The sequence below is a fragment of the Nicotiana tabacum genome, chromosome 17, assembly GCF_000715075.1.
Source record: "Nicotiana tabacum cultivar K326 chromosome 17, ASM71507v2, whole genome shotgun sequence".
NCBI lineage: Eukaryota > Viridiplantae > Streptophyta > Magnoliopsida > Solanales > Solanaceae > Nicotiana > Nicotiana tabacum.
In genome coordinates, this window is record NC_134096.1 from 67289832 (window position 1) to 67361920 (window position 72089).

At 36.2% G+C, this 72089-nt stretch overlaps 2 protein-coding genes and 1 long non-coding RNA gene across 6 annotated transcripts; 2 read left to right on the forward strand and 1 right to left on the reverse strand.

Annotated features, from left to right (window-relative positions):
- The first annotated feature begins 6391 nt into the window (after positions 1-6391).
- On the forward strand, positions 6392-12798 carry LOC142171561 (uncharacterized). The gene is made up of 3 exons (XR_012701271.1): positions 6392-6614; positions 6824-11600; positions 12419-12798. It is a non-coding gene; the product is annotated as an uncharacterized LOC142171561 (long non-coding RNA).
- Positions 6896-26215, reverse strand: LOC107792774 (uncharacterized). 4 transcript variants are annotated; one of them, XM_016615009.2, is made up of 9 exons: positions 26019-26209; positions 14232-14592; positions 13689-13829; positions 10335-10499; positions 10031-10120; positions 9877-9935; positions 7501-7645; positions 7287-7425; positions 6896-7213 (listed from the first exon to the last, which is right to left on the reverse strand). In XM_016615009.2, the coding sequence occupies exons 2-8, from the start codon at positions 14559-14561 to the stop codon at positions 7351-7353; spliced, it is 1005 nt and encodes a 334-aa protein (XP_016470495.2). In that variant the 5' UTR covers positions 14562-14592; positions 26019-26209; the 3' UTR covers positions 6896-7213; positions 7287-7350. The 4 variants fall into 4 exon arrangements, with proteins under 4 accessions (XP_016470495.2, XP_016470496.2, XP_016470494.2 ...); XM_016615010.2 differs by having other exon boundaries at positions 10335-10490; positions 14232-14643; XM_016615008.2 differs by having other exon boundaries at positions 14232-14643; positions 26019-26208.
- Positions 26216-50219: 24004 nt separating this feature from the next.
- On the forward strand, positions 50220-51596 carry LOC107792770 (uncharacterized). The gene has a single exon (XM_016615001.2). It carries the CDS (start codon positions 50220-50222, stop codon positions 51594-51596), a length of 1377 nt encoding a protein of 458 aa, XP_016470487.2.
- Positions 51597-72089: the final 20493 nt, after the last annotated feature.

The following is a 72089-nucleotide window of genomic DNA, read 5'->3' on the forward strand; positions in this document are numbered from 1 at the left end:
TGGGGGTTGAATTTTTGATATCGGGGTCGAAATCCGATTCTGAAAATTTTAATAGGTCTGTTATGTCATTTATGATTTGTGTGCAAAATTTGAGGTCAATCAGACTTGATTTGATAGGTTCCTGCGTCGTTGGTGGAAACTTGAAATTTCAAAGTTCATTAGGCTTGAATTGGGGTATGATTCGTGGTTTTAACGTTGTTTGAGGTAATTTTAGGGTTCGACTAAGTTTGTATGATGTTATGGGATTTGACGGCATGTTTGGTTGAGGTCCCGGGGGCCTCGGGTGAGTTTCGGGAGGTTAACAAATCATTTTTGGACTTGGCATGTTGGTTGAAGACTGCTGGTGTGTTTTTCTGGTTTCCTTCTTCGCGTTCACGAAGGGGAATTTGAGACAGGCAAGATTCGCCCTCCGCGTTCGCGAGGAGGTCTCGCGTTCGTGAAGAGGAGCCGGGTTGTTCACCGCATTCGTGATTAGGTATCGCGTTCGCGAAGGAAAAAATAGTGGGCTTGCGTTTTTGCCTTCGCATTCGCGAAGAAGAGCTCGATAAAGCATCGCGTTCGTGAGCAGTGTCTCGCGTTCGCGAAAAGCAATGTTGGGCAGCAGGATATTGTGCTTCACGAACGTGAGGGACCTGTCGCGCTCGCGAAGAAGAGAGGTCTGGACAGAAAGTTTAAGTTCTGAAAATGGGACTTCGTCCCATTTTCCATTTTTGACGGATTGGAGCTCGGGAAGAGGCGATTTTTGGTAGAATTTCAAGAAAAATAACGGGGTAAGTGTTCTTAACTCATTATTGGTCAAATTACTCAAATCCATGGTTATTTTTAACATTTAATGGGTGGATTAAGTTGGAAAGATTAGAAAACCCTCTTGGTTTAATTTGAAGATTTGAGGGCCGAGTTGATGTCGGAATTAAGTAAAAATGGTATGATTAGACTCATGGTTGAATGAGCTTTCGAATTTTATAACTTTTGTCGGGTTCCGAGACATGGGCCCCATAGGTAATTTTTGAGTTAAATTTCAGATTTTTATGAAAAATTAGTATTTTCTTATGGAATTAATTCCAATAAATTTTATTGACTGAATCGAATTATTTGTGGCTAGATTCGAGGCGTTTGGAGGCCAATTCACGAGGAAAAGACATTGCAGAATAAAGAGTTACACGACTTGAGCTAAGTAACAGTTCTAAATTTGGTCTTGGGGGTATGAAACCCCGGAATATATATTATGTAATTGGTGTTGAGGTGACGCACATACTAGGTGACGGGCGTGTGGGCGTGCACCGTAAGAATTATGACTTGGTCAATTCCATGAAACTGTGTAGTTGAAAATCTGTTGATATTCGTACATTTTTTCTCCTATTAGAGAAATTGATCTATGAATCATGTTTAAATCATATATTTACACTGTTGAGACCCACAGAGGTCGTGTACTTGTGAAATTATTTGCCAAATTGTTATTTTGCACTCAGTCACAGTTCTATTTGTACATTTTTACCTCAATCTCTCTTATTCATTATTGATGCATCATATCATTGTTGTTGGGCTGCTTATCATGATTTCTGAGAGCCCGAGAGACTGGAGAGGTTGATGATTGAGTGAGGCCGATGGCCTAATTTTGAGAATATTTATGGATCGGGTTGCACACCGCAACATGTTTCATTGATTTATGCCATGATTGTCTTGATATAGTGCTTGGGCTGAAGGAGCCCCTCCGGAGTCTGTACACACCCCCAGTGAGCGCAAGTACCTACTGAGTGCGAGTGGCGATTGCCGAGTGATGAGTGCCTGTGAGGAATGAGTGACTGTGAGGAAAGAGTGACTGTGAGGTTGGAGTGAATGGGAGGACTGAGTGACTGTTACTTTGAGAGGATGCATTAATTTCATTATTTATTGTATTTCAGCTGTCATATATCACTATTTTGAAAATATCGGGAAAAAAAATATTATTTTCTGTTTTGGTCAAACTTGATATGAAATTTCAGTGAAATCTTAATTGTTGAACTTGAGAGCATGCCTACCCTTTTATATTGGAAAGTACTGTATTTGGACTTAGCTGAGAAGCTCGTCACTACTTTCAGTTCTTTATTTATTATTGTTACTTATTGAGTTGGTTGTACTCATACTACACCCTGCACTTCGTGTGCAGATCCAGGTGATCCCGGATACATTGGGTGTTGTTTCTTTCACACAGTCGATTTTTTGGAGATTCAGAGGTAGCTGCCATATTTCGTAGACCTTGTCTCTCCTTCCCTATCCTTTTGTTTATTATATTTGGTCTCAGATTATTATAGACCACGTTTTTCAGACTTGTAATGTATAAATGCTCATGTACATAGTGACACCGGATTTTGGGAATGTATTTTATGTCAGTAATTTGTGTGATTTTCTATAAAATTCAAATATTATGTTTTCAAACTTAAGAGATAATGTGGCTTATTGAGATTGTCGGCTTGCCTAATATTGAGATAGGCGTATTCCACTTCCTTCGACAAGGAAGTCGCCATCCTTTCCGGTGGCCTCTTGGGAACGCCTCTTGTAGGGTCTTCCATGTCTGGATGGTATGTCTTTAGACACCCCACATGGAAGACAGGGTGGATCTTTAGCTTGGAAAGAAGCTGAAGTTTTTAGGCAACTTGTCCTACTTTCTCTATGATGGGGAATGTCCCATCACGACACGTGAGATTTTTGGGTCGTGACATTTTCATTTTCATTTTTCATGTTGACTATCGGTGACTTTCCCAGTTTAAGAAATTCAAAAGTCAGCTTTTTAAATCTCTCTAACAGAGTAACCGTCTAAAAAATTAGCATCACCAAATGGGCAATTATACAAGTAGCAAAAAAAAGTCTCCTCCAACTGTCATGGCTTTTTAATGTCTTAATTTCAATTGTAATTCATCTCTAATGCCTGTTCTTTTTATCAAGAAGTTGTTCTTCTTCCAGAATATTTTTTTCACTGGGTAATTTTACATTAGAAAGTCAAAAATTATTTCTCTACTTTATTGCTGCTTTCATTGAAGATTAAGCAATTGCTCAATCAAATATCGATGCATTGTGATATAGGTCCCGACTTTTTCTTCTTAACTACGTTTTTCATAAGCACTTATAACACTACTGCCGTTGCTATACGCATATCCAGTTCGACATCAAGATATTGCAAAATTTCTTTGAACCCTTAAAGGCAAGTTTTCTGTTCATATAGTTTACTATTAAGTTCTCCTAAATTATTTTTTCTTAAAATGACAATACTATTTTTCTGTTCAATGTACATGATGGGATATCCTATATACATTATTCTCCATTCAGTATTCTAGACTCCTGTTAGATTTTAGGTGATTGTACCAAGAAAGTTTTCATCTTTTAGTTATTTTGTTGGCAGTTTGATTCTAGCTATTAAACTCGAAAGAAATATACCTAAGTACCATTTTACATGGTTCTGTGATAATAAATGTTTTAGCCAGTTTACGTAACAATGCAGTACTTTTGGAACTACTTTGAGAAATAACCACACTTATGAAATAAAGAAAATTTCGTTATTTTAATAGAAGTTTTAAAAGCATTTAGTTTGTTAATTCTTTTTTAAAAAGTAGACCCAAATTAAGGATGGTGATTTCAATAACGGAATTAAAAAGTAATTACTCAAAGAAAAAGTAATTATATTTGAGAGGATAAATTGTTTCATTAATAATACTACTCCTTCGTTTTGCGATTTTCTCTGTTTTTATTCAGTTTTTACAGATTTTCTTAATATGATAATCATATGCAATATGAAGAGAAAAAAAAAGCAGGAGCAAAAATATTTATGTTATCATTTTTATGGATCAGTTTAGGTTTTTTGTGTTTTGTTTTGCATAATACGTCATGTTATTAATATGGAAGAAATGAAAATGTAGGTCCTCCAAATATTTACCCGTATTATTTTTTGTTCCATCTGGAATTCTGGATATAGAAGAGTCATTTTACTTTAAATTGTGGCTTAGTGGTCATTGACTATTTCTTTAACTTCTGATATCAGTATTCTTGGATGTACTAGCATCAAACTTGAAATTTTGCATGCATAGTGATAATAGTAGTAATATATAAGTTCGTTAAACTTTGGCATATTAAATATTAGGAAAGTGAGAAAACATTCTGGATTTGGGATGTTGAGTTTCTTTGAAATATGAAGTGGTATCGTGTTGTAGTATGCCTTTACTCCAAAGAAGTATTGTATATATTTTTCATTGTTCATATATAGAAATTTGTCACATTGAGAACTATTCATTTTTTCAAAGTATTCAATTTATGTCACATGGTTTTTTCTTATCAATTGTAAATATTTGCAATTCTTCCAACAGGTGAATTTTATAAGTGATTAGGGTAGGAATGTATTACTCTGGGCAAAGACTTTTCCTGCTGAAAATTAAGGCTAAGCTTCGTAGTCGGGAATTAGATGATAATTCTCTTCTATTTTAAAGATTCAATAAAGTGATATTTGTTCTTTATTTTTTCCCCTATAGTCTATAGATGAAGTACATGCATGAAAATTTCATCTGTTATATATCTTGATTAAATTTACCATAAAATAGTATCGTAAATTTACTTTTACTGCGTGAAGCGCGGACAACTTAACTAATTAGGAAAATAATTGAGTATTTCATATATGAGTATTTATTGTGTAATTTTTATTTTATGCCAAGTAAAATCATTTAGCGAATTTTACAATTAATATCATATAATACCAAACTGAAAAATAAATGGTTCAATGTTTAAAGAAAAAAGAAGAGGTATTATCACTTTTATTCCGCGCCAGAAATTACTTACATTCGATAGTCAAAAAAGTATATAATATTTGTATATAAAATAAAAGATTGTATATATATACAAAATATATGTATTTTCGACTATTATTCTGAGAGCGATTATATAAAGCTAATTTTCTCAAAAAAGAATAATGGAATCTTTCTACGTTAAGGGACCCCCTTTCATTTATATTTTATAGAATCCCTACAAGTTGAGGGTAGTGGGGGCCGTGGATTCTAGATGTCAAGTAGTACACGCGCTGGTGGATTCAGACAGCGGATTTTGGTCCTTTGCACCAATCCGAGAACGCGTGATTTTCACGAAGAACACTGTCACTGTTGTGAACTTATAATGCTGACTCACCTGCCTAATAATTTGTCCATCCTCTCTCTCTTTTTTTTTTTCTTTTTCCCTTTCTTTTCTTATTTTATGAAACTTGCCGTAAATAGAAAAGGGATGGAAGATAAAAAGGAGCTTCTTGCAGCATTAGTATTTTGTATTTGAGTAAGTAAATGAATGCAACCATCAAATTATAACTTTGATACTAAAACAAATTTTATGCTAACTTGATTCACCTTTAATGAGTTCTTCTTATCTAAATAATTATGTTAGACTATATAAATAAAACAAAAACCCATATAAACTGAAAACAAATAATTATACTTTTACATATTTTTTGTTAAAAAATAAAAAGGAAATTATGGCCGTGTGATCTGAAACACAGAGTAAAAGCGTGTTTACCATTTTACTGCGTTACACTAGCAATAAATGTATTTGATTAAGCTAAAAGCTCGATATTTTTTTAGAAGACAGGAATCTTAGTGATGTGGCTTTAGAATATTCATAAAAACAAGATAAGATTCCATTCATATAAAAGGGCTCTTTGTCACCTGTTTTTATCTAGTATTCCTTCAGGCATACATGGTCAAAGTTTAAATGACATGACCTTCTTTAAGATAAACATTGTATTAAGATTATTAAAACGGATTTGAAATTTTAGATTAGCAAGTACATAAGTCATGATTTGAAACTTATGAGTTCAGAGTTTTAATCCTTTTAAGTTACTGAATTTTAGATTAATAATTTTCACACATTTAATGAATTTCTTGAGACAAATACAAAGTTGGACCAAATTACTAAGTTTGGACGAACTTATTGTCTCCACCCCTGAGTATAGAGTGTAAGTATAAAGTATTATAGATCTACTATTCACAATGTGAATGTAACTTAGTATAAATGTACATATTTTTATAACTTTACACTAATATATCAATTAGGTATGTCTGCACCCACAATAGCAAAAGGTACATTCATGGATTAACTTCAGTGCCTTAGCAACCTACTGGACCATAATTAAGATCCGAAAACCATAGTAAGAATAACACATGATTTGCGAGTAAAAAACAAAGAAATATCAAGAGAATGCTTATAGCATTAAATAAGCAAGTGTAGATAGTGATAATTTTGTCTTTTATTCCACTAAATAGCAATAATTACACCATGTAGAGATATGCATCGTGGCAAAATATCATCCACAGAGTTGACTTATCCATAAGTCACGAGGACTAAATAAAAGCCCTTGTTTTTTTTTTTTTGGTAAAGAATAAAACCCCTTGTTACAAAAGAGACATTCACCTTATGTCTTGGATTTAGAGAATCAATGCTTCTGAAATATTTCAATGCATCTTTTGGCCCACTTTATTTTATCCTTATGAAAGGATCATTTCTGTTGTAGAAAAAAGAAGTGTTCTGCATTTATCTGAAAATTAGAAATGCACTCGATTTGTGAAAAACCTACTAATTCTTATGGAGAAGAACGATTGAATACCAGCCTTGTAAGTTGTAACCTTCACTTCTCACTTGTCTTTTCAGACTTGAGTTTATAAAATTTTCAGAATTGTAATCCTCTAGTTTCAGATGAGAATGGTAACAAATAAAGTGATGTTTATTATATGTATAAGAACCTACTAACGTTGGTAAGTTTTGAACTTGGAAATAGCCACGTGCTTAACACTGAACATTTTCACTTGCTTCTGTCTATTAGGTCTATATGATTAAATTTATAATGTCAAGCTTCTCTGTGAAACTCGCCTCTGATCAATTACACCTCTTCGACTTGACAAGCAGTAACTGACGACAAAGTCTCACGTTGTGCATAACTAATCATGGTATGTAAATTCTTAAGACGCTATAAAGCTTAGGAAATTTACAATTCTTGATGCCTGGATCACTAAAGTAGTTTGTATACATTCTATAAGTGATGAGGAAATAAAACTGAACAGTGTGATTTGTGTATATGTTGCCTCTATTTGTCATCAAAGACGAGCAGTCTGCACACAAGGCTGAGTTATATCAGCACCAGCCATTGGCCTCCAAAATCTTGAGTTGAGACGCCTCCAACATAACCACCAGAGATCTATTTCGACGAGAAGATCTGCACAATGTGCAGTTTGGTTAAGCCAGCTCCTGGGCATTAAAGACGATACCTGATTCATGATAGAACTTACCAGAACCTAAATCACGAATATCCCCAGTTTCATGAAGGCCCTTGTCAATTGTCACCACTTAGTATTACACCTCGTGAAGCCTCTTAGCATTTTCAACTGTTTCAGTGTAGAAATACAATCTCCACAGTGTTGCTTTGTCCTACAATAACCCATTGAGAACTTAGGAAACTAGTCACTTGAGAAAAATTAAGCACATCATTGGATTTATATTTACCTCTTTTTCTAAATCAACATGCACCTCACTGCAAGACTCTACTTGCTTACCACGGCATAAAATCTCGACAACACGATCAAGATTTCTAGGTGGAAGGTCCCGTATCAGCCGCCGAAGGTGTTGTTTCTCAGGTAAGGTCATTAACCTGCCAAGGGTAATCGGATTCCCCATACCAAAAGTTAATCTGACAAGCAACAAGCCACATCGAGACCTCATGTAATAAACACCTAATTAATTAATTAACCAATTCTGCATCAATGCTAAATTAATAGCCTGTTTGGCCAAGCTGTAAGAATCAGCATATTTTGAGAAATGCTTTTTGCCAAAAGCGCTTTTTGCAAAAGTACTTTTGGCAAGAAGTAGTTTGTGTTTGGCTAATTTATTTGAAAAACACTTATGCGCAGCAATTAGTGTTTGGCCAAGCTTTTAAAAACTGCTTCTAAGTGTATTTTTCTCAAAAGTGCTTTTGGGAAGAAGTTACTTTTTTCCTCTAAAAGCTTGGCCAAACACTTCAACTTAGGAAAAAAGAACACTTTTTTGAAAAAAATAAACAGGCTATAATTAGGATCTGTCATGTGCCAAATTAAACACTACACCCCGCAGGATCAAAATACAGACCTTCAATTTACAGGACTGTTGCTCTACCACTGAACTGTAGGGCCAAAGACATCTACCAGATATTCTACTACTGTCTTCTAAAGGGAATTCCACATCATTCAGATTTCTAATTATGCCATTCTTCTTCTGGACACAAATTTAACATCGCTTCAAGGGTGTGCAAGGAATTAACACCAAACGCAGCAACTAACAGGACATAACAGCGCATCTAATTTAACGAGGCCAAATACGACAAAATCAGATACATTCAGGCACTCACGCGCATGTAACCTTATACACGCACACGCACACTTCGTTTTTACACTATATCAGTCACTGAAAACCAATAAAACACTTTTTCTCGAACTTTTGTTTTTTCCTTTCAGATGTATAGCGGAATTCTTTATCAGAAAGAATATACAAAACATAAATAGAAAAGAATAAATTGGATACTTCCACAGTAAATATTTATGAGAAAACATTACTTTTGTTTGATAATGGTTATGAGAAAAACACAACTTCCAATCTCATTCATTCTACCCATACCCTAAATTGTAAAGAAAGAATAGACCTTACTACTTAATTTAGACAAAGTACAAAATTCTCATACCTTTCACCCAGATATTTTACTCTCTTTCTTAGTCTTAAAGGCTACGTTGAAGGAGTTCAACGATGTTAAAGAACAGATATATTATAATCTATGAAGTATGAAATGGATCAAAAATGTTCATTTGTGTCCTTTGTTCGATAGTTGTTACAGATTTTTACCAGAATAAGACCATACAAAAGTTAAGGGCAAGAAGAAGTAAATTCATGCCCCTTGCTTTTGAAAACTGTCTTGCACCTATACAACGTACAACTGAAATAGTGGTCAACTAAGGGAAAATTCAAAAGTTAGGTCTCCTTTCGATTAGAATATAACTAATATGTGAAACCAAGATGTGGTTCGGAATGTTGATAAAATACCACACTGCAACAATTAACTCACTATAGAACATGCTTAAAGCGGACATTAGCAACATCTTCAGACTGTTACATACTATCTCCATTTTCAATCTTTTCTCATAGTATTCATTCCCGAGAAAGAAGACCGCTCTCCTGAAAGGGACAATTACCATATTGAAAAAGCAAAATTAACATGTAATGGCTCAATCTTCCAACTTTTGTTTTAACATATCCCAGTGGAATTAAACACAACATCACATTCAAACTTTCTTTTCTTAAACATTAGGCAAAGTCAGCAAGGTCAATCAATTTGGGTATGGCAGGAATACTTAATATTTGGTCAAACCAATTGATAATCACATTTGGGCTGGATAAACCCAGGTAAAGTGCAAGAGACACCTCGAACTGGATAAGATCCCAACAACCCAATATCCGAGCACCCTATAGGACCATAAGGGAAACATACCAACCCTGTTTGTTATGGTTTTACAAAACGAAACTGCCAAATTATCGTAACATTTATCCCAAATGAATATCTCAGGTGTTCCCTCTGTAACCAAATAACAAGCATTATTTAACACAAATTCTAACCTTCCTTTGAATCTTCTAAGATATTTAGGTTTTGGAGGCAAAGCTCATCCAAATTGTTAAAATTCAGCTCCCTAGAGTTCTTATACGCCAAACAGGGGAAAAAACAATAACAAAATGAAACAAATTTTCAAATGAGAACTTCCAAATCATCGTCTATCAAATATTACTAGCATACAAGGACTAGCAAAATATACTGAAATGGGAACAGCAAATAATCAAATTTCCCAATATGTCGACAAATACCTGCAATTTGACATAACAATATCAAGAAGTTCTTCAAGCTTCTCCTCCATGTATCCAAGCTGCATATTGTCAAACCACAATTTAGACATAGCTAACAATCTACTAAAATCAGTAAAATTCCTGATAGAGTGACTCAAGCTCTTAACCAATTTACCGTATCTAAAAGTTCATCGCAATGCTTCTTCATCACACTCTCAACCTTTGCGCTATCATTTTTTAGCAGAAACTGCAAATCATTGTGGACCTGGAAAACGGGAAGGGGGTGATGAAGCATTTCTTTGCAACTACATCAATTCAACATTCTAAGCAAAAGGATAGTGAACATGGTAGTTCAAGGCGAATAATTAAAGCTTTATCCTCATCCAGAAAAATTTCCACCTGAAAAGAGAAGAGAGAGAAAGAAGAAAAGAAGGCGAGCCTAGAAACATGCACCAGAGAGAAAGAGAGATGGATCTTACATCCCAGTCTTCAGGAGCTGCTCCTACATTTGAACCCAATTCATTTTGGTCCATCTTTGCAAGGGATCTTTTAACCTGTTCTCCTTCAACTTTTTGAACATCATCACTCGACATTCCTCCAGATGGCAATATATTCAGGTCCTCTCTTTCTGAATCCTGCATATCCTGTCAAATGTCTCAAAATACATTTCTATAAATAAAGCTAAAATATGGGGTGAGACCGATAGAGGCAGTGAATTGATTCACCCTAGCCGAATGAAGGAAGACCCTCATGTCAGTTCGGGGGCAGTAAAAAATTCGCATCCCCCCACCACACAAGGACAACGAAGTCTTAACACAATACAAATTTTTGCCCAGCATTATAGCCGATGAAGTTCAGGTTGGGGCATTTTTCTATTATGCTAACTTATCAACTGCTTTATTATCTTCCTTTCCCTACCCATATTATTCTACTTTTACCAGTTACTTCTCGCTCGAGGGATGAAATGGAGACTCGCTTCTGGCGTTTTGTGTGACAAGAAGGTGCCATCAAAACTTAAAGGTAAGTTCTATAGAGTGGTGGTCAGACCGACTATGTTATATGGGGCTGAGTGTTAGCCTGTCAAGATTGCCCATATCCAGAAGATGAAGGTAGCAGAGATGAGGATGTTGAGATGGATGTGCGGGCACACCAGGTTAAATAGGATCAGGAATGAGGTCATTCGCGACAAGGTGGGTGTGGCCCCCATTGAGGACAAGATGCGGGAAGCGAGGCTTAGGTGGTTTGGACATGTGAGGAGGAGGAGCACAGATGCCCCGGTGAGGAGGTGTGAGAGGTTGACATTGGAGGGCCTACGGAGAGGTAGAGGTAGGCCGAAGAAGAAGTGGGGAGAGGTGATTAGGGATGACACGACGCAGCTTCAGCCTACCGAGGACATGACCCTTGATAGGAAGGTGCGGAGGTCGAGTATTAGGGTAGTAGGATAGGTGGTAGATTGTTCATACCAATAGGTTTAGTACGCACTCTCGCATTCTGTTGGTAGTAGGTTTCTACGAATACTCGTCATTTTCTTTCATTTTGATCATCTTATTATTATGTTGTTTCTATGCTACTTTTACATGGTTTTTTGGTATTGTCCCTCATTGTCTATCTGTTTAATTAATGTGGTGCTTATGTTTTACTGAGTCGGGGGTCTATTGGAAACAATCCCTCTACCTTCACAAGGTATGGGTAAGGTCTGCATACACACTACCCTTCCCAGACACCACGATGTGGGATACTACCGGGTATGTTGTTGTTATTGTTGTTTAAGTGATGATACACTGGTTAAAAAAATCCAAAAAAACTAGGTATCTTATTATTTTAAATCTTAAAACAAATATTCGTTCGATAATGATAGTAACAGTGATAATGTTGTATCTAAATCAAACTCAAGATTAGCATGTCAAATTTTGAATTTAACTGTAACAGATGATCTTAAATCCTTTGAGAACATAATTAGAAAAGCTAGAAATTCAATTGCTCATGTTGTTAACTTTATTTCAAGCCCGACAAAGGCCGAATTTAAATGTGTGGAAAACTTTCACAATGTACAATTCGGTAAATTACATTATTAAATGTGTGGAGAACTTTCACACATGTACTTTAAAAATTTTAGTACTTACTATCCTACAAATACTATTTCAGATTATTTAACTTAAATTGCTGCTATATTTCATGAATAAAAGGAAAATCCTTTCGCAAATGCTAAGCAAAGAAAGAAAAATTTGAAAAGAATCTTATTCCAATTACACCTATTTTTGAAGTTGCTTTATTAAATCCTATTTTAAAATTAGGATAAGTTAAACAATTAAAAGATTTGGTTATCTACATTTGGATATAGAAATTGTTGTTATCCCAAATGCGAAAACAACCGAGGCAATTTTATATGTACGTATGCTATTGCAATGTTCGGCTATTATCATGAATAAGTAGGGAATGTTAGACCAATGATTCCTACTCCAACTTCTTCTAAGATTTTAGGTAACTCTCGGTATTTGGAATATGTTTAAATCTCAATCAAGTTATGGCCCACTTTAACGAGCTTACTTTTTCTTTGCAACAGGATTTGGCAACGAAGGAAGATTGCAATGACATTTTGAAATGGTGGAAGAGAAAATGCTAATCCACCACGGCTTGGAATGTGCTCAATGTTCATGTCTCAACTATGGCATCTACAGTGCTTTTTACCCAAGGAAAGATGCAACTTAGTGAGCAATGAAACAGACTCACTGGACAAACTTTGGACGACTAAATTAAGTCGAACAACTCATACTCACAACACGAGTTTCAATATCCAAAGTTGACGACATTTGTGCTTCCGTGGATTATGAGTAATTCTTGTAAGTAACAAAATTACTCTTGTAAACTTGTAAGTTACATTTAAAATCTCAATATCTTTGTAATTAATTGAAATTTAATAAATTTTGAGGTACAATTTTCGCATTTTCGCATCCAATGCCTCAATTTTTATATTTTACAAATGTTTAACTTTAAATTTAAATTTTAAAAATTACATAAAAGATTATTATAATTATTGGCCCGTCAGAAGCCCAGTTTAAGCCCGGACCTGCCATGCCTAACCCATTTAATAAGGGGCCTGGGTGAACTGCTTTCCGCTTTACAAGAATAATCCGGCCCGTGATGGCATGTTTAAAGTGAGCTTGAATCAGCAGCCTCCACTTAATGGGCGAGGTTCAGTCTGAATCAACCAACTTAACATGTATAATTAAGCTTCAAACCACTCTCTCCCAGATAAATTTGTTAAGGCAGTGTAAAGAAGTTACTCAATTTACAGCTTACAAATATTTACAGCTAAAAGAAATATCAATTTAACCCCTCTGCTTGTTTTTACCAAAATTATAGAAAAGAAAAACAAATCTAGACAAATCTTTTTTTATAACCAAGAAATCTTCAAAAATCAGCTGGTGCACAGCCCGAAACTTGATGAATATTGGGTTTGCCTCTTTACCCTTCTTCACTTAAATATCAGGCTCTAAGTTTGTGACAGAGTTTGAACTCGTGGCGTACATCTAATTCACACATCATGTTTTGCACTCTTACCACTAAACCAAAGTCCCAAGGGCAAATCTCAACAAACTATTTTGGCCTTCATTTATAAAAAGACTCTTAATATAGGAACGCTTATGAATCACTTTATTAAAGCAACTACAATATTCTCTACACGTAACCTGCAATGTTAAGCCTAAATTTCTCAAATTTCTTTTAGAAATCTCACTCCTTATTTTCTCTTTTCTTTTTTCCTTTTTACTTTCAAAGATCAAACTGAAGCTTCCAAAAGATAGCAAGTTCTAAATAAAACATGAAACACTTACTGTGAAAGGGGATGCTTTGAGCTTCTTCTGAGGACGGCTCCCTTGATCCGAGTCGGATACAGCACCTGATACAGCTAATAAACTTTCTTTATACCTTAGGCATGATCGCAACTGACATATGGAAAATATGGGATCCAGAATCTGCATTAAAATATCCAGTGTGAAAATTATATTATATAATACAGATATTACTAAGACAGCTGGTCTTCAATCATTCTTTGCATATTCTTTGCTTAGAAATGGTCATAAAATTCATACAATAGCACATCTAACATTTATCTTTCGCAACTGTTTCATCTTTATGAGAAAAGAGGAGAACCATTGACTGGAAAGCAATGACCACTTCCCACGATTATAATGGCACAGGCACAGGCACACAGGCAAAGGCACAGAACAACTTCTTACCACATAGACATGCCCACAATAAAAGGACCAATATATAATAAAACCATAAAAGTAACACCCCTTTCAGAAATAGCCAAGTATTGGGAGAACTTTGTTTGATGTGCAATGTAGGTGAAGGTAAAAGCGGGTAGTATGTACCTCGTCCACTTCCCGTGAAAGGGCAACAATACTTTGCCGAAGCAACAACTTCAATCTCTCTGTTCTAAAATCCGAAACATGAGATCCAAAACAATCAGAAAATAAGGAAGCAGACCCACCGGTGTAACTAAACTCCTTGGCGTTATACGTACTCATACTACTATTCTTTTCTTCGACAGCACTACTTACTTCTCCAGAATTCTCAAATATCTGATCTGAAAATGGCAGAAAATCTCCATCCTGAGAAAGTAACTCTGCCACCTCAGATGCAAAAAGCCCAAAGTAATCTGGTCCTTTTCTATTGCACTCAGTCGAAGCACCCCAACCCATTTAAGATACTTAATATCTTCAACGCCAACTTCTGCGATGAATTACTACTAGATCAGTCGTGGTAGCATTCGCCGAAGTATTACTGCAAAGCAAAAACAAAGCCAGGTTGACTGATAAGCTGCCAGAGTTGCATAGAGGGAGCTCTTCTCCATTCAGAAGATAAGAGTAGCCAACACAAATATAAACTAGGGACGTAATTATAAACTACCTGTTGAAATTCAAAGGTATTAGTGAAGTTATATGTGTCTTAATTCATAATAAGTCTACATTCAACTCGAAGAATTATCGAATAACATTAAATCTTCCATATTTGATTTAAAATAGTCACTTACCTTATTGTATAGAAGATAGTTACTAATAAGAAAATGAGTTTGAGCCTAACTCAACCGCAAAAAATAGCTCATGAGGAGAAGATTGTCCAAGATCATATAAAAAGACCAAATAACCTACTCACAATTGATGTAGGATCTTACATCCCCCTCTCTCCTCCTCCTCTTCCCCACCAGCCCAAGACTGAATATTTGGAGCGTTGACAGTATAATATGAGAGCTCAATATCGGGTACTTTGTGATGGATCTAGCTATGATACCACTTGTTGGAATCGAAATAACCAAGTGTCATGCGGAAATTATTAAAGCAAATCTTGGACGATAATAAATAAGACAACAAAGAGAAATATACCAAAAGAAACAAAACAATTTAACATGATCTGGTCAATTGAACTATATATAAGCAATTCACTAATATCAAAGAGAGTACAAAAATACCGAGAGAATAATCCACCAGATTCACTCTCAAAAAGGTTTATGTTCTCCCCCTAAACAACCTCTCTTAAAGACTATAGTGAATGATCTAAAGTGAGAAGGAAAGATCCTAAATTTATAGAAGTCCAAAACCTTTTCCTCCAAAAAAGAGGATTACCCAAATATGAAAGATTTATAATTTCCTTTTAGGAAAACTAAAACTAATTATAGTAAATGTTTTTCTCTTACTTCAAAACAAGTAAAATTCAAATATGGTAAAAAAGAAAAATCAACGTAAACACCCTTATCTTGAATTTTCTAACAAAATAAAGTTGATTCGCTTTCTTCACATAACCTTTAACATATGACTACTGCTTGCCATGTTTAAAAATAAGGTCAAAAATAGGTATGGGTTAAAAATATTTATATTTTTATTTTCATAGATGCATCAACAAGAATGTCGAAAATATGAGAAAATTATCTTCATATGGAGTAGTACAACAACAAGAACATACCCAGTCTGGTCCCACAAGTGGAGTTGTTTCCGATAGAACCTTGGCTCAAGAAAAGCATTTTCAAAAGGTTTGAAAAATATAAGAGTAAAAAAGCTAAGATGAAAATATTGACAGCAAAAATAGTAATGATAACCAAAGTAAATGAAACAATAGTAGTAATAAAATTGAAAAATAAGATAAAAATAAAATAATAATAATAATTTTTTTTTTATACGGTAATAAATTTCATTAATAAGGGCAGAAACAAGCGTGTATACAAGTAGTATACCCAAAAAGTAGAAAACCTTACAAAAGACATAGTTTTCTACGAATAGCACCCAATCTTTCATACAAATAGGAACCCCATGGGTACACCAAAAATAAATAAGGGAAAAGAGGTTACTCCTCAAGCGAACAAGATCTATTTCTACTCCATCAAAAGCTCTCCTATTACTCTCATTCCAAATAACTCACATGAGTAATGGAGCAACATTCCATGCCTTGCGTCCTCCTCCGTTTTCTGAAGGCCCAACTAAGCATAGTGTCTTTCACCGTGCCCGACATCACCCACTCAGTACCAAACCACCTAAAATTTTCCCTCACAAATAGGAAGCTATCCGGCAATCTAAAAGAAGGTGATTCACATCTTCTCCCAATTCTTTGCACATGAAGCACCAACTACCACAAGTGATCTTCCTCTTCCTCAAATTCTCCGCCGTCAATCTCACCCCTCTTGTAGTTAGCCAAGTGAAGAAACACACCTTTCTCGGCACCCTGGAAATCCATACCGGATTATGTGGGAAGACCGGCTCCTCCTTATTTAGAAGCTTCTCATAGTAAGGCCTAACAAAAAAAATCCATTTTCCCCGGCACCCCATCTCTATGCATCATGTCTATCTTGTGAAATTTTTGATTGTGAAGCCATCCGAGCAAGTTTTGAAATTCTTCCACCTCCCAGTCTTGCAAGTTCCTTCTAAACTTGACATCATATTGCACTTCTTCTCCTTGAAGACTCCACAACTGTTGGATAGGCATCTTCTTTTGATTCTCAAAGTGTTGTTCCCGCACCACCTATGCTCCCAAAAACTAATCTGCCTCCAATAATAACAACAACAATATTGCTAAGGAGAAGAGAGCAAACAAGGTGCTCTAAACTAGGACCATGCTCCCCCACAAAAAAGAGAGAAAGCGCTCGACTACCTACAAACCTTTTATCCTAATCTTCAACCTCCATGTTCTCCTATCTAGGGTCATGTCCCCGATGAGTTGAAGATGTACCATATCATGTCTAATCACCTCTCCCCAATTCAACCTCAGTCTACCCCTATCTTTCCTTAGACCTATCACTATCAACCTCTCGCACCTCTTCACTGGGGCATCTGTTTTCCTCCTCTTCACATGCTCGAACTATCTTAGTCTCTCTTCCCGCATCTTGTCTGCCACAGAGGCCACTCCTACTTTGCCCGTATATCTTCATTCCTAATCTTATATCTCCTAATATGCTCACGCATCCATCTAAACATCCTCATTTATGCTACTTTCATCTTCTAAACATGTGAAAACTTGATTGGCCAACACTCTGCCTCATACAACATAGTCGGTCTAACTATCACTGTATAGAACTTACCTTTAAGTCTTGGTGGCACATTCTTATCACATAGGACACCAGATGCGAGCCTCCATTTTATCTATCTCGTTTCAATACAATGTGTGACCTTATCGACAATCTCCCTATTTCCTCGAATTACTGACCCGAGATGCTTAAAGCTTCCTCTCTTAGGGATGAATTGCGTATCAATCCTCACTTTCACATTCGCCTCATGTGATGCATCACTGAACTTGCACGCCATGTACTCTATTTTAGTCTTGCTCAACCTGAAACCTTTACTACCCAAGGTCTGTCTCCAAACGTCCAGTTTCTCGTTAACTCCACCACTTTGATCAAATTTCCCCAAAGAAATCTTCATTACCATCAAATTAGTTACAGGTAAAACTACACTCGCCATGAACCTGTCTTCAACCTCACTTTGATACCATAATTAAATGAATCTTGAGATTACATAAACCACAAAATCTAGCTCATAAGGTAATGAATGCCCAAAACAATATAAAGAGATTAAATAACCCACTCACAACCGATATGGGACCAGACCCTCCCTCCCCCCATCCAAAACCATACGAATACTGCATGGTCAATATGATATGGGGCCCAACATCGGAAAAACCAAAAGTTGAGATGGATCTGGCTCTGATACTTGATACCACTTGATGGGATCAAAATAACTAGATCTTATGCGCAAGCTAACAAAATAAACCTTAGACGACGATAAATAAGACAACAAAAAGAAATATACCAAAAGAGACATAATAATTAACATGATTTGGTTAATTGATCCACATATGAGCAATTCACTAATATAAAGAAAGTACAAAATACCGATAAAATAACCTCATAAATTTCACGCTTAAAAAGGTTTACATCTATAAATTGTTTTTTTAAGGAATTGGCAATTGTATTATAAATAGCACCAGAAGGTGCACGCAAAAGTATTTATATATCAATAGCACAAGTATGTCCCATCTCTTCTTAGAGGGAACTTATCATTTCCTACTACTAAAATTCTTTTTACACCAAAAATACTATAACAATAATCAATTTATCTTGATCTTCTGAATAGAACTTTCTTTGTATTCAAAACACCTCTCATTACTCTCCTTCAAGATGGACCTTATACAATTTACATTTATAAATTGTTAGGTGTTTATCCTGATTTTCTTATCATATTTGAATTTTACTTTTCTCTTCTCGTCTTCTCCGTCTTCTTGAGCCGAGGGTCTATCGGAAACAATCTCTCTACTCCATCGGGGTAGGGGTAAGGTCTGCGTACACACTACTCTCCCCAGACCCCACTTGTGGGATTTGACTGGGTCGTTGTTGTTGTTTGTATTTGAATTTTACTTTCTCACAAAGGACGGACAAATATTAACCAAAATTGGTTTGGCTTCTTCAAAAAAAGGAAAATATAAATATACCATATTTGGCTAATCCTTAGAAGGAAAAGGTCTTGAACTTCTATAAAATAAAGATCATTCCTTATCACTTTATCATCCACAATGTAAACCTTAAGAGAGTCTTGTCTATGGGGAGAACGTAAATCTTTTTATGAGCTACATTGTACATAACGTGAAACTCTTATATAAGGAGCTTCTTTTGTACCTTGTCAATAATCAATTAAACAAACTATTTTGGCACTACTTTTCCCTAAGTTGCTCGGATACGGGTACGGGTATCCGACACGGGTGCGGATCTAGAGGTCGGATCCTTCGAGATGTAAATTCTAAGATTCGGGGATATGGATCCTAGTACGGATACAGATGCGGGGATCCGGCTAAAAGTAATTCAAAAATATAAAAATATCTCTAAATTATGAGAAATTTTGTGGAATAATTACGTATAGCATGTAAAGTGTGGATATCTTTTTTATTTTCAAGTTGTAAATAAGCAAAGGATTGATTTCCTAGATAAAATATGCGATTTTCTTCAAATATACCCTAGTTTTGGTTTTGATTTCGAGAATAAGTTGTATCTCGTCTCGAATTTTTTTGTCCGCGGTGGTCAAAGCACCCAAAATTATTTGACCAGATCCGGTACGAATCTCATACCCACACCCATACTAGTGTCGTGTCAACACAGGTGCGGCACCTAAACCGCCGTGTCGGAGCAACTTAGACTTTCCCATAAGGTTAGAACTTCTACGATTTTAGTAGACTCAAGTAGCTTCCATTTATTTGACAAATTCCCTTATGCCATCTAGTCCGCCAAAGTTTTTCTTCTTTCATTATATTCTTATGTTTTTTCGGTGATATTCTAGTTGCACCGCTCTTTTTTTCAATGACATTCTCGATGACACAACCCGATTTTCGATTAACCGACAATGTAGTTTCCTGTTATCGCTATTCTATCATTTCTCAGCTTTTCTCAAGTACTATGTACGACTACTCCTAATCCTACCTACATTTTCTTAAGTTATCATCGCACCATCCCATTATGCCTTTGTTACAAATTTATCCACAGTCAAAATACCTAAGATTGTGGCAGAAGCAATGGCTCGTCCAGGTTATCATTAAGCTTTGGTTGAAGAGATGCGGGCCCGCAGGATAATAACACTTGAGATAATTCCTTTACCACACGAAAAAACAATAGTGGGATATCCTTCGGTATTTACTGTCAAGATAGGACCGACAAGCCAAGTTGATCGTCTTAAAGCTAGATTGGTGTTCGAGGGATATACTCGGATTTATGGAGTAGATTATGGTGATACATTTCTCCGGTGGGCAAGATTGCATTAATCTGCCTCTATATCTCTGTGGAAGTTATATTGGCCTCTTTATTAATAGGAAACAAAATGTTTTCCTTCACGGTGAACTTATTGAGGATGTCTATATGAAGCAACCACCTTGGTTTGTGGCAGCCATTCTCATTAGTCTCTTTATCAATTGGACATCAAAGATGTCTTCCTTCATGGTGAACTCACTGAGGATGATGCTCAGGTGAGTCAAGCTCTGCTTGGTATGTCATTTAAGGCGCGCGGTATATGATTTAAAACAATCTGTAAGAGTTTGGCAGATTCAGTTATGCCATTAAGTGAAGCATAAAAGAGGGAAAAGACATTAAAGGCTTGGTTCTTTGAGCATCCTCGGAATTTATAATATCAGCTAACCTATTTAATACATATATATCTACCAAATCATATAAAGTCATGCACAAATCTTAACATTAATTTCTATCCACCTAAAAACTATACAAAGTGATAACGTTCTTAACAGTCCCAACCATATACAGACATATATATTGCGCATCCAAAAATTCTTGGTGCGATATGGATGTGCTACAGACACATATATTGTGCATCCAAAAATTCTTAAATAAGATATATTAGGTTCATGACCCAAAACTAATTGCAACGGAAAATATTTCTGATAATTTATCGGTCCGAGACGAACTAGCATTGCTGTATGCAAAATGGCATGACCCCAAACAGAAGTGGGTAACCTCATTTTCATGAGTAACGGTCTTGCTGTCAATTGTAGACGTTTAATCAAAGATTCTGCAAGGCCATTTTGAGTGTGAACATGAGCTACAAGATTTTCCACTTTTATCTCAATTGATAAGCAATAATCATTAATGTAACGACCCAACCGGTTGTTTTGAGTGTTGTAACCCCGTTTTCCCATTTACTACTTATTCTATGCTAAATTGTTATTATGTGAATTGCCGGGTAGTTGGTTTGGTTCCGGGATTGTTTCAGAATGAGTTGAGACACTTAATCTCAAGGTTGGGAGCTTAAGTTGAAAAGGTTGACCGCACGTTGACTTACGTGTAAATGGCTCCGAAATGGAGTTCTGATGTTCCAATAGCTTCGTTGGGTGATTTTAGACTTAAGAGTGTGTCCGGATAGTGATTTGGAGGCCTGTAGTTGATTTAGGCTTGAAATGGCGAAAGTTGGGAAATTAGAAGTTTTGGAAATTGAGAAGTTTGACCAAGAGTTGACTTTGTGATTACCGGGCTCAAATTTTGGTTCCGGGAGTTGGAGTAGGTCCGTTGTGTCATTCATGACTTGTGTGCAAAATTTGAGGTCAATCGGTCTTGATTTGATAGGTTTCAACATCGATTGTAGAAGTTGGAATTTCTTAGTTTTCATTAGGCTTGAATTGGGGTGCGATTCGTGTTTTTGATGTTTGATGTGATTTGAGGCCTCTATTAAGTTCCATCGTGTTTTAGGACTTCTTGGTATGTTTGGTTGAGGTCCCGGGGGCCTCGGGTGGAGTTCGGATGGTTAACGGATCAAAGTTTGGAATTGAAGAATTGATGAAGTGCACCAGGTCTAGTGCGATCGAACCTGCGGAGTTTTGGTCGCAGAAGCAAAAGATTGGTCGCAAATGCGGTTTGGGCGAAGCTGGGCATTGGTCGCAGGTGCAAGGGATATGCCGCATCTACGAGCCCGCACATGCGCGTGTGGTTCCGCATAAGCGGAGGGTGAACTGGAAAAGGTAGTTCGCAGAAGCGAACCTTGTTGAGCATGAGCGAGCTCGCAGATGCGTGATTGGGGCCGTAGAAGCGATGGAGCAGAGTTTAAGTGAGTTCCGCAGATGCGGAGATTTGACCGCAGAAGTGGTATTGCAGAAGCAAAGAAAGTGACGCAGGTGCGAACAACACTGGGCAGAATATAGGTCGAAGGGTTTTTGTGATTCTCATCATTTTGGACATTTCAAACTTGGACTAAGGCAATTTTTTAGAGGGATTTCGAGGGGTTTATTGAGGTAAGTCACTTGTGACCATTTTTATTCAATAATATTGTTTCCTTATTGAATTTCCCACCTAGTTTGTGTGTGTTTTAGGTGCAATATTGGGAGTTTGAGGCTAGGGATTTGGAGAGTTAAATTTGGGGATTTGAGTGGTGATTTGGTATCGGAATTTGGTATATTTGGTATGGTTGGACTCGTGGTTAAATAAGATTTCGGATTTTGTGACTTTTATCGGATTCCGAGACATGGTCCCGCACCGTAGTAATTGTGATTTAGTCAATTCTATAGAACTGTGTAGCTATCTTATTTGAACATTATTACTGTACTCTATGTGTTAGAGCACTTGAGCTGTGATTTATGTTAGAAATCATGTTTTAGCTATATGCTAGTACTATTGGGACCCATAGTGATTGTTCCTTGCTGTTGAGTTATTTGCTTAATTGCAGTTATGTACTCAGTCGCATTCATCATTTCATATCACATCTCAGTCTCCGTTATCATATATTGTCACATCTCGTATCATTTGATTTGGGCTGCTTAGCATGAGTGTTGTGAGACCGAGAGACTGGAGAGATTGATGACTGGGTGGGGTTGAGGGCCTGTTGTGAGTGATATTTATGGGATCGGACTGCACGCCGCAACAGGATTTATTGATTCATGCCAGGATTTGGCTTATTATAGCGCTTGGGCTGGATCTGCCCCTCCAGAGTCTGCACACCCACAGTGAGCGCAGTTGTTATCGATTCATTTGCATTGGGCTGGATCTACCCTGGATTTATTTGCATTTGGGCTTGGATCTGCCCTGTACAGTCCTGAGTGATTGAGTGTGATGAGTGAGAATTGAGACAGTCAGGTTGGGTACTCCGAGAGTGAGTATGCGAGGCTTTCATTGTGTTGCATCGCATACGATATGCATATTGGCATATAGATATAGAGATGTCCTATTCCGTATATCATTCAGACTTGACATATTTTATCTGTTATGAGTTTAATTGCTAAACTTAGAAGCACGTCTAAATTCCTTTACCGTTAACTGCAGATTATGAATTTCTGAGATATTACAGTCATATTTTTCATAAATTTCCGTAATGTTAATTCTGTATGTGGGCTGTAATGTTCGAACTCGTCACTACTTTCGGTCCAAAAGTTAGACTTGTTACTTATTGAGTTGGTTGTACTCACGCTACACCCTACACTTCGTGTGCAGATCCAGGTATTTCCGGACACGGTGGTTGCTGATTCTCAGAGTTTTTAGTCATTCGGAGATTATCGAGGTAGCTGCCTTGGCGTCCGCAGACCTTGACTCTCCTCCCTTATCCCTCAGTTTTACTTATTCAATTTCTATTTTTTTTCTTATACAGTGTATCAGACTTGTATTTGTATAGATGCTCATGTACTCGGTGACACTTGGGTTCTGGGAAAAACTTTTGTATCGAGTTGTGACGGTTTTATCAGATTTTTACTTATTTAAACCTGCTTTAGTATATTTTAAATTTGAAAATGTCGGTATGTCTGAGTTGTCGGCTTGCCTAGTATCATGACAGGCTATATCACGATAGGTTGAGTTTTGTAATGTTACTGTCATATTTTTCATAAATTTTTCGAAAATTTCCGTAATGTTAATTCTGTATGTGGGCTGTAATGTTCGAACTCGTCACTACTTTCAATCCAAAGGTTAGACTTGTTACTTATTGAGTTGGTTGTACTCACGCTACACTCTACACTTCGTATGCAGATCCAGGTATTTCCGGACACGGTGATTGCTGATTCTCAGAGTTTTCAGTCATTCGGAGATTATCGAGGTAGTTGTCTTGGCGTCCGCAGACCTTGACTCTCCTCCCCTATCCCTCAGTTTTACTTATTCAATTTCCGTTTTTTTTCTTATACAGTGTATCAGATTTGTATTTGTATAGATGCCCATGTACTCAGTGACACTTGGGTTCTGGGAAAAACTTCTGTATCGAGTTGTGACGGTTTTATGAGATTTTTACTTATTTAAACCTGTTTTAGTATATTTTAAATTTGAAAGTGTCGGTATGTTTGAGTTGTCGGGTTGCCTAGTATCATGATAGGTTCCATCACGATAGGTTGAGTTTTGGGTAATGACAAGATTAGTAGATTCTTGCGAATCGGTACGGAGACGTCTGTACGTATCTTCGAGAGGCTGCCGAACCCTTAGGAAAACTTCACATTCTTGTATTCTTGTAGTGCGAATTTGTTGATTCCGGGAACTAAGCTATTCTATTCTCTCATAGATGGTGAGGACACGTGCTATCGAACCGGACGGACAGCTACCAGTACCACCGGCTAGGGCCACGAGAGGCATGGGTCGCGGTAGGGGTAGAGGTGCAGCTCGTACAGCAGCTAGAGCAACACCTGCAGATCCACCAGTTGTTCCAGGTCAGGAGCAGGTTCCAGATGTGGTTGAGCCAGTGGGGGCCAGCTCAGGCACCAGCTGTGCCCATTGTGATTCCAGGCCTTCAGAAGGCTTTAGCTCAGATATTGACAGTTTGCACTAGTCTTGCTCAGGCGGTTTCTGTTCAGACCGCGCGAGCCACTTCTCAGGTCGGGGAGGTACTCAGACTCACGCCGCCCATACTCCAGAGCAGGTGATGTAGGGACTTCAGACATCGGGGGTATTACCAGCCCAGTCGATTGCAGTTGCTCAGGCCCGGAGGGTCCCATTATGACTGATGAGGAGCAGAAGAGGCTGGAGAGCTTTCGGAGGATCAAGCCTCCATCATTGAGTCAGAGGATGCTCAGAACTTCTTGGATAGGTGCCAGCGGATTCTTTGCACGACGAGTATTCTGGAAATTAGTAGAGTCTCCTTTACTACTTTTCAGCTATTAGGGGCTGCCTTCAGATGGTAGGATGCCTACGAGAGGAGCAGACCAGTCGGTGTTGCACCACTTTCATGGCATGAGTTCTCCGTTCTCTTCTTGGAGAAGTTTGTGCCACATATCCGCATGGAGGAGCTGCGCAGACAGTTCGAGCAGCTACGTTAGTAGGGCATGTGTTTGACCCAGTATGAGATGAGATTTTCAGAGTTGACTCGTCATGCAGTTTGGTTGGTTCCCACTGAGTGGGAGAGGATTAAGAGGTTCATCGATGGCCTCCACTGTCAGTTGCGTTTTGTTATGACTCGGGATAGTGTATCGGGTGCTACGTTCGACGAGGTGGTTGATATTGCTCGGCAACTAGATTACAGAAGAAGGTACGAGTATACTCTAGAAAACCACCAACATGATCCACATGGGCACGCATCTAAGTGAATAGCATCAAACCATCCTATTGTCAAAAAAGGTAAACATGGAAATTGAACAACATAAACTGAAATACAAGGGGAAAAAAAGTAATAAGGGGTTCCATTGTGCAAATTTATAAAATGCAATGATGCAGTAGACATGTGCCATGCAGGGAGGAAATAGACATAAAGACAACTTTTTTTTGGATACAAACTATGATAAATAACTCAAGATAATAGTGCTAACAACAACAACAACAACCCAATAAAATCCCACTAATGGGTCTGGGGAGGGTAGTGTGTACGCAGACCTTAACTACCGAAGGAGTAGAGAGGCTTGTTTCCGGAGGAGACGCTCGGCTCGAGAAAATAAAAAGACAAAAGGACAAAAGGAATAGTAAAAAATCAAAATCGAGAAAAATAGGTTGGTGTCGCAGAAAACGAGAATTTCTTTGAGTAAACTTAAAGAGAAAGAAGGAAACAACTCCTCAATTTCAGAGCAAAAACAGTAAACATTCAACTCAAACTGGAGAAATCGAACTCAACAAGACAGGTCTTTATACATAAAACTTAAACCGGTGATTACATTTGGAAATACCCATTAGGCAAAGAAGCAAATTTTGAACACTCAACAGCAAACTAACAGAAAGGTAGAGTGCAATATAATACCTAGTGTCTGTCTCTGACACAAATTGGGGATCGTCACAAGTAATTCCTCTTCTTTTGTCTTCTACTCGAAGCCCTAATTGAGGCGGAGAGAACAACCGACCAAGGGGAGAGAGAGTAGCTTTTGTTTGGCTTAAAGGGAGTACATCCCCTCCTACTTTGCGAGTTTGCTCCATAAACATAGTCGTCACTCTACTTTTGAGAAAAGGCCCGAAATAGTGTTTGTAATTTAACTCAAACTAATCATATTTTCTTTACATGTACCACTAATAGTCCATATTCTTTAATAAAGTGATATATAATGGTTATCATTTATTTTTTCTTATTTAGTTGGTGAGTGAAAAAAAATATTTTTCGGAAAAAAATTTCTAGCATTTGTTTAGAGAGTGAAAAATATTTTCTAAAATTTTTTTTATGCTAATTTTCTTACCTCCTCCCCCTTCTCCCAAATCCCCATATTTTCCGTGCTCCCCTTACCCCTCCTCTACCCTCACCCTAACCCCAATTACCTAACATTTTCAAAACTCTATTTTCTTCAATAATTTAATTATACTTTTAAAAATTTGCACAAACTCAAAGGTACTAATGTGTTATTTTACTTTTTCTCGCAAAAACAACGTTGAAATTTGTGTTACACAACTAAAAAGAAAATACTCTTTTTTTTGGTTGAAAAAAAAGTACTCTTTCTACGACATGAAAAAAGTACTCATTTTGTTAAAATGAAAGAAAATATTTTTTCTATATCATGAAAAGAAAATACTTTTTGCTACATTATTTTGTTAAAATGAAAGAAAATATTTTTTCTACATCATAAAAAGAAGAAGAATTAACTCAAATATCCGCCTACCTAACTGCTTAAACTAGAAATAGTCGGTGGATGTATAATTTATGTATTATATATGTATAATTATATATAATAAATGTATAATATATGTATATGGCTAGAAAATGTAAACAGTAAAGAAAAGTTTGAAGAAAAAGGTTAGGAAGCTTGAAGAAAAGTTTTGAAAAATATTTTTCCCTCTCTTGAGAGGGAAAATATATTCCTCCAATTGGAGGAAAATGAGTTCATGAGAAAAATATTTTCCAAAATATTTAAGTCAACCAAACATGAGAAAATTGAAAAATATTTACCGAAAAATATTTTTTCATATCAAACATGGAGACTAAAAGTGTACCACTTTATTAAAGAATGATAACTATTAGTGCTCCATGTAAAAGAAATAAGACTAGTTTGAGTTAAAGTCCAAAGATATTGGACTATAATAATATACAGCAAGCAGTCGCGCCCGTTAATATTAATTAAATTAAATTATGATCGTATTTGTTTGAACATATTAGATCGTATTGCTTTAATAAATTTCAATTTTATCTTATTTGTCAATATGATATACTCATTAATAAAATCTTTTTTATTTGCACGCTTTCTTTTTGTAATATACGAGAAGATATATATTTTATTAATATTGAAATATTTTTTATTTTAAATTTTATTCTGTTGTTGTCAATAATATTATCTGAATTTTAATGAATAAAATCTCTATTATATTAAAGGAACTTATATAGTCAATTAGTTATTTTTTGTTATGTATTTTTATTTATTATATTATCCAAGATTTAATATAATTTTATTGTTAATAGAAATTTTTATTAGCATATTACTTTGTTTAATATTTTTGTCTACAATTTTTTTTGTAATATAATAGAAGACATATATTTTATTACTCTTGAAATACTGTGTTTATTTTAATTTTATTCTAATGTTCTCAATAATATTATCTAAATTTTAATGAATAAAAGCTTTATTAAATTAAAGAGACGTGTATAGTCATTGAATAACTTTTTTGTTCTATATTTTTCTTTATTATACTTATCCAATATTTAGTATTTTTACATTGGTAATAAAAATATTTATTAGCATATTACTTTGTTTAATATTTTTGTCTACTATACTTTCTTTTTGTAATATAATAGAAGATATATATTTTAGTACTCTTTAAATATATATTTTTAAAATTTTATCCTATTATTCTCAATAATATTATCTGAATTTTAATGAATAAAATTTTTATTAAATTAAAGCGACTTATATAGTCATCGAATAACTTTTTTGTTTTGTATTTTGCTTTATTATATTATCCATATTTAGTATTATTTCATTGTTAATAGAAACTTTTATTAGCATATTACTTTATTTAAATTGTTGTATGCTACTTTCTTTTAATAATATAATAGAAGATATATATTTTTATATTTTATATTTTATTCTATTATTCTCAATAATATTTTTTGGATAAATAAACTTTGTAGATTTAAAAAGAAAACCAAAGAAATTTTGAATTGGAATTATGTTTTGTAATTTTAGTTTTTTTATTTTAAAATAATTTAAAAACTACAACTTGAAACTACCTTCCAATTTGAATGGACAATATATTTTGTTAATTTTCGTTTTTTATTATAAAATATTTTATTTTATTATTTTATAAATATTTAAATTCAAAAACAATAATCAATAACTAATTATTAACTAAATAACTAATTATTAACTACTTATGTCATGTGACGTTTTTTTATGCTACCACTTGACTTAAGGAGATGGCTTTTTCCTCTCCTTTTAATAATATATAAATATATAGAAGATTGTTCTCAGTAATATTATCTGAATTTTAATGAATAAAATCTATATTAAATTAAAGAGACTTATATAGTCATCAAATAACTTTTTGTTTTGTATTTTTCTTTATTATATTATCCATATTTAGTATTATTTCATTGTCAATAGAAACTTTTATTAGCATATTAATTTATTTAAAATTGTGTATACTACTTTCTTTTAATAATATAATTGAAGATATATACTTTTATATTTTATATTTTATTCTATTATTCTCAATAATATTTTCTGAATAAATAAACTTTGTAGTTTTAAAAAGAAAAACAAAATTATTAAGAAAAACAAAGAAATTTTGAATTAGCATTATTTTTAGTAATTTTAGTTTTTTATTTTAAAATAATTTTAAAACTCCAACTTGAAACTACCCTCCAATTTGAATGGATGGTTTTTTTTTAAATTTTTGTTTTTATTATAAAATATTTTTTTTTTATTTATAAATATTTAAATTCAAAAATAATAACCAATAACTAATTATTAACTAAATAACTAATTATTAACTACTTATGTCATGTTGCTTTTTTCTAGGCTGCCACTAGGCTTAAGAAGATGCCATTTTCCTCTCCTTTTAATAATATATAAATATATAGAAGATTGTTCTCAATAATATTATCTGAATTTTAATGAATAAAATCTCTATTAAATTAAAGAGACTTATATAGTCATCGAATAACTTTTTTGTTTTATATTTTTCTTTATTATATTATCCATATTTAGTATTATTTTATTGTTAATAGAAACTTTTATTAGCATATTACTTTATTTAAATTTGTGTATGCCACTTTATTTTAATACTATAATAGAAGATATATATTTTTATATTTTATATTTTATTCTATTATTCTCAATAATATTTTCTGAATAAATAAACTTTGTAGTTTTAAAAAGAAAAACAAAAATTATTAAGAAAAACAAAGAAATTTTGAATTGGCATTATGTTTTGTAATTTAATTTTTTATTTTAAAATAATTTAAAAACTCCAACTTGAAACTACCCTCCAATTTGAATGGACGGTGTTTTTTGTTCATTTTCATTTTTTATTATAAAATAATTTATTATATAGAGTGTTTCTCCATAATTCAAGTGTTTGATTAGCACCTTCAATGTTTTCGTTAATTAGCACAACATCATCAACAAATATCATACATCATGGAACATAATCATGTTAGCTCATCCATAACGGGGATAAAGAAGTGGCACAATGCCTAGCTCAAGTGTAAACTCGATTATGGAAAACTCCTTTATATCTCATACCACTGTTTGCACACTAGTGACGTTCTTCTATGGAGTTATACATTAAATATGAATTCTTTTCTTCTCCAACACCCACCAAAGGACGTTTTTTGGTACTCCATCATATATTTTTCCTAGGTCAACAAGATACCATGTGCAGATCCTTCTTCCTCTCACAATCGACTTCTCAATCTCCTTAAAAATAGAAACACACGTTGAAGATCTTCCATAATTATAACAATTTTGTGAGGTTGGAAACCTTATTGTTCAAGATTGAACTTCAGAATTACTTTCAAGCGTGAGTTCTTTACCATAACTCTTTTCTTCTTTAAATTCTAATATCTTTGGTTCTTGCTTGTAAGATTTGTTGTTTTCATACTTCTTCTTCCTGCTACACCCTTGCTTTTCCACCGCTCTGTGGGAGCCTTCTCTTCTCACTTGAAAGATGTGATTTGAAAGAAGATAAGACGTTATATTAGTTAATCACCGCCCCTTCCTCTAATGAAATAGATCCCACCTCAGAGGGAATAATGAAAATATAAATAAATCTCTATTTGAAAGATAGTAGCATAGAAACTTTCAAAGGAATTAAACAATCTTAGACCCAAACTGAATGTATATGAAAACAATTAACAAATGAAATCAATCTTACCCAAAGAACGACAAGCAAGAACCAAAGATATAAAGATTTAAATAACAAATAACTCTAGTAATCTAGGGTTCCCACTTCATAGAAGATATCTATAAAGAACAAAGTATAGAATCCAATTTGATGAAAAACAAGAAACCCTAGTTAATCCAATCAAACAAAAAGTGGCCACTACCAAATCCAGCATAAGGGAACAATAAAATAAACGAAAACAAAATGGCTACCTTAACTTGAAAAGATTAATCTTGAGTAATACGTCGGAAAATCCTTCCTCTACTACTCTTTAGGAGTTTCACTTTTTCCTTTCCCCAATGAAATACTACCATGCGTGTCGTACGAAAGCTGAACAGTTGCCTTGTATAAATATAAAAGTTTAGTTGCTTGGAAAAAAAAAGATCTCTTTTTGTTGTTAAATTCTAAAAGTAATTTGAAATCTGAACAGGAAAAATATGGAATTTTGAACAAATCTAAGAGTCCGTTTGGACATAAAATTTGATGGAAGTTTTTTCCAAAAAAAATCACTTTTTTTTGAAATCAGCGTTTGTTCATAAAATTTCTAATTTTCACACATTTTGAAAATTTTCGAAAATTTGAAAAACTCCAAAAAGATGTTTTTCAAATTTTTCACTCAAATCACTCACAAAAACTTAAAAAACAACCCAAACTGAACTTTTATGTCCAAACACAACTCTAAATTTCAAATACCATTTTCACTTGAAAATTGTTTTCACCATTTTTCAGAATTTTATAATTCTTATGTCCAAACGCCTACTAAGGCACATTAGTCGAGGAGTCGGTTTCAAAATAACGTTCACGTCCTTCCCCAATTGTTTTGGTATGCGACTCTCAATCTTCACATAATCAACATGGTCCTTAACAGCTTGTTTGTTTGGATGTTTGTTATGTATCGTTTCATAATTTATATTATAATATTATATTATATTATATTTTATCATTTTGATATATATAATATTTGAATAAATTGTATTGTCTGTCGTTGTTTCATTATGTCATGCACCAACAATATGAAAAATAAATTTTTAATATTATAAATAAAAAGTAAGGTGTGAGGTAATATTATTATATAAAAAGGCAGGGTAAAGGAAAAAATATATGATTATTTAATAATAAAAAAGGCAAGACGAGGAAAAAAAATAAGAAAACGATGCGACCACACCAAATCGGTCGTTCCATAAAGTGACACTTTTTGTTGTTACGTAACGACAAATTTAGCGATACGATACAATAAAATTTAAGTAGCAATAAAAAAAATTGTATTTGAAATAACAATACGATACAATTCAACAAATAACAACCATCCAAACAAGTTGTAAAATATAGGGGTTGGACTACTTTGGTCTTCCATATATTACCCTTAATAAAAATATCCCTTGCAATTAAAAAGATAGGCTCTTTTTGTAACGACCCGGCCGGTCGTTTTAAGAATTTGAGCCCCGATCCCCTAATATTTGCTTTCCCCGTACTTGTTTCTGCTTTTGGGATTTGCCGGAGTGTTTGGTTATGGAATTCGGGGAGTTTTGGGACACTTAGTCCCTATTTGTGAGTTTAAGCCTTAGAGTTTGGATCGTAGTTGGAACTGTATGAAGATGGATCCGGAATGGAATTCTGTCGACTCTGTTAGCTCCGTTGAGTGATTTTGGGATTAGGAGCGCATCCAGAATGTATTTTGGAGGTCTGTAGTAGACTTAAGGCTTGAATTGGCGAGAGTTAATTTTTCGGCGATTTCGGCCGATAGTGAAAAATTTGATATCGAGCTCAGAATGGAATTCCGAAAGTGGTTGTAGGTTCCTAATGTCATTTGTGATTTGTGTGTAAAATTTGAGATCATTCGAACTAGATTTGATGTGGTTCGGCGTCGTTTGTAGAATTTGAAAAACTTTAAATTCTTAGGCTTGAATCCGTGCTTAGTTCATGATTTTGGTGTTGTTCGACGTGGTTTAAAGGCTCGACTAATTTCATATGGTATTTTAGGATTGGTTGGTATGTTTGGTAGAGGTCCCAGGGGCCTCGGGTGTGTTTCAGATGCTTATCGGGTGAAAGCTTGGACTTAGAGGAATTTCTGATTTTTGCTGGGTTTGGTGTTTTCGCACCTGCGGTAGGGAGTCTGCAGGTGCGGCCTCACAGAAGTGAGGCTTGCAGGTGCAGATGCGAGAAAGTCGAGAGTTGGCATGGGGTCGCAGGTGCGAAGAAGTGTCGCATCTACGATGCCCGCAAATGCGCAAGGCTGTTCGCAAATGCGCAGAAGCAGAAGGGTTGTCCGCATGCGCGAGCGCGCAGGTGCGACCCTTTCGTCACATGTGCGAAGGCAGAGGGGGCAAGTGAGTTGCGCAGATGTGCATATTTTCCGCACAAGCACACCCACAGGTGCGAGCCCAGGTTCCGCAGGTGCGAAAATACCTGGGCAGTGATTAAAATCGAAGGGCTTCGCGATTTTTATTATTTTTGGCTTTGCAAATTCGGGTTAGGGCGATTTTTGAGAGTATTTTCGTGGCATTTCTTGAGGTAAGTTCCTTGTGCTTATTTTTGGTCAATAATCTTGCCTTGCCATGTATTTTTTCACCTAGTTAATGTGTATTTAAGGTGAAAATTGAAAGTTGGAGGCTATGGATTTGGAAGTTTGAATTGTGGATTGGAGGACCATTTGGTGTCGGATTTTAGTAAATTTGATATGATTAGACTCGTGAGTGAATGAACTTTCTAGTTTCGTGAATTTTGTCGGGTTTCGCGACGTGGGCCCGGAGGCCGAGTTTGAGCCAATTTCGGTTTTTGGCCTAATTTTTGTAGTTTTTCTTGTGGGATTCATTCCATTAGCGCGTATTGATGGTATTGTACTGTTTTGAATAGATTCGGGCCATTTGGAGTCGGATACTCATGGAAAGAACATGATATCGAGTTGATTTGAGCGGTTCGAGGTAAGTGGCTTGCCTAACCTTGTGTTTGGGACTTTTCCCTTAGTATATCTGGATATTATTTGGTGTGTGGGCGCCGTGTACATGAGGTGACTAGTACGTACACGGGCTGTTATTTCAAAAAATCCTGCTTATCCTTTTTAAATCATAAAATGTTTTTCTTATTAAATTGTATTAATATGTTTAATTATTTAGTTTTAATCTAGAAAGACATGATTACGTGTTTTAACTGCCTATTTGACATTTTGTGCACCATGCTTAGTTAAATCCATATTTTCCTTATCTGTGTTCAGTATAAACTGTATAACTCGATGTTATACATGCCATTTCATCTTGCGTTGCATATTTACTTTGGGACTACGGACGTATTTCGGGAGATCCCCTAGCACTGCATATTTACTTTGGGCTACAGACGTATTTCGGGAGATCTCCCAGCACTGCATATTTACTTTGGGACTACGGACGTATTCCGGGAGATCTCCCTGTACTGCATATTCATTCGGAACTACGGGACGGTATCCCGGGAGATTTTTCACTGTGATTACCTTGTTTTGAGCCGAGGGCTTCCTTAACTGTCAAATATTTTCGAGAATTTCTTTAACTGTATTACCGTAAATTTTATTTATATCTTTTATTGTTTAATTTATTATATTTACTCCGGTAGGGTCTTGACCTGACCTCGTCACTACTCGACCGAGGTTAGGCTTGGCACTTACTGGGTACCATTGTGGTGTACTCATGCCCTTCCTGTACATATTTTTGTGTGCAGATCCAGGTACGAGCTATCAGCTTTGGGGTTAGTGCGTGCTGCTGATTCTAGGGGACTTCAAGGTACTTCTGCTTGCGTCCGCAAATCTTCGGAGTCCCCTTCTACTCTCTCGCCTAGAGACTTTATTTATTATCTTCAGACTTTTGTATAGAGCTACATAGATTATAGCAGCTTGTGACTTAGTGATATTCCGGGTCTTGGAAAATTATTTTGTATATGTCGAGTGGTACTACTCTTGGCTATTTAAAAAATATGCCGTTTATCTTTAAAAATGTTATGTTTTCTTTATATTTTTCGTAATATTAGGCTTACCTAGTCGTAAAGACTAGGTGCCATCACGACACCTAACTGAGGATTAATTTGGGTCGTGACACTTTTAGTCTTAAACCATACAATTAACGGTAAAAATAATATTTTCGCTAAACTTAACACGTTTCGCTCGCATATAACTATAAGGTGTAAAAATGCAAAATACAGGACCAAGAGCCTTTTACGAGCTTTGACGAAATTTTTGGCCAGGCGACTTCATTAAAAAAGGATCTTTGATCTCGAACTAATGTCAGGATTCTCGTCGAGAAATTAACAGGGGGTGGCATAGTAAATTTGCGAACGAAGAACAAAAGAACCATGTCACCTTATTGAATTTGGACAAATCTGATACAACAAAATCAAAATACACAACAAGGACATAATGAAACTAAGTTTTTCATATTGTATTTCCACAAAAACAAAATATGGGAATGTTATAAAATAATATAAAAGAAGAAGAAGATTATTGCAGGAAAAGATAGAGAGAGAATTTTATTATTTATGATGAATTACAATGGGATAAGACCCCTCTATTTATAGGATAAAAGCGACTTAGCCACAAAGTAACAAACTCTCTAAAAGATAGATATTTATCTAGAATATAATTTTATTTATAACACTCCCACTTGAATGTCTATTCAACAGATAATGTGCCTCGTTAAATTTTTAACTAAAATGAAATCCAGTAAAAAAAATTCTAGTGGAGGAAAAGAGTACACATGTTAGAAATACGCCTTTTAGTTGCCTCATTAAAAACCTTGCAAGGAAAACTCAGTGGGACAAAACATTGTAAGGAAAAAAGAGTACAACGCATATTAACTCCCTCTAATGAGAGCATCAATTCATATCTTTGAGCATTCACATTCCAATCTTGTACACTAGCTTTTTGAAAGTTGACATCGGTAGAGATTTAGTGAACAAATCAGCCATATTATCACTTGATCGAATCTGTTGCACATTGATATCACCATTCTTTTGAAGATCGTGTGTGAGAATTAACTTTGATGAAATATGCTTTGTTCTATCTCCTTTTGTGAATCCTCCCTTCATTTGGGTTATGCATGATGCATTGTCTTCATACAAAATCATAGGTATTTTGTTACACTTCAAGCCATATTTTTCTCGAATAAGATGTATTATAGACCTCATCCACACACATTCTCGGCTTGCTTCATGAATAGAAATTATCTCAGCATGATTAGATGAAGTAGCCATGATTGATTGCTTAGTCGATCTCAGGATATGGCAGTGCCTTCACATATAAACACATAGCTTGTTTGAGATAGAGCCTTGTGTGGGTCACATAATTACCCGGCATCGGCATGACCAATAAGATCGGGACTGCAATCGTTGCTATAAAATAAGCTCATATCGGTAGTCCCTTTTAGATACCACAATATGTGTTTGATTACATTTCAATGTCTCCTTGTAGGAATAGAGCTATATCTTGCTAAGACATAACTGAAAAAGTTATGTCAGGCCTTGTAGTATTAGCAAGATACATTAGTGCACCTATTGCACGAAGATATGGTACTTCAGGACCTAGAAGCTCTTTATTCTTTTCTTGAAATCGTAAAGGATCCTTATTCACATCAAGTGATCGAACAACCATCAAAGTACTTAATGGATGTGCTACATCCATGTAAAACTGTTTCAATACATTTTTGTGTAAGCGTGATGATAAAAAATCCCATTTGCCAAATATTCAATTTGAAAATCGAGACATAATTTTGTCTTTCCGAGATTTTCATCTCTAATTCCTTCTTTAAATAATCAAATGTCTTTTGGAGTTCTATAGGAGTTCCAATAAGGTTTATCTCATCAACATATACGACAAGTACAACAAGCTCCGATGTTATTTTTTTAATAAAAACACATGGACAAATGACATCATTTATATAACCTTCCTTTAATAAATACTCATTAAGGCGGTTATAACACAGTCTTCCTAATTGCTTTAGACCATACAAAGATCTTTGCAATTTGATTGAAAGTATTTTCTGGGACTTTGAATTATGTGTGTCGGGCATTTTAAATCCTTCAGAAATTTTCATGAATATCTCATTATAAAGTGAGCCATAATGGTAGGTTGTAACCACATCCACTAAATGCATGTCAAGGTTTTCATGCACAACAAAACTAATGAGATAACAAAACGTTGTTGCATCCATAACAGGTGAATATGTCTCTTCATAATCGACACTAGGCCTTTGTGAAAATTCTTATGCAACAAGGCGTGCCTTATTTCTTTGTACCTCATTTTTCTCATTCCTCTTGCGTACAAAGACCCATTTATAGCCAACAAGCTTAACACCAGTAGGTGTTTGGACTACAGGCCCAAAAACTTCACGTTTCGCGAGTGAATCCTGCTCGGATTGGATTGCTTCTTGCCATTTTGACCAATCACGTCTTTGTCGACATTCTCCAATGGATATTAAGGTTCAATATTCTCACTATATTTCATAATGCTAGATGTAACATTATATGCAAATACATAATCCACCACGATATCCAATCAATTCAAATTTGTCTCAATATCGATTAGATTCGTTGATAGTTCCTTATTTTCTTGAGTCTTAGGCTCAATAATTTTCTCATGAATCTCAAGATTGGTTAGGTAACGACACGACTTGTCGTTTTAAGAATTTATGCACCGCTTAGTGACTTAAGGTCTCGAGCAGCTTCGCAATATGTATTATGACCCGTAGGTGTGGTCGAGTTTTATTTACTAAAGATTTAGAATTAAATTAAAAGAACAATCCTTAATTTAAATCTTAAATGGAAAGAGTTGACCTGAGAGTTGACTTATGACAAAACGACTCCATAATGGAATTTTGATGATGTCAATAGCTCCGTATGGTGATTATGGACTTAGGAGCGTGTCCAGAAAAGTATTTGGAGGTCCGTAGTGGAATTAAGCTTGAAATGGCGAAACTCAAAATTTTAGAAAGTTTTACCGGGGGTTGACTTTTTACTATCGGGGTCAGAATCCGATTCTGGAAGTGGGAGTAGGTCCATAATGTCAAATATGACTTGTGTGTAAAATTTGAGGTCAATCGGACGTGATTTGATAGGTTTCGGCATCGATGGTAGAAGTTAAAGTTTCAAAGTTTATTAAGTTTGAATTAGGGTACGATTCATGATTTCGATGTTGTTTGATGTGATTTGAGGCTTCGAGCAGGTCCGTGTCATGTTATGGAACAAGTTGGTATGATTGGACGGGGTCCCGAGGGACTCAGGTGTGTTTCGGACCAAATTGGAGTTGTTTGGACTGTTGTTGCTGAAGTCTGGTTTCCTTCTTCGCGAATGCGAAGGTAGTCCCGCGTTCGCGAAGCGAAATTTGAGGGACTGATGGTTTGGCCTACGCGAACGTGAAGTCATGGATGCGAACGCGAAGAAGGAGCAGGGCAAGCCTTCGCGAATGCGGCCCAGGCAACGCGAACGCGAAGAAGAAAGGAAGATTGGGGCCCTGCCTGGCGTTAAGCCTTCGCGAACGCGAATGACAGAGGTCGGACGGCATCGCGAACGCGATGGGGATATTGCTAACGCGAAGAAGGAATATGGGCAGCACATTTTTTTGTGCTTCGCGAACGCGAAGAAGGCCTATCTGGGCAGAGTTAAAAGTTCCAAAAACGGGGGTTTGAGTACATAACTCAAAATCAAATTTGGAGCTCGGTAGAAGGCAATTTTTGGAGAGATTCTTGCGTGAGTATTTGTTGTAAGTGATTCTTATCTAGTTTTGATTAATTTTCATGATTATTTCTTTGAATCCATCATTTAATTCGGATTTAATGGAGGAAAAATCAAGATTTTTGTAAAATTTTCCAAAAACGAAAATTTAAGATTTGGAAGTCGAGTTTTTATTGGAATTCGATAAAATTGGTATGGTTGAAATCATATCGGAATGGGTGTTCGGATTTTATTAAAACTATGTCGGGTTCCGAGAGGCGGGTCCCGTGTTGACTTTTGTTGACTTTTTGGAATAAATTTTTAAGTCAACGTATTATTATCCGAAATTATTTCTGATTAATTTTAATGAAGTTATACAATTAATTTGGATAGATTTGAGCGGTTCAGAGGTCAATTCAAGCAAGAAGGTGATTTTGGAATATCGGCATAACTTCAAAGAGGTAAGTATCTTGCCTAACCTCGAGTGGGGGAATTACCCCTTAGGCATTGAGTCTTATGTGGAAATTGTGTAGTTTGAAGCCGTGTACGCGAGTTGACAAGTACGTACTCGGGCTTATATGTGCAAATGTTATTAGTTTAAAGTTTTAGGTATCTTTATGTATTAAATTGGATAATTGTTGGCACTAGTAAATCTTTGAATTTATCATGCTGCATTCCTTATTTGTCAAGTCTGTATTTTATATAATAATTTAGTGTTATTGTTATTTGGATTTTATGTGAATTCCGTGTGTTTATTAAATAGTGGTTATTCCAGTTATCCGGCACAGACTCAATACGAGCAGCCGCGACCTTAGAGGGGTTGTTATGAGTGTGGTGATACTAGGCATATCATGAGAGATTGTCCCAGAATTGGGAGGGGAGGATTTCATCAGAACACTCAAGCTACAAGTTTTATTCTAGTTTATACTCCACGTGCACAATCATCTAGAGGTGGAGGACAGGCAGATAGTGGGCGCCTAAGAGGTGGAGGCCCGACCCGTTGATTTAATCACTATGATTTGGTTAAGGCCAATACACCATATGGTGTCGTTACAGGTACGATCCTGATTTTTATTATAAAAGGATATTTTCTTTCCTTAACTTGATTCGGTTCTGAATATTGAGGCGAGTCCTCCTATTATGCTCCACATATTGGTGAGTTTCGTAAATTTGTAACTCACTTATATGTTTATCCCTGTTGGGAGATTTGGGGGTGTGAGCCTGTGTCTGTCATTTGTTTTTTTTTTTGTACACCATTGAGGGCTATAAGTCTAAAAGTAATTTTTATTATTCATTACATTGGGTTTAATATTTTTTGGAATAATTGATTCTAATTTTTATGAATTATATGCCCTACCGGTATGAGGGTTCATTGTGTGTTGTGAAAACTGTTTATGAAATATATTGAGAAGAAGAAAGAAAGGAAATTGAAAATTTCAATTGGCACAATGTGCAACATACTTGTGATTCGGAGTTGAGGACGAGATCCTCGCATTTTTACATGATGTGAAATATTTAAACCGGGTTGCAAGCTGCGATGGAAGTTAAGTAAGGACGAGGTCCTTGTGGTGAAATATTTATGAGTTAAAAAAATTTTCCTTTGTGAAATTTAATTGTACAATAGTATTAATAGGGAGTCATGCCTGTTAGGCTTATTTAACAATTCTTGTATATTTTTCTATGCATATTCAGCCATTTTCGTGCTGTAAACATTGAGTTTTAACCTATGAGATGAGTGCCCAGATGGCACTAAATGTGACTCATTGATCCGAGTAAGTAATCATGAGGTCTTCATGCCTCACATTCTATTTTCAGTATTGTAAAAAAATTCGAAAAGAGGTGGTGGTTAATATGAGATTAATTGATGATGTTGGAATTAATTATGAATAACTTTTAAGATCAGAAATATGGTGATGGGCATACATATGATGTGCTTCATGTCATGATATCATTGTGATAATGCAGTACTTGTAGTGCTGAGATTGGTGTTATTGATATATACCTTGTGGTGTTTTGTTGGGTTGTGGATGTATTGTTAGGAGTTGTTTTGGTGTTACTCTGGTAGGTAGATAGGCGCAATTACAAGGGGAGACTCTACCGAAATTTCTGAAAATTTTGGGAGTTAGTAAAATTTGAAGTATTGAGAATTGCAAAGGAAGAGATAAATATGTTATTTGTTTGAGGGCGAATGATCATAAGCGGGGGAAGAATGTAGCAACCCGGAGAAAGTTGACCGGGATAGTCATCTCTTAGTGCATTCCCAACTCATAGTTCATCTCGTGCACCTTCAGTTCAGGGTTCATCTGCACCATGTTCTTCTGGTAGTTATTCTGATTCTCGGGGTCCGCCTTAGTACTTGCCACCATTTTTCGAGAGGGGCTGTTTTGAGTGTGGAGAGTTGGGTCATGTGAAGAAGTATTGTCCCCGCCTTACGGGAGGTCCAGTTTAACGTAGGAGTCAGCTGCGCCTTCAGCACCAGTTACTGCATCACCCGCCCAACCAGCTCGGGTAGGGTTCAGGCAGCTAGGGGTCGCCCTAGAGGGAGAGGTCGACCAAGTGGCAGTCAGACTCGATTCTATGTTATTCCTGCCAGGCCAAATGTTGTTGCTTCAGACAAAGTGATCATATGTTTTGTCTCAATATGCCACAATGATGCATATATATTATTTGACCCTGGTTCCACTTATTCGTATGTATCATCATATTTTGCTTATTATCTGGATATGCCCCGTGAGTCCTTAACTTCATCTATTCATGTATCTATGCTAGTGGGCAATACTATTGTTGTTGACCATGTATATCAATCGTGTGTAGTGATTATTGGGGTATTGGAGACTCGAGTTGATCTCTTATTGTTTAGTATGGTTGATTTTGATGTGATCTTGGGTATGGATTAGTTGTCTCCATGTCATGTTATTTTGGATTGTCATGCTAAGACCGTGACGTTGGCGATGCCGGGGATGCCAAGGATAGAGTGGAGAGGTTCTCTAGATTATGTTCCAGTAGGTTGATTTCTTATTTGAAGGCTCAATGGATGGTTGAAGAGGGGTGTCTGTCATATTTGGCCTTTGTGAGGGATATTAGTGTTGATACCCATACTATTGATTCTATTTCGGTAGTGCGAGACTTTCCGGATGTGTTTCCTGCAGACCTACCGGGCATGCAACCCGACAGGGATATTGACTTGGTGCCGGGCACTCAGCTAATTTCTATTCCTCCATATCGTATGGCACCAGCTGAGTTGAAGGAATTGAAAGAGCAGCTTCAGGAACTTCTTAATAAGGGGTTTATTAGGCCTAGTGTGTCGCCGTGGGCTGCACCTATTCTATTTGTGAAAAAGAAGGATGGTACTATGCAGATGTGCATCGATTATAGGTAGTTGAACAAAGGTATAATCAAGAACAAGTATCCTTTGCCGCACATTGATAATTTATTTGACTAGTTTCAAGGAGCGAGGGTGTTCTTTAAGATTGATTTGAGGTCTGGGTATCACCAGTTGAAGATTCTGGACTCAGATATTCTAAAGACGACATTCATGACCTGTTATGGCCACTATGAGTTCCTTGTGATGTATTTTGGGCTGACCAACACCCCCAACAACATTCATGAATCTGATGAATAACATATTTCAGCCCGATCTCGACTCGTTTGTCATAGTATTCATTAATGATATCCTGGTGTACTCACGCAGCCAGGAGAAGCATGCCCAGCATTTGAGGATTGTATTACAACGATTAAGGGAGGAAAGCTTTATGCCAAGTTCTCCAAGTGTGAGTTTTATCTTAGTTCGGTGGCGTTCTTGGGGCACGTGGTGTCTAAGGAGGGGATTAAGGTGGATCCAAAGAAGATAGAGGCGGTTCAGAATTGGCCCATGTCGTCCTTAGCTACGGAGATTCGGAGCTTTCTCGGCTTAGCCGGTTATTATCTTCGCTTTGTGCAGTGCCTTTGACTAAATTGACCCATAAGGGTGCTCCTTTCAGGTGGTCGGATGAGTGTGAGGATAGCTTTCAGAAGCTCAAAACTGCCTTGACCACAACGCCAATTCTCGTTTTGCCTTCAGTGTCGTGCTCTTATAGAGTGTATTATGATGCTTCTCAGATTGGTATTGGGTGTATCTTGATGCATGAGGGTATAATGATTGATTATGCTTCACGCCAGTTGAATCCCCATGAGAAGAACTACCTTGTTCATAATTTGGAGTTAGCAGCCATTGTCAATGCATTTAAGATTTGGAGGCATTATCTCAATAATGTGTCTTGTGAGGTATTTACGGGTCATCGGAGCCTCCAACACTTGTTCAAACAAAAGGATCTAAATTTTAGGCAGCGGAGATGGTTGGAGTTGCTAAAAGACTATGATATTACTGTTATGTATCACCCCAGGAAGGCTAATGTGGTGGCTGATGCCTTGAGTAGAAAGACGGTCAGTATGGGTAGCCTTGCATTTATTCCTATTGGTGAGAGAGCGCTTGCAGTTGATGTTCAGGCCTTGGCCAACCAGTTCATGAGATTAGATATTTCAGAGCCTATTCAGATTCTAGCTTGTGTGGTTTCTCGGTCTTCCTTATATGATCGCATCGGAGAGCGCCAATATGATGATCCTCATTTGCTTGTCATTAAGCACACGGTTCAGCACGACGATGGTAAGGAGGTTACTATTTGGGATTATGGGGTGTTGAGGATGTAAGGTCGTATTTGTGTGCCTAATATAGATGGGCTGCGCGAGTTGATTCTTGACGAGGCCCAGAGTTCGCGATGTTCCATTCATCTGGGTGGCACGAAGATGTATCAAGACTTGAGGTAACACTATTGGTGAAAAAGGATGAATAAGGATATAGTGGGGCTTGTAGCTCAGTGCCTAAATTGTCAACAAGTGAATTATGAGAATCAGAGACCGGACGGAATACTTCAGAGGCTTGAGATTCCAGAGTGAAAATGCGAACGTATCACCATTGATTTTGTAGTCGGGCCCCCACGGACTTCGATAAAGTTTGATGTTATTTGGGTGATTGTGGATCGGTTGATCAAGTCCGCGCATTTCATTCCAGTTGGGACTACTTATTCTTCGGAGCGGTTGACTGAGATTTACATTCGCGAGATTATTCATCTCCACGGTATGCCGGTGTCCGTCATTTCAGACTGGGGCACGTGGTTTACATCGTAGCTTTGGAGAGCAGTGCAACGAGAGTTGGGCACACAGGTTGAGTTGAGAACAATATTTCACCCTCAGACGGACGGATAGTCTGAGCCCACTATTCAGATATTAGAGAATATGCTATGCGCTTGTGCGGTAGACTTCGGGGTTTCATGGGACTAGTTTCTACCGCTCGTAGAGTTTGCCTACAACAACTACTAATCGATCATTTAGATGGCCTCGTATGAGGCTTTGTATAGGTGATGGTCTCGATCTCCGGTAGGGTGGTTTGAGCCGAACGAGGCTAGGTTATTGGGTGCTAACTTGGTTTACGATGCTTTGGATAAGTTTAAATTGATTTAGGATTGGCTTCGCACGAGGCAGTCTAGACAAAAGAGTTACACCGATCAGAAGGTTTGTGATGATTCTTTCATGGTATGGGAGAAGGTATTGCTCAAGGTTTCACCCATGAAGGGTGTTATGAGATTCGGGAAGAAGGGCAAGTTGAGCCCTCGGTATATCAGGTCGTTTGAGGTGCTTCAGAGAATTGGAGAGGTAGCTTACAAGTTTGCCCTGCCACTTAGTTTGTTGAGTATTCATCCAGTGTTTCATGTTTCTATGCTCCGAAAGTATGTCGGGGATTCGTCTCATGTTTTGGACTGCTGCAGAATCGAAAGATTGTTCCTAGATGCAGTTTGGGCAAAGCTGGGCATTGGTTGCAGGTACGGGGGAAATGCCGCATCTACGAGCCCGCAGATACGGGTGTGGCTCCGCAGGAGCAGAGGGTGTACTGGAAAGGGTAGTTCGTAGAAGCGAACCTCGCTGCGCATGACTGAGCCCACATATGCGGGATTAGGGCCTCAGAAGTGATGGAGATGAGTTTAAGTGTATCGCAAAAGCGGTATCGCAAAAGTAAAGAAAGAGCCGCATGTGCGAACAACACTAGGCAGAATATAGGTCGAATGTTTTTTGTGATTCTCATTATTTTGGACATTTCTAACTCGGACTAAGGCAATTTGTTTAGAGGGATTTCGAGGGGTTTCTTGAGGTAAGTCACTTGTGACCATTTTTATTCAATAATATTGTTTCCCCATTGAATTTCCCACCTAGTTTGTGTGTTGTTAGGTAGAATTTTGGGAGTTCGAGGCTAGAAATTTGGAGAGTTAAATTTGGAGATTTGAGTGGTGATTTAGTATCGGAATTTGGTATATTTGGTATGGTTGGGCTCGTGGTTGAATGGACTTCCGGATTTTGTGACTTTTATTGGATTCCTAGATGTGGGCCAGGGGGTCAAATTTTGAGTTGACTTTTGACTTTTGAATAATAACTTAGTATTTTCATATGGAATTGATTCCTTTAGCTCGTTCTGATTGTATCGAATTGTTTGTGGCTAGACCCGAGGCATTCAGAGGCCGATTTGTGAGATAAGCGCTTATTGGAGTAGAGATTTGCACAGTTTGAGGTAAGTAACACTTCTAAACTTGGTTTTGAGGGTATAAAACCCCGAATTACGTGTTATGTGATTGATGTTGAGGTGACGCGCATGCTAGGTGATGGACGTATGGGCGCGCGCCGTATTAATTATGATTTATTCGATTCCATGGAACTATGTGGCTATCATATATGAACATTATTACTATAATCCATGTGTTAGAGCACTTGAGTTGTGATTTATGCCATAAATCATGTTTAGGCTATATGGTGGTACTATTGGGACCCACAATGGTCGTTCCTTGTTGTTGAGTCATTTGCTTAACTGCAATTATGTACTCAGTCGCATTCATTATTTCATATCACATCTTAGCCTCTATTATCGTATATTGTCACAACTCATATCATTGATTTGGGTTGCTTAGCATGAGTGTTGTGAGCTCGAGAGACTAGAGAGAGTGATGGCTGAGTGAGGCTAAGGGGATGTTGTGAGTGATATTTATGGGATTAGGTTGCATGTCACAACATACGTTATTGATTCATGCCAGGATTTGGCTTATTATAGTGTTTGGGTTGGATCTGCCCCTCTGAAGTCTGCAACCCACAATGAGTGCAATTCCTATCAATTCATTTTCATTGGACTGGATCTGCCCTGGATTTATTTGCATTGGGTTGGATTTGCCCTAAATTTATTTGCATTTGGGCTAGATCTGCCTTGTACAGTGCTGAGTGATTTAGTGTGATGAGTGAGAATTGAGACAATTAGGTTGAGTACTATGAGATAGTGAGTATGCGAGTCTTTCATTGTGTTGCATCACATACGATATACATATTGGCATGTAGATATAGAGATGTCCTATTCCTCATATCATTCAGACTTGACATATTTTATCCGTTCTAAGTTTAATTGCTAAACCTGGAAGCATGTCTAAATTTCTGTACCGTTACCTTCAGATTATGAATTTCTGAGATATTACTGTCATATTTTTCGTAAATTTCCATATTGTTAATTATGTATGCGGGCTGTAATGTTCGAGCTCATTACTACTTTTAGTCTAAAGGTTAGACTTGTTACTTATTGAGTTTGTTGTACTCACGCTACACCCTACACTTCGTGTGCAGATCCAGTTATTTTCGGACACGGTGGTTGCTGATTCTCAGAGTTTTTAGTCATTCGGAGATTATCGAGGTAGCTGTCTTGGTGTCCGCAGACCTTGACTCGCCTCCCATATCCATCAGTTTTACTTATTCCGTTTCTGATTTTTTTTCTTAGACAATGTATGAGACTTTATTTGTATAGATTCTCATATACTCAGTGACACTCGGATTTTAGGAAAAACGTCTATGTCGAGTTGTGACAATTTATCCACTTTTATGGGATTTTTACTTATTTAAACATGTTTTAGTATGTTTTAAATTCGAAAGTGTCGGTATGTCTGAGTTGTCGGCTTACCTAATATCATGATATGTGCCATCACGACAGGTTGAGTGTTGGGTCGTGACACTTAAATGCTTGGGATGAAAACTCAATAGCATTATCAAGTCAAATAGATTTAATAGGATTATCAGGGACTGTGTCGAATTATTTGTGGCATAAATTTTGAACGTTAGCTTGCGAGATGACAATAAGCACGCATGAGATCATCTAGAAGATGCATCTATTAAGACCATAAAATATCAAAACGACCCACTTCGTACCAACCTTTGTTGGTGATGGTCTAATAATTAACTTTCCTTGATAACAAGAAGTGAAAGAAAATTAATTATTTAAAAGAATCTTTAAATTCTTTAATGGATGCCCATTTGAGTTTTGTATAACTCGTCTCATCATAATTGATCTAGGATGTCCCAATCGACCATGCCAAAGTAAAATATTATTGGAATAAGTAACCTTTTGATTTACGATAGTATGTGCCTCAATTGCACTCATCTTTGTCCAATACATGCCACGAGACAAAGATGAGAACTTCTCAATAACCCTTTTCTGGCAAGATACATTATTGGTAACGATGAGATATTCAAGATTATTCTAATCTATTGTCTCAATATAATATCTATTTCGACAGATATATTTAAAACTCAACAAGTTCCTCTCGGACTTGGAGGAGGATATTGCATTATTCAAGATTAGTATTGTTCCCCTAGGCAGAGTTATAGTAGCTCTTCCTGAACATTCAATTAAATTACTACTACTAGAAATTGTAGTAAAATCTGCCTTACACATACTTAAATGAGAGAAATATTTCTTCTCTTTGAATATTGTATGGTGTACATGAATCAACTAAACAAATATTTTACAATTGAACTTTGATCCAAGTTTGATTTGAGAGATATCCATATTTGCGTCCCATGGTTTGACATACAAAAGAAAATATATGAATAAACATTAGTATTTTTCAGAGAAAAGAAAAAGAAACAAAGTTAAAACAATGATTCAATAATGACCTTGTAATTCAATTTCGAGCAAACTCTGATTATAATAAAAATATTACGTAGCTAAAAATAATACAATTATAAATATATGATTCAGGGCCTTTATTCTTTAGAGATGCTTGATAAATCTCAATCAAATGTCTTGGTGTACGATAAATATTTGCACAATACCCTTTTCTACCGCAACAACAATATTCAGTTTCTGAACTCTTTGCCTTTTGCTTCTCATCTTTCTTCCACTTTTGGTGGTTATTTCTCTTTGGGAGGTGATTAACACCTGGAAAATTTCTTCCACGATCACGACCTTTTTCACGCTTAGCATAATGGGAATACACCTCACTCACTTCGAGCACTGGTGTAGACCCAGTTGTTCGATTATCATGATTTCTCATAAGCAAATCATTGTTTCGTTTAGCCACAGAGAGAAGAGAAATCAACTCAGAGTACTTCTTGAAACCTTTCTCTCGATACTACCGTTGCAGGACCATATTGGAGGCATGAAACGTTGTGAACGTTTTTTCAAGCATATCATAGTCACTGATATTATCTCTACAAAGCTTCAATTTAGAAGTAATTTTGAATATCGTCAAATTGTATTCAGAGACAGACTTAAAGTCTTGGAGCCTCAGATGAACCCAATCATATCATGCTTGTGGAAGTGCGACCAACTTTAGGTTGTCATATCTTTCCTTTAAGTCATTCCACAAAATAAGTGGATCTTTGACTGTAAGATATTCTATTTTCAACCCTTCATCAAGGTGATGTCGCAATAAAATTAAAGCCTTAGCACAGTCTTGGGTAGCTACTTTATTTTTTATCTTTAATGGCGTCTCCAAGACTCATTGTATCTAAATAGATTTTAACAGCCAACACCCATGACATATAGTTCTTTCCCGAAATTTCAAAGGCAATGAACTTTTGTTTCATAATATGAGTCATAGTTAAAAGAGGAGAAAAATTATACCTTAATCTTCTTAAAGAGCTTTTTGAGACGGTAGAGTCTCTTGCTAATAATGTGTTATAAAACAATAAAAGAAGAAGAAGAGTATTGCATAAAAAATAAAGAGAGGGAATTCTTATTAATTGGGATGAATTACCATGGGATAAAACCCCTCTATTTAAAGGAAAAAAGTGACTTAACAACAAAGTAATAAACTCTTTAAAATATAGACATTTACGTAGAATACAATTCTATTTATAACATGAAAATCTTACATACCCTTAAAGACAGGGGCGTAGCTACAGTAGAGGATGCGGGTTCGGAAGAACCCAGTGATTTTTTCCGAGACCCTGCATTTGTATTGGAAAATTTACTGTTTCTATATAAATATATCATGCCGAACCTAGTAACAAAAGAGGTTTGGATTCAATGGTAAGAGTTCTGGGTTCGCAAAGAGAACACGTGGGTTCGAATCCCGCTCGAAGCAGTGTGCTATTTTGTTGTTTTTACAAAAAAAATATCAGAAAGCACAATTGTTTTTTACAAAAAAAATATCAAAAAAAACAAACTAAGGACAATGTAATTCTCGAACAACTACAAAAAGAATTTCAGAAAGCACAAACTAACTACAATGTAATTCTCAAACAACTCCAAAGGACACTTTTTGACTTACTTTAGACTAACATTTATTCTTTTTAATACATAAAACATAAAGCATTTTCTCTTTCTAATAAACAATTCATTTTAAACAAAAACAACCAATACACCTTCTATCTTTCTAATTCCCAAATCAAAAAAGCTAGGGTTCTCTCCCTCTGTCAGTCTTTTGATGATTTGATCGCTGCTACAACCCTCTGCCGGAGCCGGATGCCCTCAAACTCTCGTTGTGTATGCTCTTACTCTCTTAGAAGTTAGACCCTTCTTCCTTCTTTAATTCTTCTTTCCTGATTTTTTTCTCTTCATGTTTTCCTCTTATATTTTATATTTGACAATTTATACAAAAATTGATTTTTAATCTTTGATTATAGGGTTGTCCCATATTTTGAATTTCATTCTCTTTGTTAATTTGTGCTTTTGTACTTTCCAAAAGTTCAAACTTGGATTCTTCGACAAATCAACACACAAGGTATGTGGTCTTACTTTCTTGTTTTTAGTTTCTTAGTGAGACCAACTTTTGGGTGCAATTTTATTTTGTAATTTTTAGGGTCTTGAAGTGTAATTTTGTTTTGTAATTTTTAGGGTCATCTAGCAAAAGTCGATCTGATCACGAGTTTTTACAAAGCTCAAGCTTCTACAGCTTCTTCTAGCTCTCATTTGTCAAGTTCTCTATGTCAAGTTATTAGTAACAATATTAATCCTTCCCAAGCATCAGATAAAGTATTGGATTATGAGCCCGGTCCCGCTGAAAGAAAATTAATTTTAGCATATCCACCTAATTTATATGACAGAGTAAGGAGAAATTATATACAAAATGGACCTTGTCAACCTCGTGATTTTGTCTTTCCAAAAAGAGATTTTGGAGGAATAATGCGTCAGTTTAATTCTGAATGGTTTAAAACTTCATGTTCTCAATGGTTAGAATATAGCATTAAATAAGATGCAATATTTTGTTTATGTCGTTACTTGTTTAAAAATGAGATTGGAGGATATGAAAAAAAAATAGGTGATGCTTTCACAACAAATGGTTTTAGAGGTTGGAATAAAGATTTAGAAAGGCTTAAATCACATGTGGGTGATGTGAATAATGTTCATAATCGATGTTTCAAGATGATGCTAGATTTAATGAATCAAGCACAATCTATTCTAACATCTTTGGATAAGTAATCTGAGAAAATTAAAAGTGAACATCGAGTTCTCTTGAATGCTTCAATTGATGTGATAAAGTATATTTTGAAAGATGGAATGCCTTTTCGGGGCCATGATGAGAGTGTAACTTCTACAAGAAGAGGCCATTTTTTAGATCTCTTAAAATGGTATGCTGATAGGAAGGAAGATGTAAAAAATATGGTATTAGAAAAAGCTCCAAAAAACAATACCATGACTTCTCTTGATATTCAAAAAGATATTGTGAATTCTTGTGCAGAAGAAACGGCGAAAGCAATTATTGAAGACTTGAATAGGGAATTTTTTGGGATATTAGTTGATGTGTTTAAAGATGTCTCTCGTAAGGAACAAATGACTCTTGTTCTGCGCTATGTCAACAAAGAGGGTGAACTTATTGAGCGATTACTTAGTCTTGCTCATGTTAAAGATACAACTGCACATGTATTACAAAAAGCAATAAATTCTTTGCTTTTACAACATTTATTGAGTTCATCTTTAATACGGGGACAAGGCTATGATGGAGCTAGTAACATGCAAGGAGAAATTAATGGTCTTAAAGCTTTGATTCTGAAAGATAATCCTTCGGCATATTGCGTACATTGCTTTGCTCATAAATTACAATTGACTCTTGTAGTTGTTGCAAAGAAACACCATGATATAAATAATTTTTTTGACATTCTTGCTAATGTTTTGAATGTTGTTGGAGGTTCTTATACGCGTAGGGAGATGCTCAGAGAAGATCAAGCTGAAAAATTAGATGAGTTATTAGTGCTTGGTGAAGTTCATACAAGAAGCGGATTAAATCAAGAACCTGGGCTTCAAAGACCAGGTGATACCAGTTGGGGATCTCACTTTAAGACATTGCGCAACTTTATATCTTTATTCTCATCAATTGTTCATGTACTTGGAGTTCTTGCAAATGAGGGTTCAAATTATCACGAGAAAGCACTGGCAAAAAGTCTAGTGGAAGATATAAGATCTTATGAGTTTGTGTATATATTACATTTGATGTTAAAAATAACGGCAATTACATATGATTTGAATATGGCTCTGCAAAGAAAAGATCAAGATATTGTTAGTGCTATGAAACTTGTTCATTTCACAATGAGGCAATTGCAAATAATGAGGGAATCTAAATGGAATTCTTTGTTAGAAGATGTCTCTTCGTTTTGTGATAAGAATGGTATTGTGATCCCAAAAATGGATGAGAAGTGTGGTCTTGAAAAGTCGAAGCGTAAAAACTCAATTGTTACATATTCTCATCATTTGCATGTAGAAGTTTTTTGTGCCGCTATTGATTTGCAACTTTCGGAGCTTAACATTCGTTTTAGTGAAGTGAATACTGATCTGCTTCTTGGTATGGCTAGTTTGAGTCCAGATGATTCTTTTGCAAATTATGATAAAAATAAGATTATGAAACTTGCTACATATTATCAAAATGAGTTCACTGCTTCTACGCTTGAAGATCTCAGTTTTGAGCTTGACAACTATATTGACTATGTTCGAGAAATGGACAATGCATTCTCTAACTTGAAAGGGCTTGGAGATCTCTTGAAGACATTGGTTAAAACAAATATTCACAAGACATGAGAACTTTTTTATTTGCTTGTGAAGCTAAGTTTGATATTACATGTGGCTACTGCAACGGCCGAACGGGCTTTTTCCTCTATGAAGTGTATTAAAAATGACTTGCGAAGCAGAATTGGTGATGACTATTTGAATGATTGTTTAGTTTGTTATATAGATGATGGAGTATTTGAAAGTGTACCTAATGATGCGATCATTAATCTTTTTCAAAACATGACAAGTCGTCGAGTGCAATTGAAATGATAATGTTTATATTCATATATTGTGTTTGTCTGGTTCGTTAGCTTTAATATATATTAGATATCGATACTCATTTTTTAATCAGCTTGTTATTGTATATTAGTTTTAGGTTATCGTATTTTCTTATAATTTAAAACTCATACACTTTAAATCATAGCTCCGCCTATGCTTAAAGAGCTATTATGAACTTCTGAGTATGGCAACGAGAAAGTTTTTCTTACTTACAATCTACCATCTACTGCTACCTTTAGCTTACAACACTCCTTGCAACATTTATAATTTAAAATTTTGAAGTGTTCTTTTTTCGTACCTTTTGACTTTGTTTTATTTTTAATTTTAATTTTATTCTTGTCTTCCTCATTGGGTATTTCTGCAATCGACAATTTGTTTGATTATTAAGTGCTTATTCATCCTTCACAATCTAACCCACCAACTTTTCCTACACCGAGTATAGCTTTTATGCTCTATCCTTTTGTATATATTAAGGACTGTTTTCTTAATGGTTATATACATGACCAAAATAGTCCAACCCCAATACGTTAAGGATCATTTGATCAATTTCTCTTCAATTTGTATACATTGAGGACTATTTTTGTTAGGGTTATATATCAAGTATCAAATAATTCAACCCCAAACCCACTAAGGACCATTTGATCATTTTCTCCTCAATCTCCCTCTCCTCAACTTACTTTCGTAAGGGCTCAAATTATGGAAATTATCAATTTTATATTTTACTTTGTACTATACATTTATTTATTTTAAGTTGTTCTTTCTGGTTGAGACAATAGATTTTTGGTCCCTTAATTATTGTAAGTTATATTTTCATATTGCATTCACTATCTCCCAACTAGTATGCGGCTATTTTTCTAGAAGCAAATTATGTCCTAATTGGAATGGCATTGCTTCATGTGTCGATAGTATTATTCAGTTCAAGAAGACTATCTTTGTTCAGTGGCTAAACTCCCATATAGATTATACCAAAATTGAATTCAGATGGTGGTTGTAAACATAGTTCATGCGGTAGTGGTATTGGTGGTGTGAGTAGATATAGACAAGGTCATTTCCTCTGTACATATACAATTAAGTTGGGAGCTTCTAACAGTAATTGGGCTAAATCTACTACGTTATTAATATGTGTTACAAAAATAGCTGATAATATTGACCAAGAACAAGAGAAAACAAAGAATAACTGATCGAAAAATATTGTGTCGTGGCAAAGCCATTATCTTGAAAGCGATTTCGACCCGTTTGGGTGCAAATCATTTAGATCAGTCGCTCTCCAAGGTTCCACAACACCTCCTAACACGTGGACTCGTGGCTGAAAGTTTTAAGTTTGCACAAAACAATTGCCAAGAAATTGATTGAAGAAGAAAAAGAGAAGATGAAGGTGTTTTCTGTGTTAGATAATTCACAAAGAGGACTTGTAAGGCCCCGTAAAATTTCGCAAAGGAATTTAAAATTTCGTGGTGCCGAAGTTGGCTCGAACTTTTTGGGTTGAACAATGCGCTTGGGAGAAAAGGAAAATTTTGGGCAGTAAAAGACATTTTTGCGGCCCACTATACGGCCACAGAATCACTCTGCGGACCGCAAAATGGCCGCAGAGTGAAGCAGTTCGGGGAAAGTTTGGAGGAAGGTCTGTGGTGCATTATGCGACTGCGTACCAGTTCTGCGGTGCATTATGCGACTGCAGAACAAGTCTGTGGACCACATAATGGCCGCAGACTCAAACAATGTTGCCAGTTTTGGAGGGACTTTTCGCGACCCATTATGCGGACCGCATATCCATTTTGCGGTCACTATGCGACCTCAGAATGTGTTTTGGAACTTTATTTTTTCTAATTTTTATATCCGACCCTATTTTGATAAATTACCTTTGGGACTTATTTTGGAGCATCCATATGATGATTTTAGAGAGAGGTAAGAGCATTTTAGAGAGAGAAAGAGGAATCTAACATTCTAATCAGCCATTCTTGCCCCAATCTTCAAGAATCAAGGAAGCCAACCACAAGATCTTAATCTAAGGGGTAAGATTCAAACCCTAGTCTTCAATTTCGAATTTGGGTATGAGATGGGTAATTTGGAAGTATGATTTTTGGGTATGAGAATTGTTATTTATCACATGCATGAGCTAGTAGGGATTGTGGGGAAGTTGTTGAACAATCTTGAGTGGTTTTGATATTGAATTAGTTGTGGAATGAAGAAAATCTTGTAGAAGAACCTTGTAGCCAAATTTGTACACTTAGTGTTTGATAAAATGCTCAAATGGGCTGAAAATATGAACTCCTTCCTAATTTGTGTTTAATTTTGCTATTCTCTAAATAGATCGAAGTGGCTAAGATTTTCGGAATGGTGTAGTAAATTAAAAGGCTCGAAACAAAGTATGTTGGCTAAACTCTTCTCCTAGAATTGACCCCCACATTATTCTTGTAAGTTTCAAGTTGTTCACCACGAATCGATTATCCGAATAAGCTTTGTGACAAGAGACATATGTTCCGTACGTGTTCCAAATGTTATTGTTGTGTTGTGTACTATTGTGATAAAGTGTTCAATGTATAGATTGCATATCTAAATGTTATAACTTCAAGTCGTGTTTCAAATGAAAACTATGATGCTTAATTGTGTAGAGATTGTAATTAGGATTACACCTCCACCCGCATACATTGGGGTCAGGCGGCAAGGCCGTTTTGTGTAGAGTTTTGGTATTGTGGAATACACCTCCACCCGCATACATTGGGATGAGGCGGCAAGGCTGCTTTGTGTAAAGTTTTGGTATAGTGGAATACACCTCCACCCGCATATATTGGGGTGAGGCAGTAAATCCGCTATGTGTAAAGGTAGTTGTAGAGAATCCCCGACTAGAAATTTATAATTTTTTCTTGGAAGTTCTTAACAAATCTGTTTGACTCTTATGGATATCTAAGCCATACGATTGTTACCACGATTCATCATATTCATGTTGTATTTTCAAGTTCTTGAATAGCTGTTTTGGTTTTCATACTAGTACTATTCGATATGTACTAACGTCCATTTTGCCGGGGGCGCTGCATCTTTAATGGATGCATGTGATTCCACACCAGGAGACATTGATCAGTGATAGTGGTATACTCTTCTCCCAGCTGACTTGGTGAGCCCCACTTCTTTCCGGGGTTGTGCATATTTGTTTTCCGTATGTATTATGTTTTGAGGTATAGCCGGAATTTTATTGTCGGTACTATCATTGTACTCTTTTATATCTATTCGAGGCTCTGTAGACATAGTATGAGTTGTGTATTAGTGTGGAAAAGTTAAACTAAAGATGTCATAATTGTATCGCATGCTTCTACTGTAAAACTATAGTTGTGAAATGTATTATTTTGGAGACTTATAAATGAAGTAACTAATGATGATCGAACTAGTGTTGTTCATGAACCCTTGTGTTATTAATTAATGAAGATTATATTCTCTTTGTTTATGGTTGATTTGGATAGAAGGAAATCCAATAGGCTTGCTCGGCCGGGTTATCTCGGTTGAATGTCGGTCGCGCCCCCCAAGGCCGGGGCGTGACATGACTACTTTTTGTAGGCAAAACTGTTGGACAGTTACAGCTGAAGAAATTAATATGTAGTTGTTACATAAATTAAAATATAGTTATTACAAAGAAATAAATTAGACGTTACATAATTCAATAAATGAATTTGGACATATTCCAGTAAGCATATATTTGGACACTTTTCTTGTAAGCTCAAAAAATGAAGAAATAATATTTTAGCAAAATTAGATTTGGATTAGGCCTCACATAAATCCCGCACGCAAGGGGCAAATCGACCCGTTTTGCCTTCAGTACCAATTTCCCATATGCGCGAGACTACTTCCTTTTACTAGCTCTTTACAAGCCCAACAAAGAGCAATTCATTATAAAAAGAAGAAAGAAACTTTTCACAATCATGAGGGACTCTTTGTCCTTCATAAAAGACAAAGTCATAAAGATAAAAAAGTGAAAAAGAAAAAGGAACCACAAAGGAATCTTTGACTTTGCATTATTATTTAATAATACTAACAATCCCTCACTAATGCAAAGACAAAGAAAATAATACGAATGTAATGACCCAACCGGTCATTTTAACTTTTAGAACCCCATTTCCTAAAATAAAACTTTTCGTAGATGCTTGTAATAATTTATGACTTGCGGGGATGGTTGGTTCGGAATTTGGAAGTGTTTGGGGTGAAATCGGAACACTTGGTTCCTTAAGTTGGCCTTAAAGTTCTAAGTTTGACTTCGGTCAACATGTTGAGAAAAACGACCCCAGAATAGAATTTTGATGATTCCAACAGCTCCGTATGATAATTTTAGACTTAGGAGCGCGTTCGGATTTTATTTGGAAATCCGTAGTTAAATTAGGCTTGAAATGGCTAAAAACAAGAATTTAAGTTTGGAAGTTTGACCGATGAGTTGACTTTTTGATACCGGAGTCGGAATCCAGTTCCAAAAATTTTCATAGCTCCGTTATGTAATTTATGACTTGTGTGTAAAATGTGAGGTCAATCGGAGTTGATTTGATAGGTTCCGATATCGAATGTAGAAGTTGAAAACTCTTAGTTTCATTAAGCTTGAATTGGGGTATGATTCGTGGTTTTAGCGTTGTTTGATATGATTTAGAGGTTCGACTAAGTTCGTATGATGATTTAGGACTTGTTGGTATATTTGGTTGAGGTCCTGAGGGCCTCAGGTGAGTTTCAGATTGTTAACGGATCAAAAGTTGGACTTAAAAAGCTGCTGCAATTTTCCCTTCTGCTATATATTCTGGGCTGTGATCGAGCTCCCAAGATCGAGCTCCCTGAGATCGAGCTCCTCTGATCGAGCTCCTCTGATCGAGCTCCTTGATCGAACTAGACAAAGTTGTAAGTTATAAAAACAGAGGACATTCGTCCCATTTGCCATTTTTGACGAACTTGAGCTTGAGCAGAGGCGACTTTTGACAGATTTTCAAGGGAAAAATATTGGGGTAAGTGATTCTAACTCGGATTTAGTCTACATATACAAGTATATCATTGATTTCACCATAAATTAGTGTTTTGAGATTTAAATTTGGGAAAGTTTTAGAAATCTCATAAAAACGAATTTTTGAGATTTCAGTATCGATTCAGAGTCGAATTTGAGTGAAACTAATATGGTTGGACTCGTGATTGAATGGGTTATCGAATTTCATAACTTTTGCCGGATCCCGAGATGTGGGCCCCACAGACGAATTTTTAATTAATTTCGGGATTATTTTTATTAAACATATAGTATTTTCTTATAGAATTGATTCCTATAGTTTTTAATGATTGTATCGAATTATTTTGGCTAGATTCGAGCCAGACAGAATTGGATAATCGTGGAAAAGGCTCTTGTCTAATCTTGTGAGGGGGAAATTACCTCATAGGTGATTAAAATTGAATAATTATTACTAATTGCGGGGGCTACGTACGCACGAGTTGACGAGAGTCCGTGCGTAGCTACTATAAATGCTAAAGTCCGGGTATTTTAAGACTCAAAGCATGAATTATTTGTATGAATTGTATTCTTTATTAATTAAAATAATTGATGTATATATTGTGAATTGTTATGAAAAGTAGAAAAATATGAAATTTTCATATGCTTAATTTTTGTTTAAATCAATTAATTGTTAAAAAAAATTGTTCTCCTCCCAAATTCATCTTATAATAAATATACTCTCCTTCCGGAGGCACATAAGAAAATGTCCTCCTTTCTTGTGGAGCGGGCCGAACGCCTCGGTAGGATAGATGCATCTATGGATCGCGCCGCACGTCCCTCGGCAGTGTACACGATACTCTGGATCGGACCGTACGTCCTCGGCAGAAATCGTGCATAATAATAATAATAATTACACAATGCTTTAATAATTTATTTCAGCTTGTGAAGCTAATTAATAAATTGAAAAATCTTTGAAATTTAATGAATTATTATTCTTGCTTGTTAAGGAATTAATTGTTACTCCTGTAAAAGAGATTTAATTGATAAATTAGAAATTATTTGAATTGAAGGAATTTAATTAATATATTGAGAATTATCACATTTGAAGGAATTTGATTATTTCCGTTGATTAAATAAATTATTGTAAATTCTGTAAATCTTGCTGATTTAAATATCCTAGTTTTATTTCAATTATTATTATTGACCCATAGTGAGTGTCAAAGTCGGCCATCTCGTCTCTACCACTTCGAGATTAGGCTTGATACTTACTGAGTACACGTTGTTTACGTACTCATACTACACTTGCTGCACTTTTTGTGCAGGATCTGAGACAGGTACTAGTGGAGGACCTATCATCACATATCCACGTCATCCCGAGGCATAGTGGTGAGCTATCTTTCTGAGCCGTTCTGCAGCTACCAGTGTCTCTTCTTATATTTACATTTTGTCTATTTCATTTCAGACAGTATTTGGAGTTTGTATAATATACTAGATGCTCATTCACTTGTGACACTAGGTCTTGCACACACATTGGTAGAGTTTGGGTTTATATTTTCTTGATTTTAAATTTTATCAATGTATGCTTCATTTATTAGTTGGCTTGCCTAGCTGTAGTGTTGGACGCCATCACGACCTACAGGTGAAATTGGGTCGTGACAACGAACAATTATGGGCAAAAGAAGGAACATGTACTTAAATGTCAATATCTTTTGATTTGAATCGACACATAGTGAAATAAGGCAACAACTAACATCCACAAAATGAAGTACTCTTGAACTAAATCGACATGAGTTGATACGCCCACAATAACTATATCCTTAATTTTATGCAAACTCTGCGATACTAACAAAGTGCTTTTATGGTCATGCACACACCTTGGATCTCATGAGTGCTTTAGAAAGACATCCCAAGTCTTTTTAAAAATATGACCATACATTTACACTCACGTATATGATTCCATCAAGTCTATCCACACATAGACCACCTTAAGGCTATGGAATTATTACGAGTAAAATAAGCTCAACCTTATATAGCACTACCACACGTCATAGGGAAAGAAAATTTAGTGCATATTGAGATCTCATATGGCTTCGTTTGACCACAAACGAGTATCCACCATACTTCCTTAATTAATGGGCTTTAGCTCCATCCTTCTCAACGTTTCAAGGATAACTCTCCCGCTAAACCCTTGGTTAAAAGATCCACCAAATTTCTTTAGGACATTTCATATTCCAAGGAAATAATACCATATTTCAATAATTATTGTATCACACCATTTTCAGTGCGGATATGTGTTCTTCCCCACAAAGGCACGTTTGCCAATAAGTTTCTCAACCATTCGGCTTCTTGTCTTGCCAACTCAAGAGCAATGAATTCAGATTCCATAGTAGACCGTGCTATACAAGTCTGTTTTGAAGACTTCCACGAAATAGCACACCCACCTAAAGTAAACACATAGCCCTCAGTGGAGCTAACTTCATCATTGTCAGTAATCTAGTTTGCATCACAAAATCCTTCTAAATAACAGAAAATTTATTAAAATGCAAACACCAATTCATAGTACCTCTTAAATACCTTAGCAAACAATGAAGTGCTTTCCAGTTTTCACTACTGGGTTGTGAGTATATCTATTCATCTACTAACAACACAAGCAATAACAGATCGTGTATAATTCATGAGAAACATTAGACTACCAATCATCTTAGCATATTCAGTTTGAGAAACACTGAATTCTTTATTCTTTCTCAAGTGAATGCTAGGATCATAAGGAGTTCTCACATGAGCTACATCAAAACAATCAAACTTTTTCAACATTTTCTCAATATAATAAGACCGAGACTATGAAAAACTATTAGAAGTTCTTGATTTTAATCCCTAAAATCACATTTGCTTCTCCAAGATCATTCATTTCAAATTTAAAAGATAAAAAATTCTTAGTCTCATTAACAACATTCATATTAGGGCCAAAGATAACATGTCATCCATATGTACATGTAATCATACAATCTGATCCTATCATCTTGGAGATGAACACAAGTATCAGATGAATTAAAAACAAAATTATTATCCACTAATGTGCTATTCAACTTTTCATATCATTGCTTAGGTGCCTACTTTAGACTATACCGAGACTTTCTCAATTTGCATACTTTATTCTACTGTCCTTGGATCACAAACCCCTCAGGTTGAGTCATATTGATTTCTTCCTCTAAATTAAAAGCTATTTTAATATCCATTTGACGTATCACTAAATTATGAATAGAGTCTAAAGACATGAATTCTAATAGTCGCTATTTTAGTCAAAGGAGAATAAGTGTCAAAGCAATCAATACCTTTCTTTTGATTAAAACCCCTAATAACAAGTCAAGATTTTTATTTCTCGATTGTAATATCAGCTTTAAATTTTTTCTTAAATATCTACTTGTTACTTATAGGTTTACAACCTTTAGGCTAATCAGACAAGTTTTAAGTGTGATTAGAAACTATATAATCTAATTTACTTTTAATGGTCTCTTTTCAAATATTAGAAATTATTGACATCATTACTTCATCATAAGTAGTAGGGTTATATTCTACTCCCTCCATTTCAATTTAGATGTGGTAGTTTGACTTGACACAAAGTTTAAGAAAAAAATATATTTGAAACATGTGTAACGACCCGGCCGGTCGTTTTGACTATTGCAATCCCGTTCCCCCATTTACTGCTTAAATTGTGAATTCAGTTATTATTTGGCTTGGCGGGGTAATTGATTTGGGTCCGGTGAGGTTTTGAAATGATTTGGAGCACTTAGTTCCAAGGTTTAGAATTTAAGTTAAAAAAATTGACCGAATGTTGACTTATGTGTAACGACCCCGTAGAAATTTTGCTAAGGAAATTAAGGTTTGGTGGTGCCGAGGCTTGGACTTTTTAGGTTGAACAGTGCACCGATGTGTAAAGAAAAATTTTATCGGAAAAGGGACATTTCTGCGACCACTATGCGGTCGCAGAATCACTCTGCGGACCGCATAATGGTCGAAAAATGGTTCAGGAGAGGGGCAAGATTTGAGGAAAATCTGCGGTGCACTATGCGACCGTAAACCTGTTTTGCGATGCATTATGCGAGTGCAGAACAAGTATGCGGACCGCATAATGACCGCAGATCGGGTCAGTAACGCCCAGCTTTGGAGTCCAAATTATGCGGTCGATATGCGGATCGCATAACTGCGTCGGAGCTTCCATTCTTTCTAACTTTTACCCGACCCAACTTCGATTTATAGCCCTTGAAGCTCATTTTTGAGCCAAAATCTGATATTTTAGAGAGGTGAGAGCATTTTAGAGAGAGAAAGTGAAGACTTAGTCATTTATCCATCAATTCTTGTTCAAGGTTTGAAGATTTCACAAGGATCTTGCTAGAGCTTCAAAGAGGTAAGAATTTCTTTCCCTAATTCTTCTATTTTGGATTTTGAGTAAAGATGGGTGATTAATAGTATGATTCTTGGGTGTAGAGTATCATGTATACATACCAATAAGGTTGTGGAAAGATTGTTAAGTTCAAATGGGTAAGGATTGGGTTGAAAATGGTAGAAATCTTCATAGACTTTAATTGAAGATTTGAGGGTCGAGTTGGTGTCGGATTTTGATAAAATTTATATAGTTGGACTCATGGTTGGATGAGGGTTCATATTCTGTAACTTTTGTCAGGTTCCGATATGTGGGCCCCGTGGGCGATTTTTGAGTTAATTACGGATTTTTATTAGAAAAATTAGTATCTCCTTATGGAATTGATTACAATAATTGGTATTGACTGAATCGAATTAATTGTGGCTAGATACGAGGCTTTGGGAGACCGATTCTCACGGAAAGGGCATAGCAGAATAAAAAATTTCACGTTTTGAGGTAAGTAACAGATATAAATCTGGTCCTGAGGGTATGAAACTCCGGATTTTATGTCATATGTCACGGTATAAGCTCTCTTTGTGTTGAAGAAATTTGACTGTAAATCATGTTAAAAATCATGCTTAGGCTATGTGATAGTACTGTTGGGACCCACAGAGGTCACGAACTTGTTGAATTATTTGCTAATTGCTATCTTGTGCTCAGTCTTGATTTTACTAGCGAATCATACCTTAGTCGTTCTTGATATTTGTTGATGCACTATGTTATCTTTGTTTGGGCTGATCTTTGTGATTTCTGAGAGCCCGAGAGACTAGAGAGGTGAAGGACTGAGTAAGGCCGAGGTCCTGTTAGTGAGGTAAGGATATTATGGCACGTGAGTTGTTCGTGCATGATATTATAGCACGTGAGTTGTCCGTACAACACGTGAGTTGTCCGTACAGCACGTGAGTTGTCCGTGCAGATTATGGTACTTGGGCTGTAGGAGCCTCTCCGGAGTCTGTATACACCCTCAGTGAGCACGGATACCCATTGAGAGAGTGATGAGGTCTGGAAACCCAAGCAGTGATTGTTGTCCTAAGAGGTTGTACTTGATTTCCATTTATTGTTGCACTTAGTTGCTATCTGTCATTGTTATGAAATCTCTGAAAGATTGTTGATATACGGATTACATGAACAAGAACTGTATAAAAATTGATTTGACATTTATATGCCAGATTTGATAGCATGACTATTCTTGGCTGGAATTACTCGAAATGAACCATAACTGTGTAGCTCGTTACTATCTTCAGTTCCTTATTTATTATTGTTACTTGCTGAGTTGGTTGTACTCATACCACACCATGCACTTCAGTGCAGATCCAGGTGTTCCCGGACATAGCGAGTGTTGATCCTTTCGCGCGGTTGATTTTCAGGAGATTTTGAGGTAGCTGCCATGTTTCGCAGACCCCCTCTCTCCTTCTCTATCTCTTTGTTCACCGTATTTGGTCTCAGACTATTATAGACTATATTTTTCAGACTTATATTCATATTAGATGCTCATGTACTCAGTGACACCAGGTTTTTGGGGAGTGTTTGTATTTGTATTTGGGAGATTTTGCATTATATTTTCAAACTTAAAAGAAATTATGGTTTAATGAAATTAACGACTTGCCTAGTATCGAGATAGGTGTCATCATGACGGGTGAGATTTTGGGTCGTGACAACATGTGTCCTAAAAGCTTAAGGGATAAATATTTTGTGGGGCCATGACATTTGTGTTGCTATAAAAGCTTTTAATTAAGGGTAAATTTGATAAAATAAAAAGTTTAAAGTTGAAGTGTTTCTAAATATAAAAATGTGTCATTATTTTTGGAACATACTAATAAGGAAAGTGTGTCATTTAAATTGAAACGGATGGAGTATTAAATAGATAAACACTAATTCATCATTCAAAACATCAAGATTTTCACTCAAGAAAGTGGTGATAAAGTCAGGACCAAGTGACGAGCTAAAAACACAATATAAAATTATACTCACTAGTCGAATATAGTAAGTTAAAATATCGTATCCACAAGGATTTGATTTAAACAGTTATTATCGTAGCTTGTAGCTAAATTGCTATCCAAGACGATTAACAATTGAGATTTATGTGATTTAAACTAAAATTTACTAAGAGTCTAAACTATTGGATAATGACAATCAACACAAGTATTAAGCAAAGGAAGTTATCAATTGGGAGAAGATAGGGTTAATAGGATAGGTGCAAGATAAATGTTTGGGATTTAACTCTAGATAATTCACTTCTAATGTTCAAGTGAGTCTTTCGAATTCACTTGATTATTAGTTCAATTGATTAGTAGAAACTCCTCTCTCGATTAAGTCTCAACCTCATGATATGAACCAATTTACGCTCAGTGAAGATATGCAAGAATTCGTAGTGGATTGGTCTTTAGGAGAACCTCTCTCGATTATCCTCCTAACTAAGTTTAATCAACAATTCAACTAGCCTCTTCCGATTACTAAGAAGAATTCATGACTTCAACCAACAAAATATAATGCAACAATATCACAAGTAGTGCCTCTCTCGATTACATTAACAAGTTAGTATAGATGCAACGATTAAAACATCCAAAAACGATTCAATACATAAACTAGAGTTAATTATCCACAAACAAGTATCAACACACCAAATCCATCAATCCCTAAAGAGAACTACTCCATGGATATTGAGTAATTCATCATAACAATATTTAAGTTAAAGAAAAACATAAAACAATCCAAACCCTTGTCTTGAGTGAGTATTGAATGATGAAATCCTTGAGCTTTTTCTTCTCCACCTCCTCCTTGGCTTACTTAGGTCTAAGATGTGTCAAAAGTCCCAAAAATAATATTTTTCATGTATTTATACTAAGTAGGGTCGGGCCCAGACGAAAATAACTTTTCCTGCGCGAATTGAGATAATAACTCTGTAAAAATTGCACAGGCGCACTGCATGGGGTGACATGTCATGCAGGGCGGTTGTGGGAAAGTTCAGAGAGTTGATTTCTGACAAACTGCAAGATTTTGTACAGTCGCGCCACGCCGCAGGTGTGTTGTTTTCTAAGAGTCTAGATTTTTCTTGACTTTTTGATATTCAGACATGGTTTTCGACCCTCGAACGCGATCCCGGCTTAATCCATTGGGCTTTTACTCAAATTTCAAAGCTTCAAATAGCTCAAATTCATTATGTAATATCTACATAGCTCGGAATCCTCCTACAAGGCATAAAACACACAATCAATGTAAAACACTAGCATTTAAAGCTCAAACTCAATTAAAGTACAGTAAGTTGGAATGTAATAATCGACTAAAACATAAGATTATAGCTTACCATCACAAAGTTAGATTCAATTCTACGTATCTTACTCCTTCTAAGTTCTTTCTCATGCTCATTAACAGTAACACCAGGAGAAGGCACAACATGAGAATTAACCGATATAGATGTAGAAACATTATTATACACATCACTAAGCACATTATTTTTAATGGAAAAACATGCTACAAAAATTATGTATCCCTAGATTAACAAATAGTATTATTATTCAAAGACATAAATCTATATGCAATACCATTTTGAGCATAACCAACAAAAATAGCATTAAAAATCTTGGATCCAACAATTATTTAAAATTAGGTAGACCAACCTTAGGCAAACACCCCCACACTTTCAAAATTTTCAAGTTAGGGGCAAACCTTTTGCATAACTCATACGGGGTTTTATTTAACTTTTTATGAGGGACTTTATTAAGAACGTAACATGCCGATAAAATAGCTCCCCCCCCCACACACACATATTATCGGATAAATCTAAACTCAAAAGCATAGAATTTATCATTTCCTTAAGGTTCGAATTTTCTATTAGGCTACACCATTTTATTGGGGAGTATAGAGAGCAATAACCTCATGTTGATACCATTTTTTTCACAAAAGGCTTCTAGAGTATTAGTACTATATTCACCACCCCTGTCATATCTGAGTCTCTTGATTTTTCTATCTAATTGATTTTCTACTCCTGCTTTGTATTTCAAAAATATGCTTTCAGCTTCATATTTTGACTTAAGAAGATATACCTTAGTGTATCTAGAAAAGTGATCTACAAAAGTGTTGTAGTATTTTATTGCACCCTTACTAACAGAGTTCTTGAAATCTGCTAAGTATGAATGCACTAGTTCAAGCAATTCTGTCTTTCTACTAGTTACATTCTTAAAAGGCTTTTTTGTATGTTTTAACTCTACAAAAATAGGACACTTCGAAAAATTATCAACATTAATTGTGTCACGACCCAATTTTCACTATAGGCCGTGATGTCGCCCAACGTTGCCGCTAGGCAAGCCAACAATGAACTACCCATTTAATTCTCATTTTAATATTTTTAAAGTCTTCGATTTTTATTTAATGCGGAAACAAATAGTAAGTGAGCATAGTAATATAAAGTATAAACGAAATGGGAAAGTAAGAAAGTGAACTAAATAATCAAAACCCATGAGTGTCCCCTAGAATTTTCAAAATCCGGTGTCAGAAGTGCATGAGCATCTAGTAGAATATAAAAAACTCTATAAGAACTACTGTCTGAAATAAAATAGACAGGAATGATAAAATATAACAAGAGGAGGCTTCGGGTGTTGCAGAGTGGAGCATGGAAAAGCAGCTCACCACTAAGTCTCCGGGTAATGCGGATATGCGCCCGGACGAACTCCAGATGCACGTGCCTCAGAATCTGCACAATATGTGCAGAAGTGTAGCATGAGTACATAAACAACATGTACCAAGTAAGTATCTAGTCTAAGTTCGAAAAAGTGGTGACGAGGGATTGACTTCGACACTTACTAGTGAGCAACATACATAATGTACAAGATTATTTAATAAGCATAAAATACAACATCAATGATGGAATAAGAGGCAACAATAAAATGATCATTTATCAATTTAATAATTAAAAAGTCCCCAAATAATAGGGCTCAACATATATTTATAAATCCTCAAGTCATGAAAGACCTATCAGCTGTAATCGGACTCCGAGTGACAACACGCACGAGTTATGTCGAGGTCGTACGACCCGATCCATAATATTCGTGTACATACACTACCGAGGTTGTACGGCTCGATCCATGGATGCATCCCATAATATATACATAAATACCGATCCATGGATGCATCCCATAATATATATATGTAAATATTGTCGAGGCGTTCAGCCCGATCCACAGAAATAGGAAAACTTTTCGGATTTCGAATTTCATATTTACAACTCCGAGGTAAGCCCATAAAAGGATATAATTTCCATCAATAATTAAATATTTCCGCCAACTCTCTAAGTTATGAATCTCGATTTAACATAATCTTTAACCAAGTTTTACTTACTAATACAAACAATTAAACTAGCAAGTTGAGTCCAAATAGTGCAAGTAATAGCATAATAAAGGCCTATATCTACCCATACATAACATGAATTTTAGCTACACACGGATTCTCGTCACTTCGTGCGTATGTAGCACCCACAATTAGTATCAAATAATAATTTAAACACCTATGGGGTTAATTCCCTCTTACAAGGTTAGGCAAGAGACTTACCTCGTTTTCAAGTCCACTTTTGGGTCCACAAATTACTCTAAAAGCCTCAAGTCGGTGCCGAACAAGCTGAAACTAGCCAAAGGTTGTACGGACTAATCAATAATTGCTCAAATGTTCATAATTTAACTATTAGAGTGATTACCCAATCCAATTTGGAAGGTTCCTAAAATTCATCTCCGGGCCTATGTGCCCGGATTTTGGAAATTTTCATAAATAAATGTTACCCATAACCTCAGAAACACAAATATATAATTTTTACCTAATCTCATAATTATTTTTGTGACCTAATATGATTTTTATCAAAATCTAGGTTTTTGAACCAAATCCTAATATTTTTACAATTTTACATGTTAAAATCTACTCATAATCTATGTATTGAGCTCACATTATATAGAATCACTTACTTCCACAAGCTAGTTGAAAATACCGTTCTAAGGAGCTCTAGAATCGGCCAAGAAATGTGAGAAATGAATGAAATAAGTGAAGTCCCGATTTTTAAAAGACACACTGCCCAGTTACCCCTTCTTCATGATCGCGGCAGTTCACTCGCGATCGCGAAGGCAAAGCTACCACCACCAGGATTTTCTCTTCGTGAACGCGAATGCTTGCCCAACCTGACCTTTTGATGAGCGCAAAACACACACTTAAATATGCTCGGTAGTCGAATATAGTATAATATAATATCGTATCCACAAGAATTGGAGTTAAACCGTATTTTCGTAGTTTATAGCTTGATTGCTATCCAAGATGATCAACAATTGATATTTACGTGATTCAAACTAAAATTAACTAAGAGTCTAAACTATTGACTAATGACAATCATAATAATGAGTAAGGAAAGATATCAATGGGAGAAAACAGGATTTTGATGGAATAGGTACAAGATAATTATTTTGGGATCTAACTCTAGATAATTCACTTCTAATATTCAAGTGAGTCTCTCAAATTCACTCAATTATTAGTTCACACGTTTAGAAGAAACTCATCTCTCGACTAAGTCTCAACCCCGCAAGATGAACTAAGTTAAGCACGGTGAATATATGCAAGAATGCGTAGTGGATTGGTCTTTAGGAGAACCTCTATCGATTATCCTCCTAACTAATTTTAATCAATAACTCAACTAGCCTCTTTTGATTAGTAAGAAGAATCAATGAATTCAACCCATAAAATATTATGCAAAGATATCACAAGTTATGCCTCTCAATTATATGAACTAGTGAATATAGATGCAACAATTAAAACATCCAAAACGATTCAATACATAAAAAAACTAGAGTTATAACCCACAAACAAGTATCAATACACCAAATCCATCAAACTCTAAAGAGGACTACTCCATAGACATGGAGCAATTCATCACAAATACGATTAAAGTAAAGAAAAACATAAAATGATCCAAACTCGTGTCTTGAGTGGGGATTTAATGATGAATTCCTTGTTCTTTTGAGTCTCCAACTTCTCCTTATCCTCCTTAGGTCTTAGATGTGTCAAAAAGTCCAGAAAATAGCATTTTCCATGTATATATACCAATTAGGGTCGGGCCCAAACGAACACACCTTTTCCTACGCGAAATAGGACAATTCCGGGATTGGACGTGCGCAGCCGCGCACCTGGAGGTGTGCTCGCGCACTTTGGCCAGTGTACTGCTCTACTTGCACGCCCAGTGCACGATCGTGCGCCTGGGTGACCTCTTGCTCGCGATTTGTTTCTCCCTTTAAGTGTACTATTTCCCGTTGATCCCCGAACATGACTCCAACTTAATCCTTGAGCTTTTACTCAGACTTCAAAGCTTTAGAATAACTCGAATTCATTCCAAAACATCTACATAGCTCGGAATCACTCCAACAAGGCATAAGACACACAATTAGTTCAAAATACTAGCGCTTAAAGTTCAAACTCAATTAAAGTACAGTAAATTAGAGTGCAATAGGTGACTAAAACACGAGATTATAGCCTACCATCAACACCCCACACTTAAACCCTTGCTCGTCTTCAAGCAATCAAACTACAATTTATAAATACACGACCTTTTTAAACAACTCTCCTAAATCATCATACCAAGACTATTTAAATTAGACTAAGTACAATAGTGTAACATCCTAGCCTCAAGATTTGACTCATAAGCACCACACATTATTTATAACTCGCTCACTTACTCCAACACAGAGGTCAAACATTACCTTTCCTTCGTAAATCCAATGCCCTTACACAACAATAGAGAGTAGTTCCATACACAATAGACATTAAGAACAACTAGGAACTCAAGATAGAAAAAATTCACTTACTCTCATATAACATTCATATGCCACAAAAGATGAACCATAGGTTTGTCCATAGTGTACTACTCTATTAATTGAGCTCATTCAGTCGAGGATCAAGTAGGATTTTAATTTGTTGTAATATAAGCTGCGGGACGGGTATGATACAATTTGGATATAAGAGTGACTACACCCCCCTAAGCACTTTAATACATATAATTTACCTTTCAAAACCCCACACTTATGTCAAACCAAAAATTCCACCTTCATATAAATATATATTAACTCCCTACTTTTTTAAGCACAATTACATCAAGAGTTACCACTATCAAGGAATATTTTTCATAACCATACAATTATTTTTTTCCTTTTCTTTTTCAATTCAAGTGGCTCTCACTTTTTTCAAAAACAATGCACCTTTCTCCTTATTTCAATAGTTCCACTCAAAATCCAAACCAATCACCAACACTCTAACTTTTACAGAGTTCATAACAATTTCAAGTGCTCATGAGAGGTACAAGGTTCAAATAAATGATCAATTCAAACAAATGGGTAAGGCTTGTAATGTGGTTGCCAAAAAAAAAGGATCACATGCTAAAATGGGTTAACTAAGATATATACCAATTAGGTGGGTAAACACATATATCTGGCTCAACAAAGAAATGCCTATATCACTTTCAAGACTGCATAAAACTACTATTTTGCTTTGCAAATACACATGGCAAGTTCTAGACATCAAATGCAATGCACAGAATAACACGAAACCTCACACACACATGGCACATAACTCACTCAAGATTGGATCATCAAGACACTCTAGGTAAAGCAGTTAAGCAAAGTTAAAATCCTACAGTTTAAGGTACTTATACAAGAGTCAAAAACTGAGCCTAAGCATCACAACTAAAGCATTTACTGCTCTCACGGTATAATAAAGCTAAGAGATATTGCCTTCAATTCAATTCATAGCACAAGGTTTTCTACTCCTAAAAAAATAAAAACTAACTATATCCGGTTCAAACAAAACCCTTGAAAAAGAACCGCGATACAAAGAAAAACCAAGGGAAAATTATTACACTACTGTCACGACCCAAAAACCTAATCTGTCGTGATGGTGCCCATCGTGGTACTAGGCAAGCTGACTCATTTCCAAACAAATCGATATTTTCATTTCAAAGATAAATTCGATACTATTTAACATAAAACCTTCATTTAAGGAATTCAAATCAAAGAAAACAGAAGTGCGAAAAAGAAAAGTCCGACATCAAGGTGTCACTAGTCATGAGCATCTACTACAATCTGTCTAACAATATCAAGGCTAACTCAGCCTGAAAATAGCTAAATACAACAAAAGGAAGATAAGAGGGAGAAAAGCAGGGGCTGCGATCGCCAAACAGCTACCTTGCTATCTCCAAGAAAATCTGCAACTAGAACACTCAATAACCGCTACCGTGTCCAGCTACACCTGAATCTGTTGAGGCATTGGTCAGCCCAAAAGACATCACCAAGAGCTTATAAAGGCCATATCGGGTCCTGAAAGCTGTTTTAAGAATATCTGAATCCCGAATCTTCAGCTGGTGATAACCGGACATCAAATCAATCTTGGAGAACACCCTCGCTCCCTGAAGCTGGTCGAATAAATCATCAATAGGAGGCAAAGGATACTTGTTCTTGACTATGACCTTGTTCAACTGCCTGGAATCAATACACATTCTCATGGAACCATCCTTTTTTTCACAAATAGAACCGGTGCACCCCAAGGTGACACACTAGGCCGAATAAACCCCTTATCAAAGAGTTCCTGAAGTTGTTCTTTCAATTCCTTCAACTCCGTCGGTGCCATACGATATGGTGGAATAGAAATGGGTTGAGTGCCCGACACCAAATCAATACCAAAGTCAATATCCCTATCAGGCGGCATGCCCGGCAGGTCTGCAGGAAACACATCCGGAAAATCACGTACCACCGGAACAGAATCAATGACAGGAGTCTCTGCACTAACATCCCTCACAAAAGCCAAATAAGATAGGCAACCCTTCTCAACCATGCGCTGAGCCTTCAAATATGAAATCACCCTACTTGGTACATAATCTACAGAACCGCTCCACTCAACCCTCGAAATTCCCAGCATAGCCAACGTCACCGTCTCAGTGTGACAATCTAGAACAGCATGACATAGAGATAACCAATCCATACACAATATCACATCAAAGTCAACCATACTGAGCAATAATAGATCCACTCGGGTCTCCAGACCCTCAATAGTCACCACACATGACCGATATACGCGGTCCACAATAATAGTATCGCCCACAGGAGTAGATACATGAACAGAAAAAATAGAGACTCACGGGGCATATCCAGAAAATGGGTGAAATACGAGGAAACATATGAATATGTGGAACCAAGGTCAAATAATACTGAGGCATCTCTGTGGCAAACTGAGACAATACCTGTAATCACAGCATCTGAAGTAATAACATCTGGTCTGGCAGGAAGGGCATAGAAACGGGCCTGGCCACCCCCTGATCTGCCTCCCCCTCTACGGCGACCCCTAGCCGGCTGACCTCCACCCCGAGCTGACTGGGCGGGTGGTGAGGTAATTGGTGTTGTAGTCGGAGGCTGACTCCTCTGCTGAGATAGACCTCCATGACGACGAGGACACCGCCTCCACATATGCCCAAGCTCCCCACACTCAAAATAACTCCCTGGTGCTGGCGGTGGAAACTGAAGGGAACCCCTAGCACCGGGATGACTGGTAGAAGAACCTGGCATAGAAGAGCCTTGAATAGGTGGAGCATGGGAAAAACTCTGAACCGGAAGGGCACTAAATGATGAGTGGCCCTGATGAGAACTGTGAGAACCATGGCCAGATGATGCACCCCGCTAAAATGGCCGAGCTGACTGAGCCTACCTGAAATGACGACCTCTACCGTGCTGGAACTGACCCCCAAAAAGAGCATCGCTAAATCCATCCTTACTACGAGTCCTCTTGGCCTCCCTCTCAACCCTCTCCTGACCGCGAACCATCTCGATCTGCCGAGCAATGTCGACAACCTCATCAAAGGTAGAACCCGAAACCC

What these genes read in the sequence shown, in the direction of transcription:
- LOC107792774 (XM_016615009.2), bottom strand. Translation starts at nt 14,561, where the DNA reads ATGGGTTGGGGTGCTTCGACTGAGTGCAATAGAAAAGGACCAGATTAC. An exon ending in ATTGTTATGTCAAATTGCAG is followed by an intron (nt 7,646 to 9,876) that starts GTATTTGTCGAC and finishes TACCCTTGGCAG; the next exon opens with GTTAATGACCTTACCTGAGA. An exon ending in ATGTTGATTTAGAAAAAGAG is followed by an intron (nt 7,426 to 7,500) that starts GTAAATATAAAT and finishes GGGTTATTGTAG; the next exon opens with GACAAAGCAACACTGTGGAG.
- LOC107792770 (XM_016615001.2), top strand. Translation starts at nt 50,220, where the DNA reads ATGACTTCTCTTGATATTCAAAAAGATATTGTGAATTCTTGTGCAGAA.